At 32.2% G+C, this 70,685-nt stretch overlaps 7 protein-coding genes and 1 pseudogene across 11 annotated transcripts; 6 read left to right on the top strand and 2 right to left on the bottom strand.

Moving 5' to 3' along the window:
- The first annotated feature begins 19,482 nt into the window (after positions 1-19,482).
- On the top strand, positions 19,483-21,365 carry LOC148578889 (uncharacterized). The gene is made up of 4 exons (XM_088503252.1): positions 19,483-19,890; positions 20,046-20,366; positions 20,691-20,813; positions 21,243-21,365. Exons 1-4 carry the CDS (start codon positions 19,483-19,485, stop codon positions 21,363-21,365), a joined length of 975 nt encoding a protein of 324 aa, XP_088359378.1.
- Positions 21,366-27,805: 6,440 nt separating this feature from the next.
- LOC107642667 (nitrate regulatory gene2 protein-like) lies at positions 27,806-31,967 on the top strand. 3 transcript variants are annotated; one of them, XM_016346092.3, is made up of 5 exons: positions 27,806-28,118; positions 28,456-29,661; positions 30,013-30,212; positions 30,456-30,679; positions 31,052-31,967. In XM_016346092.3, exons 2-5 carry the CDS (start codon positions 28,557-28,559, stop codon positions 31,749-31,751), a joined length of 2,229 nt encoding a protein of 742 aa, XP_016201578.1. In that variant the 5' UTR covers positions 27,806-28,118; positions 28,456-28,556; the 3' UTR covers positions 31,752-31,967. The 3 variants fall into 3 exon arrangements, with proteins under 3 accessions (XP_016201578.1, XP_016201593.1, XP_016201585.1); XM_016346107.3 differs by having other exon boundaries at positions 28,056-28,118; positions 28,516-29,661; XM_016346099.3 differs by lacking the exon at positions 27,806-28,118 and having other exon boundaries at positions 28,412-29,661.
- A 246-nt stretch (positions 31,968-32,213) lies between these two features.
- On the bottom strand, positions 32,214-34,728 carry LOC107642658 (metaxin-like protein). The gene is made up of 6 exons (XM_088502284.1): positions 34,441-34,728; positions 33,968-34,314; positions 33,796-33,872; positions 33,605-33,665; positions 33,120-33,282; positions 32,214-32,620 (listed from the first exon to the last, which is right to left on the bottom strand). Exons 1-6 carry the CDS (start codon positions 34,589-34,591, stop codon positions 32,433-32,435), a joined length of 987 nt encoding a protein of 328 aa, XP_088358410.1. The 5' UTR covers positions 34,592-34,728; the 3' UTR covers positions 32,214-32,432.
- Positions 34,729-38,953: 4,225 nt separating this feature from the next.
- On the top strand, positions 38,954-41,146 carry LOC107615719 (uncharacterized; annotated as a pseudogene). The gene is made up of 2 exons (XR_015902712.1): positions 38,954-40,463; positions 40,555-41,146. The product of XR_015902712.1 is annotated as an uncharacterized LOC107615719 (transcript).
- Positions 41,147-41,514: 368 nt separating this feature from the next.
- Positions 41,515-44,671, bottom strand: RID2 (S-adenosyl-L-methionine-dependent methyltransferases superfamily protein). The gene is made up of 9 exons (XM_088502283.1): positions 44,398-44,671; positions 44,183-44,258; positions 43,982-44,065; positions 43,790-43,845; positions 43,632-43,688; positions 43,081-43,130; positions 42,768-42,920; positions 42,195-42,324; positions 41,515-42,024 (listed from the first exon to the last, which is right to left on the bottom strand). Exons 1-9 carry the CDS (start codon positions 44,494-44,496, stop codon positions 41,860-41,862), a joined length of 870 nt encoding a protein of 289 aa, XP_088358409.1. The 5' UTR covers positions 44,497-44,671; the 3' UTR covers positions 41,515-41,859.
- Positions 44,672-46,851: 2,180 nt separating this feature from the next.
- SHT (spermidine hydroxycinnamoyl transferase) lies at positions 46,852-49,252 on the top strand. Its single transcript, XM_016317752.3, has 2 exons — positions 46,852-47,639; positions 48,679-49,252. Exons 1-2 carry the CDS (start codon positions 46,852-46,854, stop codon positions 49,250-49,252), a joined length of 1,362 nt encoding a protein of 453 aa, XP_016173238.1.
- A 989-nt stretch (positions 49,253-50,241) lies between these two features.
- On the top strand, positions 50,242-58,369 carry VLN5 (actin filament bundling protein P-115-ABP protein). Of its 2 annotated transcripts, XM_088502282.1 has the most exons (23): positions 50,242-50,310; positions 50,650-50,729; positions 50,908-51,007; positions 51,556-51,624; positions 51,731-51,967; positions 52,088-52,265; positions 52,350-52,479; positions 52,586-52,748; positions 52,836-52,983; positions 53,117-53,217; positions 53,837-53,992; positions 54,220-54,288; positions 54,376-54,444; positions 54,530-54,667; positions 54,757-54,885; positions 55,184-55,348; positions 55,984-56,124; positions 56,356-56,481; positions 56,587-56,652; positions 56,870-57,197; positions 57,312-57,511; positions 57,733-57,897; positions 58,002-58,369. In XM_088502282.1, the coding sequence occupies exons 2-22, from the start codon at positions 50,674-50,676 to the stop codon at positions 57,844-57,846; spliced, it is 2,883 nt and encodes a 960-aa protein (XP_088358408.1). In that variant the 5' UTR covers positions 50,242-50,310; positions 50,650-50,673; the 3' UTR covers positions 57,847-57,897; positions 58,002-58,369. The 2 variants fall into 2 exon arrangements, with proteins under 2 accessions (XP_088358408.1, XP_088358406.1); XM_088502280.1 differs by lacking the exon at positions 50,242-50,310 and having other exon boundaries at positions 50,329-50,729.
- A 788-nt stretch (positions 58,370-59,157) lies between these two features.
- On the top strand, positions 59,158-63,857 carry LOC107642621 (Galactose mutarotase-like superfamily protein). Its single transcript, XM_016346034.3, has 9 exons — positions 59,158-59,541; positions 59,990-60,064; positions 60,548-60,604; positions 61,464-61,624; positions 61,770-61,910; positions 62,378-62,480; positions 62,585-62,684; positions 63,097-63,339; positions 63,411-63,857. Exons 1-8 carry the CDS (start codon positions 59,446-59,448, stop codon positions 63,309-63,311), a joined length of 948 nt encoding a protein of 315 aa, XP_016201520.1. The 5' UTR covers positions 59,158-59,445; the 3' UTR covers positions 63,312-63,339; positions 63,411-63,857.
- The last annotated feature ends 6,828 nt before the right edge of the window (positions 63,858-70,685 follow it).

Genomic DNA, 70,685 nt, shown 5'->3' with positions numbered 1-70,685 from the left:
TTAGCTTATAAATTTCACAGAAAGAATCTAATGGAACAAGACGATGAACCATTTTCAATTACATATGCAATAAATTATGCTTTAACAAATAGCCATCATAGTATAATATTTAAAAACAGAGAAAGAATTTATGTTGATGAATTATTTCAGAAAATTGTAAAAACAGAAATACCAAAATATAAAGCTATTGAAAATCCAGTTCTATTATTAAAAGAACCATCAGGAAAATTAGTTTCATCGAATTTCCAAATAAGAGAATCTAAAATTAATAGCCCTTTAAGTTTATCTAAGTTAAAAATTAAAGAAGAAAATTCTGAAATAAAAGAATTAACAAAAAAGGTCGAAAAGTTAAATGAAACCCTAAACACTAAATTATGACAATAAATAAAGAAAAAATATATGTAACTTATCAAGACAAAAAACAAGAGCTCTTTGAAAGAGAAAATCGTTTAAATTATTTACAGTTTTCTGGAATAAATCAAAGGGCATTTAAAGCTCTAAAAATAATTTATGACAAGTTGAAAAGAGAAGTTGAAGAGCTAGAGAAATTAATAGAATCTCTGGAAAATAGTGATGAATCGATGATAGAGTTTGCAGAAATTCTAAAATAAATAATGAAGCATAAAAAGATTGAAAAACCAGAAAATAAAATAAAAAGAAAAAGGGCGGAAAAATTAAAAAGTAAAATAAAGGAATATAAAAGGGAATTAAATAATCTTCAGATCGAAATTGATGACCTTATAATAAAAAGGATAGAAATAAGAATAAATATAAACAAGTTGGAATTAAACTTAAAAAATTTATAAATGCCTGGAAAACCATATTATGACTTAAAAGAATTAAAACTGTTGAAAGAAAAAATGGAAAATGAAGTTGAAAAATTAAAAAGATATTTAGAAACAACAGAAAGTGTAGAAATAAAAGAAGTTCTTGAGGATTTGAAAAATTATATTAAAGAAAAAGACAAACAGATAAAAGATTTTATATACAATAATCCATGCAAAAAAGAATATTATAAACTAAAACAAGATTGAAAAACTATAAAAATCAGAATCTAGGACTAATAATAAATAATGACACAAGAGAAATAATAGAAATGATCAATACTTTAGATTATAAATTTGCACCACCAATTGAATCTATACAAATTATAATCTTATTTGAAGTAAAATATGAAGGATTAATTTCGAAAAAGAAAGAAAAGTCGAATGTTAAAAAATTGGTATCAGAGCCAAGTTAACGATTAAGGGTAACACTTTCTCTTTAAGCAACACTTTTAGTGACACGCTTTTAAAGCAATAAACAACCAAATAAAAACAAAAATCTGTAAATCTGTACCAAACTATATCTGTACACTAGATGGACCCAAGAAAAAATGGTGACTCACACCGTGCCCGCTTACAATCTGCTATATACAACTATATATCTTGGTAAAGTGACTGCTATACAACTAACACTTTTTTTTGTCAGGTAAAAATATTCTTTTTTAGGATAAGTTTTAAAATTAGTGTCGCTATCAATTTTTTTTATGTTATTAAAAAAATTATATATATATATATATATAATACATAGTGATTAAAATTATATATATTTCGGTTACTTGCAATCTTTATATATATATATATATATTAAATACTATATATTATATATAAATACATAGTGATTAATTTGATGACTATTTTTTTGTGTATGTACATAGTAAAAAAATTTAAAAATTAAAAAAATTAATTATATATGCTTTTGAGATAATTTTAACCAGAGGAAAAAAAAACGAACAAAATAGTATCTTCCTTAAATTAAACGGGTGTTAGGTAACTAAAGTGCTAATTGATGTTAGAAGGCATTATGATTAATTAGTATTTATTAGAATTATTTAGTATATTTGAATATTTAGGGTAATTTATCAATTTAAATAAACTACTAACTAATTTTATCAGAATACACATTATGCAAATTAGATACTAAAATGCATTTTTTTTCTAAATTATATAAACTGTGACAGGAGTATCGCGGTTTACAAAATGCACGTAATCCGCTACAGGGGTATCGCGGTTTATATGTGTTTATGCACGTATCAAAAACACACATAAACCGCGACACCCCTGTAGTGGATTACGTGTATTTTGTAAACCGCAATACCCCTGTCGCAGTTTACATAGTTTAGGGAAAAAATACATTTCGGTATCCTGTTTGCATAATGTGTATTCTGGTAAAATTGGTTAGCAGTTTATTTAAATTGGTAAATTGTCCGAATATTTATTATAAGATATTATATTTTTATTATTTTGATTTTCTTAATACTTATAAATAATCTTTTATATTGTATTATTTTACACAACTTGAATAGACACAAAACCTTTTCTCTACTGCTCTCTCTTACCTTTTCTAACCTAACCTGGTATCAGAACCCATGGTATCAGAATCATGGTATCCTTCTTGAAGAAAATAGGTTATTTTTCTTCTTGTGAAATTACCGTATTTTTCACATTTTTCTTCCATGTTATTTTTTCCTTCTTTTTTGTCAACGTTTTGATGTTTTTTTACCTCACCAATTAACTCATTCACTACTTATTTATTCTCATGGACAAACCATATGTTTTTCGTCACCTTTTGATAGTTTGCAATCTCTTCGCACTGTCACTTTTCAGCAATTTTCCGACAGTTCGCCATCTTTTCAATAGTTTTTCGACAGTTGGCCACTCTTGCGGCAGTTTCGTCAGCGTTTTTCTTGCGATAGTTTCGTCTGCGTTCCCTTCCGGCATTTTCGTCTGCGCTTTCTTGTGGCAGTTCTGCCTGCGCTTCCTGCCGGCAATTTCGTCTGCGCTTCCTATCGGTAGTTCCGTCTGCGTTTCCTTTCCGGCAATTCCATCTGCACTTTCTTCTGGCAGTTACGACTGCACCCATTCTATCAATTTATGCAGCTTTTTTATTTCGTTTTTTTAAATAAGTTTAAAACTCATGTTGTCACTTGAGTTTGAGAGAGGATGTTAGAAGATATTAGGATCAATTAGTATTTTTTGAAATTATTTAGTATATTTAAATATTTATTATAAGACAGTTAGAAGATATTGGGATCAATTAGTATTTATTAGAATTATTTAGTATATCTAAATATTTATTTATTATCGTTATTTAGTATTTATTATAATAAATATTCAGATATACCAAATAATTCTAATAAATATTTTTTTTAAACAAGAGAGCTCAACACACTAAGGTGGAGCTGAAAAACAACAACTAACAAAGTACACAACTAGAAGTAAAACAAAAAAGAAAGTAATCCCTTTGTCATCTCCGACATTGTCATCATCAACAAAAGATATCATCATCGCTCTAATCCTTGTAGCTCAAAAACGATCGGTTGATAATTACCCTCACACAAGCCTCCTTATTTTGGAATATTCTCTCATTCCTTTCATCTCACACATTCCAAATTATTGTAAAGAACCCCATCAACCACTTTTTACGCTCTCTTTTCTAGTAAGAACTCCTATCCAACTTTTAAAATGATCCTTTAATGTACCTAAAAAGAACCACAACCGACCAAATTTAGATTGTCAAGCGCATCACACCTGCCAAGTAAATTCACAACCAATAAATAAATGGTGAATATATTCAACATCCTTTTTACATAGAACATAGACATTATCACCCTGGGTAACAATTCCAAGTCTACTCAAACGTTCCTTTATATTCACTCTGTCAATCAAGACAAACCAGGTAAACAACTCTACTCTTGGTTAAACCAAGCCTCTCCAAATTGTTTTGGTGAAGCTATAAATTGTTACGTCCTCCGAAAGTATTTCTACCTGCAACACATTCCCAAATGAGTTAGTAGAAAATATCCCTTTAGCTATCAAATTTCTAGACGACTTTATCCTCTCTGTCGTTTGATATCTTAACAGGTCTTAAGGCATCAAGTAACTGATTTACTAACTCTATCTCCACTGGTATAACTCTCGCTTCCATTGAAAGTTCCATATCCACTCTAACCCATCCCAAAGCGTACAATCCCCTATAACAGATCCTCTTTGGTTTGAAACTGAGAAAAGTCTTGGAAAACGATCTTTTAACAAACCACCCCGTAGCCAAACATCCTCCCAAAATCGAGTCTTTCTTCCATCACCTAACTTCATAGCCAACCCAGTAACCATCTTCTCTCTCACACATTAATCCTTAAAGTGTATCTGACAAATATCTTTCCATGGGCCACCTCTAATAGGTAAAGTCTGATTGGATAACATCACATCTGGATTCATATTGTTGCATAAGCACACTATCTTCTTTCATAATGGACACTCCTCTTCAGAAAAGCACCACCACCACTTAAACAGAAGCGATGTGTTACGGATCACAATATCTCCCACCCCAACCCACCTTGCTTCTTTGGAGCTTGCACCACTTCCCACCTAATCATCACCATGCGATTCCTACCTTCCACTTTACTCCACAAGAATCTTCTCTGTAATGAAATCAATTTCTTTGCTACAACTTTTGACATCTTATATAAACTCAAGTAGTACACTGGCAAATTATTAAGAAATGATTTGATAAGAATTAACTTGCCATAATATCATCTTCCTCATTATACAGCATTGCACTTGACTCCACCGCTAAGTCCCATACTTTCCTATTTTCAAGCATCTAATCTTCCAATACCAATTCCTGGTCATCTTTATTTCTCCCTGCATCTATGCCCGCACCATCAACAGCCACAACTTCCCTCCCACCATCTTCGTCATCATACTCTGAAGCCACCCCATCCGCCTGAGCTACTTTTCCATCATCCCAGCTCTTATCTTCATCGACTTTACCCCCTATTCCTGAATCTGCTCCACCATCATCATCATTAACATCAGCCCAACATCAGCTACCTCCTCGTCCCCATTATCATTGTGTAAGGTGTTCATCATCACCAACCTCATCAACGGTGGTGCCTCTCTGTCACCGTGGCTAAGGCCATCTTTCACCTGTAGAGTTAGCTCTATGCAAGGTGTAAGGCACGCAGACCCGCCGATGCCACTGCTTCCCTGTCGACCTTCTCCGGCATTAAGGTGAAACTGTCCCTGGACTTGTTCAGCGTCGTCTCCTTCACACGTAGATGATGCTCCCAAGTTGTGGCTCAATCAAAGACCTAGCCTCTGTGTGTTTCTCTTCCGACTCGAATCCAACGTGCCCGACCCAGCTTCTTGGCATGATCCATCATCCCAGCCCAAGTTGCTGATGAGCTAGGGCCCACTGAAAAACCCCACCCATTTTTTGGACCGTTCATCTTATTGGGCTTAACACAAACACCCTCTAATTTGTTTTTATTATACCTTATATCCCCAACTTCCAGCCCATCGATAATGCCACTATAACCCTTAGTCACCATTTTCTCAGTGGTTGTTTTATTACTCATAAAATCAAATCCCGCATAATCAACCTTATCTTCAACTCCTATGTAATCTGAATAGTGCATTACATAATTCTCATTATTGTATTTTGAATGCTCATTAATCCACTCATTCAAAATTGATTATGGAATTACGATCCTACCCTTTTTCTTTCCCACTCCCCTGGCACCTGAACAACCACTTCTGCCGCCCAATCTCTACATTCTTCTTGTGTGATTGTCTGTGAATTCCTTATATCCATAACCGCATACTCTCTTGTTGTCTCTTTCCTTTGCTATTTATGGCTAGGCCCTGCTTCAACATCTGCTTTTAAGTTACAACTCAAGCCATACGTTTCGCGGCCAACCTCTTTCACCAGGACATCGATGCCACCCGTGCCTAATGTAATATGGTCCCATTCATTAATCACATCCGTTGCACAAGTATCAATTTGTACACATCCAACACTGAAGGATAGGCACGATTCTGTCATTTTATCACATCCAACAACTTTTTTCCATTGACTTCTTATACTTCTGAAGGTGTCCACTGACCAAGCATGCAATGGAACCCCAAAACATTCTAACCACACTCTTCTAGTTTTGCTTTACTTCGCCTCATCCCATCTTCATACATTATGAAAGAATTGTAACAGGCTATTCATTTTAAAAGTGTATGCTTCTTCTGCATGCGACATACTATCAAAAGTCAGCAGGGCTTTATATGCTCCGAGCTCCCTAACTTGAACAACTTGAGGTAGATTCTTCCCAATCATATCCTTCAAAGAGCTATAATGAATGGCGCTAGTAGTTCCACCCACTATACTCTTTTATAGTCAGTCCAAATTTTCGTTGGCAACTGACACTTCCACTTTTTTCGTCCATCCATTTCCATGAGGATCTTCTTTGTTCATTTCCTTCCTTCTCTCTTTGACATCTATCCCTGAGTTTCTCTGGTTCAACCGTGCATGGTTCCACCCTGCAAGAACTCCGAATCATTCTCTTGAAACTCATCCTCTTCCTCATAAATGATCGAGTGACATTGCTTCTTCGGTCCGAACCAAGGAATCCCTTAAATATGATTCAAAAAGGATCTTGTTTTATCGTTGATCAGAGATTTCTCTATGAAAAATATGAATCAAAGTTTGAAGAAGGGGAAGGAGTGCGGGCTAATTCTTCTTCCGCAAGGAACATAGGTATGATAATACACTTTTTCATTTTTTTATTTGGAAAAAGAAAAAAAATCTTTTAAGCTCTCTTTTTTTGGGGGGTTGTATTAATTTTCTACTTTTCCGATTTGCCTCTCCTTCCTGAGCCCTCTTCCTTACTCCGCATCTACTGTTCTCCTGTACCTAGCTTCTCCTATTGAAATAATATTTTCTCTCAACCTCATACGATTCATTTCTGCTATAACCTTCAACGCCTCTCCCTTTGTCATATATCGTATGAACGCAAAAATGTATAACATACCACTTTTTTATTTTCGTGACAAATATATGTCATTTATGCGTCTAGTTCAATTGAAACGATGGAACAAGTCTTCTTTTGAAATGTCTTCTGGGAGATTATCTACAAAGATAAAGAATGATTCATTTTTTAAACGCTGGTACTCTTCCCAATTTCAAACCCTCGGATCCTTTGCAGTTGTCCTAGTTCTACCGCACCTTGTATTTCCCACCCTCTCTTTCTCTCATATTTTGCCTCTTTAATTCTAATAAATACTAAGTGTGTGTTTGGATTAGAGTTGGTCAAATTGGAGTTTGAATGAAAGTGATTTTGTAAAATTGATTTTGGATAGAAGTGAGTTTGTGCCAACATGATTTATATTTGTCAACTCTATACTAAAATTGATTTTGATAAAATGAAATTGTTTGGACAATATTAGTTAAAATCACTTTTAGATAGATAATTAGTTAATTACTAAAAAAAATAATAGAGTAAAGTATTGTTTTTGTCTCCAACGTTTGGGGTAAGTTCCAAAGTTGTCCTTAACGTTTCAATCGTCCTATTTAAGTCCCTAACATTTCAAAATTGACTCAATATTGTCCTGCCGTTAGGGATCCGTTAAAAGAATTGATGGCGGGACAAAATCGAGATGATTTTGAAACGTTAGGGACTTAAATAGGACGAAAACGTTGGGGACAAAAATGATACATAGAAATAAATTTTAATTTTATCCTTTAATAATATCAATTTTTTACTGTACATAATATTCAATTATTTTTTAATGAAATCTAAGTAAATTGTAGTTAATCACATTACTTTCATTCTAAATAAATTATTTTTTTATATAATTTTACTCTTAAAGTAATATAATTTTTTTTATAAATAAATAAATTTTACACTTTCATTCTAAATAATGTAATTTTACTTTCATTACTTAATCACACAACTTATATTTTTTTTATAATTGTACACTTTCATTCTAAATAAATTAATTTTTTTATAATTTTACACTTAAAGTAATGTAATTTTTTTATAAATAAATATCTTTTACACTTTCATTCTAAATAATGTAATTTTACTTTCATTACTTAATCACATTACTTATATTTTTTTTATAATTTTACACTTTTATTCTAAATAAAATAATTTTTTCTAATTTTACGCTTAAAGTAATGTAATTTTTTTATAAATAAATAAATTTTATACTTTCATTTCAAATAATGTAATTTTTTTCATTACTTAATGACATTACTTATAATTTTTTTTATAATTTTACACTTTCATTCTAAATAAATTATTATTTTTTTATAATTTTATACTTAAAGTAATGTATTTTTTTATAAATAAATAACTTTTACACTTTCATTCTAAATAATATAATTTTATTTTCATTATTTAATCACATTACTTATATTTTTTATAATTTTACACTTTTATTTTAAATAAATTAAATTTTTTTATAATTTTACGCTTAAAGTAATTTAATTTTTTTATAAATAAATAAATTTTATACTTTCATTCTAAATAATGTAATTTTACTTTCATTACTTAATCACATTACTTATATTTTTTTATAATTTCACACTTTCATTTTAAATAAATTAATTATTTTTATAATTTTACGCTTAAAATAATTTAATTTTTTTATAAATAAATAAATTTTATACTTTCATTCTAAATAATATAATTTTACTTTCATTACTTAATCATATTATTTATAATTTTATACTTTCATTCTAATCACATTACATTATTTATTTATAATGAAAGTGTAAAATTTATTTATTGATAAAAGAATTACAACACTTTAAGTGTAAAATTATAAAAAAAAATTATTTAGAATGAAAGTAATGTGATTAAGTATAATTTACTTAGATGTGATTAAAAAATAAATGAATACTATGTAAAGTAAAAAATTTATATTATTGAAGGATAAAATTAAATTTTATTTCTATGAATCGTTTTTGTCCCCAACGTTTTCGTCCTATTTAAGTCCCTAACGTTTCAAAAGCGTCTTAATTTTGTCCTGCCGTCAATTCTGTTAACGAATCCCTAACGGTAGGACAACATTGAGTCAATTTTGAAACGCTAGGGACTTAAATAGGACGATTGAAACGTTATGAACAACTTTGGAACTTACCCAAACGTTGGGGACAAAAACGATACTTTACTCAAAATAATATTAAATTATAATGTTATTTTTTAGTATATTTAATCTTTTCTTAATACTTCTTTTAGTATATTTTTTATATAGTATTTTTTATAAAACTCTATTTTAGTTTGTTATAATTTTTTACTATTATAATAAAAATTAATATTTATTTATTAAATTAAAAATAACATATAAAATAACATATTTTAATACTCTTTATGAGTACTCTCAATAATCTTATTTTGTTTACTAGTTTGGGTTCTAACTTTTTACTAATTATGTTTTTATTATTATTTATGATTAATTTTTTATTTAATTTATCATTTTCAATAGGAACAATAATATATATTATAACAAATTAGAATAATAAACAGTGAACAAGAATTAGAATAATAAATTTTACAATGTCAAACAAAAAGATATTCTATAATTTTTTTAGTACTCTTAGTATTCTTTTATTTAGTATGATTTTGAACGGTAAAATTTTATTACTTATGATTCTATTATGATGTATGATCAGTTTTTTATTTACTTTGTCATTTTTAATAAGATCAATAATTCATATTATAACATACAGAATTACAATAACAAATTTAATAAAAAAATTAAAATATAAAAGAAAGTACTAAAAATTGAAAAGAATTTTAAATATTTGAAATGACTTGAAATAAATCTGAAAATTCTTTTGGAAAAAATCAATAATGATCATCAAAGGTTAACGTACTTTGAAGTGAACGTAAAAGCAACAATTTTTTTCTTCCAATAAACGCGCTTTTAGGTTGCAAAATTATTTTTGCGTTAAAAAAAAGGTTGCCAAAAATAAAAAAAATAGCGTTCAAATAACTTCAATACACTTTTATCCTCTTCAACTTTTGCCAAACATACCCTAATTGATTCTGATACATTTGATGAAACCAAGTAGTTCATATTAAAATGTCCTACCATAATATACTGTTTAAATAAAGTTATCTCTAATTAATAAAAAATCACATATATACAAAATTACAAATAAACTAGGTAAGTAAGATATTGAGGGAGTTAAAATAAAAAAATGAGATTTACATACCAATTTAATTTTAGCTCTTTGTTAAGACATATATGTATCAGGAGAATCCATTTTAACTTTTTGTTAAGATATGTATGTATACAGGAGGAGAATCCAGAATAAAATATATAATCTAAATATATGATGTCATGTTGATTTCTCATGATTCATAAACGTCTTAATGCTATATTGTCCATTCTTCAAAATTCAAATACATCATTTCTTAAGAGTTTATTTTGTGAAAACAATGAGCAGTTATTTATGGTATTTGTCATGTACAACAATATAGTCTGGGTTCACATGGTTTTTTTTTGTCTTCTTGCATTTGCATTATCTTAAAATTGATCCTTTCAATTGTTAATTTAGTAAGAATTTCATGCATGCATGTATGTTCCACCAATTACTCTATTGTTTTGAGTTAGAAAGCTACTGGTACGGGTGGCAAAACGGGTTCAACCCGTCAGGGCCGAACCCGTTAAAAAAGGCATGTCGGAATACGATTTGGAGTCCGTCAAATTAAAAAAATCCGCCAAATCCGCATTGCCAAATTGGCGGGTTTTGGCGGGGTGAGGCATGGCGGGTTTTGGCGGGGTGAGGCAGTCCGTCGGGGCTGAAGACTTTTATTTTTCTTTTTTTTATTAAATAAAAGAGTGATTACTATTATAAAATTAATAATTATAGAATTTTCAAACACTTCTTTTTTGTTTTTATTTTTATTATTTTTTTAGTTATTAACTATTTTATTTTACAATTTCGTATATTTGCTCAAATTATGTAACTTATTTTTTAAAATAAAGATGATTTTATTGACAAATATTATTTTGAACAATTTTATTGAAGTTAAAAATTAAAAAAATATATTATAATTTGACTATTTTTTATTTGTATTTGATTTTTTAATTATTATTTTTGATTAATTTTAATAAATTTTATTTTTCAAAAAAAAAAAAAAAGTCAAGCAGGCTAACCTGTCGATCTGCCAATCTGCTATAAAATAGAGTAAACTAACGTTTTGAACCCATCTTAATTAGCGGGCGGACCTATGAGAGGCGAGACGGGCCGACCTACTTTGCCACCCCTTAGTACTGGTAATAATTCTACCTTTTCATATCAAACAATTCCATGAAACTTTTTTTTATATTCCTTTTCCATGTGTGCTTATGTGTGTTATATTACATTATATAACTTAGTATACATGATGATTATTATTGTGATTACAAATTATTTCAATAATTTCGTTAGCAACTATACATTGAATTATCAATAATAAAACATACTAAATATTGTGAAAATAAAGCATTCTACATCATGAGTTAAAAATTTGTGCAATGCTTTTTAAAATATTGAGTCCGGCTATCTCCGAGTTGAAATCGATCCCATACTCAGGAATCTTTTTCTTAATAGGCCTACACCAGGCCACTGGGATTGAAGCGAGAAAAGTCAGCGGATGAGAGACAGACCATTCAAAGTGATTGTAGTTTGCCAACAAGGCTCTGTTTTTTTATTATGGAACTGGAAAAATCCAATTCTAGGATGCTTTGCAACTAAGTTTACATGGAAGAACCGCTACGACCCGTAAAACAGGGGTCGGTCCGTCGTCATAAACAAGACATTATCCGAAAGAAAGGTAACCACGTTAATAGTGGTACTTTAACATGCACTGATATACTTTTAAATAGACAGTCTATTTTTTCTAATATTTTAAAATATATTTTTTATTTCTTCTATTATTTGAAACATTCTATTTTTAAGAATTTAGTCTAATTTAAATTATTAATATTTTTTATTATTTTTAAAAATCATATTTAATTATTTATAAATACATGTATCTCATTTATGGTAGAAATATATAAAAATTAAAAAATTATAAATATCTCGTTTACAATACGTGTAAAATTATCTGGTTTACAATATAAACGAGATAAGAGGAGAATATTTATTTCGATAAATATTTTTTAAATGATTTATTTTAGTTTATTATAATTAATTTATTTATTAAAATAAAAAATCCTAAGTAAGATATTGAGAGAGTTAAAATTAAAAAATGAGATTCACGTACCAATTTAATTTTAACTTTTTGTTATATATATATATATACACACGAGAGAATCCAGAACAAAATATATAATCTAAATATACGATGTCATTTTGATTTGTATGATTCATGAACGTGTTAATGCTAAATTGTCCATTCTTCAAAATTCAAATGTATCATTTCCTAAGCGTGCATAATTCAATGAACGGTTTTTTTTGTCTTCTTGCATTTGTATTAGAAAAATTTTATGGTGCTGATACAAGATAAAAGTATGCTATGGATTAAAAAGTGACGCGTGGTTATTCTTTTATTGTTTCCGTCACAAATTTTTTAATTGATTTTTTGTTCCTGTTTCCCTTCTCCTATGTGAGGGTTTTTTTTTGTTTTGTCAGGACCTATGTGAGATTAAACGAGAATAATTGTAAAGTTAATTTATTATACTTTTGTATAAGTTTTTGTAGATTTTTATTTAATTAAAATTCTTAGTAATTGTATTCACAAATTTTATTTATTTTTAATATTTTAATTTATCATAACAACATTTATTTAATTTTTTATTCCAAGAAAATAAAATGTATTACACCAACATTATTGAAAAACTTCTCCTTTTTAATATTTTTTTTTATTTTTTTCATCCATGCACAAAATACTAATAAATTTTCTTTGTAGTTAATTGGATATCAAATTATCACTTTTATTTAAAATTTTTATTCACTTGGTAAATATATTATATTATTTTTATACCTTTTAATTTTCACGAACTAACAAAATTTTGGAGATTACCCCAACTATAACCACGATTATTAATCTATTCTTATTTCAATATTCATATTTTCAAACTATCAATACAATCATAAAAAATATATATTATTTTCTTCTATTACTCATAAATGATAATCATAAAAAAAAAATATTTTGTTTTTTTCTCTTTATAAACAATTTTTCTTTTAAGATAAGCAATAATTTTCTCTAATAATTCTTAACAAATTTTTGTTTCGGATATTTCGGTATGCGTAAAATAAATATTCTCTGTTAAGCTATTATTTTAGAAATCATAATTTGATGTAATATATTTATATCCAAAATGTTTCTAAACATATAATGTGAAGAAAAAAGCATTACAATTATCTTTATAAAAGTATAATAAATTAATAATACATTAAAAAAATCAAAATCTTCAAGCGTTCGGTACAAATAGCCAAATTAATTAATTTTACAATTATTTTCGTTTAATCTCATATAGGTCCTGACAAAAAAAACTCACATAAGAGAAGGAGAACAGAAACAGAAAATCAATTAAAAAACTGTGACAAAAACAGTAAAATAAGAATTACGCGTCACTTTTTAAATAAAATACGTATGATCTCATAGCATGTTTTTTTTGTATCAGCACCATAAAACTTCCATTTGCGTTATTCTAAAGTCGATCCTTTCGATTGTTAATTTAGTCAGAATTTCATGCATGCATGTATATTCCACCAATTACTCTACTTGTTGAGTATTGGTAATAATTCTATCTTTTCGAGTCAAACAATTCCATGAAACTTTTTTTGTTGTTATATTCCTTTTCTACGTGCTTATGTGTGTTATATAAATTATATAACTTAGTATACATGATTATTATTATTGCGATTACAAATTATTTCAATAATTTCGTTAGCAACTATACATTGAATTATCAATAAATAAAACATACTAAATATTGTGAAAATGAAGCATTCCAATGTATCATGAGTTAAAAATTTGTGCAATGCTTTTTAAAATATTGAGTAATTATCCAAATGTTTATAAATGTTTTAAGATTGAACATTTTAGTTTTTTAATTTTTGAAATACACAAAAAAAAAAAGTTCCAAATTTAATTTCGCTGACAAATTAGTGTCTAACCTTATTTCTCAGTCAATAACATACGTATTATATTTTATTATTTTCTTTAATTTGTCTTGTTATATATAATTCGTTGTCACATGAGTTAGTATAGTCTTCTATGTCAAGATTTTTAGTTTTTCATTGATGGAAAAAATAAGATTAGAAACTAATTTATCTGTTAGAATTAAAATATTAAAAGAATTTTTTATGTATTTTAAAATTAAAAAACTAAAGTATTTAATTTTAAAAATTTCAAAAACTGATTAAATAATTACTCTAAAATACCCAAATCTCGTCTGATAACATAAAAGTAGTCAAATCTAGAAGTTAAAATTAACCAAACAAAAATGATGCAAATTGAATAAAAATCCAAGAGCATAGATACATACAATACAACACTCTCTCATCACAACATTTTATATATATATATATATATATGCCATAATCACAAAGGCAATTTAGAACCAAGGAAATAATAGAAACCACCTATAATGGATTAAACATCATGATATACAGCTAATTTTGAATACCAGTAACCTACTCCATATATAATCTTATATTATTCTTTCTCCCTTTTTTCTTAAAAAAATAATATTATATCATTCTTAGAATAGGACAACTATTGCCTCTAAAAAAAACCCTCCATATTAATCATCACTAGTAAAATTTTAAGTCGATCATTTTATTTTAGTTTTCAGAATAAAAAAAAAAAAGTCATTTAAACTGTGAGCAATTATAAATTATATTTTTCATTCACTTTTCATTCTCATGTTTATATGTTTAATTAATTTATTAATTTTAATCCTACATTATATATGGCTAACTACGGCTTTAGAGTATTTTTACTTTTAGGCAGAGGTTATTGTCATATATTATTTAATTTTTTTTCTTTAAAATACTTTTTTTTATTTTATTTATTAATTTCACAACAAAAGTTAATATTATAAAAAGGTATATTAAGAGAGAGAGGAAGAGTTAATAAGAATTAAATAAAAAAAAAATGACAATAGTAATTCTTGAATGTGACTAGAAATGATAAAAAAAATTTCGGACTTATGACAGGAAGTAAAATGGGGGAGTACTAATGATGTATGTGTTTAATTTTTTTCTGTCCCCAATTTTATTTAGAAACAAACTAATGATGTGCATGATATCTAAATTATCAGAGAAGTACTATTACTAAGATTCCTTATATTGTTATGTTAAAAATTTTTCTATTTCATTTTAATTTATACGTTGTTGATTTAGTATTTGAATTAGGTTTAATTTAATACATTTTAGTTGAATTATATAGAATTTAATTATAATTATTTTTTATTTTTTAAATTTAATATTTATCCGTGAGTATCCATCTCCCTATGAAAGAAAATAAACAAAAATATATGATAAAAATAAGACTAAAATAAAAATTATTTGTTAAACAAAGAGGGGATAATATCCATAGGTGTGACAATAATTTCTTCTTAACTTTTAAATTATTGGTGCTGAGAGTACACTGAAAAAAATCAAACCGTAAAACTTTTTTTTCCTTCATATTTCAAACTTTATTAAATGGTCCTCTTTTTTGTTCAGTCGGATATAGAATTGTGTTTGTTTATAAAAACAGGACACTAAAATAAAGATATAGAGACACAAGATTGTGTTTGATAGGAGAGACATAAATAGAGATCATATGTTCAGAGACACTGAAATTAGTATATTTTATGTTTATCCTGATAGAAAGGATACAGAGACACTAATAAAAGACACAATTTATTTTTTATTTTATTTTTTATTATTCTTGTTAATTTTTTATAATTATATTTTTTTTTCAAATTTTTTGAATAAAAAAAATAAATTAAATTTTTATAATTTATTATAGTTTATCATCAAACAAAATACAAGAACATAAAATTTTATATTTCTATTCTTTATATTTTATTCTCAATATCTTATCTTGTCCTATTTTCAAAAATAAATACAGCTTAGATGTCATTACAACGGCATTCTAACAACCTGTGACTGTTTTCCATAAATATACATATAATGATAATGGACCTAGACTGAATTGTTGAACTACTACATTTTAGATTCAGCCGTGTCTATTATTATTTTATTATTTTTAGATCCCTATTCATTTTCATCCGTACTCTTTTTTTGGTTTTTGGTCGGTAAGACCAACAGTTATAGTTGGGCTAGATTCATATCCTAGTTGGAGAACCAAATGTGTGATTAGCCCATTTAGAAGAAAACAATTGGATACTCACCACTAAATTCCCCCTAGGCCCAATACTCTCTACTGTCTCCCCTAGACAAGCAAAAAAAAATATATATATATATAAATCATTAAATCCCAACACCGAGTTGAAAATTATATGATTAGACATGTTTCATTGACCTGTTAAACATAATTAATATGCAGAGTAAAGTATCGTTTTTGTCCCCAACGTTTGGGATAAGTCCTATTTGTGTTCCTAACGTTTAAATCGTCCTATTTGTATCCCTAACGTTTATAAAAGTGATTCAATGTTATCCTACTATCAATTATACTAACAAATCAGATTATATTTTTCAGTTATTCTCACTTAGATGTATTCAATCTTAATTAGGTCTCACTTGGATGCGTTCGATTTTAATATTATACCTACTATTTGTGTTTAGATTCAATTATGTCCCTAGAAAAGTGAATTATGTAAATGTTGTAGGAATTAATTTTAACTTTTGATGAGCTTTTTTTCGGAGTGGATCATCGATTCTATCTCAGACATTTGTATTCTAATTTCAAGAAGAGATTTTTAAAACTCAAACTAAAGCATTCATGATGTGTAATTGACGGCAGGATAACATTGAATCACTTTTACAAACGTTAGGGATACAAATAGGACGATTTAAACGTTAGGGACACAAATAGGATTTACCCAAACGTTGGGGACAAAAACGATACTTTACTCTAATATGTATTATATCTTAGTTATTATCTTTACATAAAAACATCATCTTCATGTGAGTAATATAAATGTAGATAATTGTTGTTTCAAGGCATTATTAAAAAGAATTGTGTGTAAACAGACTAGATGAGAGACGATAAAAATAGTAATAAAAGTGTTTGTTGTGTCTTTATGTTAGTTTTAAGATAGCAATTGAGAAATATTTGTAAGGAATTTTGATATCTAAAATCTAAATGCACATGAACTGATACTTGTGGTTGTGATGCTTAAATGCTTAATGATTCCAATTAAATAAATTAAAAGAAAAAGATAGGTATAATGGAATTTGGTTGGCAATCCACTATATTTGGAATCTATTGTCTTGTCCTTCTCCACTTCGTTTATATGATTATGACTACAATTATAACTATCATTATATCTTTGACCCTTTGTTTAAATTTTGAAACATAGCTATTTCGGGGCATGTAATTATTAGAGTTGAACTTGAAAGGTTCATGATAATCTTTTTTTTTTTTAATATAATCTTCAAGCCATATATAGTAGATGTTCATATTTGTAGTTGCCATGACCAATGAGTCAACGACCAAGGTTTTGATTATTTTAGCATAAGTATATGTGCATCAATGCATCATGACTCACCCCCCACATTATTGTTTCTCTTGTCAACAAATTGCAGTAAGATATATGAAACTTAGATTGTGACACAAATTTTATGAGGTTTAAGTTTGTCTATGCCACATCCAATTTAAAACATAAGTTAAATACTACAATAATGTGATCCAACATTGACAATAGTATATGTCAGTAACTAATAATATTTGTTCTAATATTTTTCCTTTATCTAAACAGATTATAACTGTCTACAAATCAATTAATGATTCAAAAAAAAAATAATAATAATAATACACATAAATTTTTACAAAATTAAAGAGAAAAAATATATATTATTAGAGAACCAACAGTATTTATTGTTTTTGGCTATCACTTTTAGTTATCAATCTAATTCTTTTGGTTCAGTAATTTAATAATAAATTATACTGATTAAAAATAATAAATTCTGCTGGTCTTTTAGTATTTCTCATAAATTAATTATTGAGAGGATTTTTTAATCGCGATTATACTGAAAAAAATCTCTTATCCAATATAAAATATAGTCAAGATAACTTATCATATATACTAGATAAGCTAAGTCTCTTATTGTCTCTTAACATCCAACATACCATAATATAGATTTTTTTTAGTACTTATTATGAATTCTTGTTTGCTCCACTGCCTGCACGAAGGGAACAATATATTGTCATGTATTTTATTTTATTTTTTAATTTTATGTTTTTGTGACATGTCTAAGTGTCATGTATCTTTTCCAAGCTATGATGAGTGGTGCATTATTTCTTCTTCAATAGAATATAATGGCAGACCCACTATGATGATCTGATCTGTTGAATAATTAATTAAGGTAAAAATAAGGACGAAGAAGAGATAAGAATATAAGATCATTGTATATAACTAAAGTGGCAAGGGTATACCTATACCTAACAGAATAAATGTATCATGCATTTTCTTATTTATTTCTTCTCTATACCATGGATCGTGTACATTAAACTACAAACTAAAAGTGCTAGCTTTTCATAAAGTTGTGGCATTAGAATAAATGCCAAAAAAAAAAATCAAGAAAAATCACTATAAGGAATTAAGGATATTAGGCCATAAGAATAATTGCCAAACAACACCTAGTGGCTAAGAATCACCACCCAATAAGGATCACTATTTGTGTATTTTCGTGATAAGCAACCCCCTCATTGAAATAGAAACATTTTTTTGGCCCCCACAAAGATTACAGTAGTAGTGAACCTTGTTCAGTTGTACCATTATTAGTGACACTATTGTACTGTTATAATATGATGATATTATAATTTATAAGAGAATGCAAACAAAAGATTAAAAGATGATGATGATGCAGGTCTATGTTTTTTAGTGCGTGAGATTGGAAGCACGCAGAACTAAACTACAAATTTAGATTAAAGTTATGTACATCATGTAATGCGTTCAATTTTGATGAATCAACTTTTCATATTTTCACGTATGATTGATAAATTATTGAGAAACAACTCTCTACTTCCAATTTCAAAACGAATATAAGGATAAGCTAGGTTATTCACTACAGTTAATTAGAGTAATTATATTTAATTAGAATTTATTTACTGTTTTGAGTTTGTATATATATCACCGGCAAGAATTTGATTCAATACAATTAATTCTTTTTTTTTTTTTTTCAATTCTTCGATTCCTTTCATCTTTTAAAATGGTATCAGAAGACATTTCCTTCTATATTTTTTCACAAATTTCATTTTCTTCTGGAACTTTTCTTCTCCTTTTTCTTTCTTTTCTCTTTTCATAAACTCACTCAATAGAGTTTGATGAGAACTTAATTGCTTCACCAATTTGTGATTGTCTGCAATAAAAGTAAGAAGCTCCAATCAATTAGTTTAGAGAAGACGTCCTGAACCTTTCTACCCCAAGATTCATTGATCCTACAATGGCGGATCCATTTGCACTCTCCACGGCAGATCAACCGGGTTTAATCCTCGTCACTCAGTAACTCACTGAGAAAAACTACCACTCTTGGAGTCGCACCATGAAGAAAGCCCTAAATGCCAAGAGAAAGCTTGGATTTATCAGCGGCACAATTCCAAGGCCAGATCCAGCTGCAGATCCTGATCAATTTGAAAATTGGCAACGTGTCAATAATGTAGTGAGCACTTGGATCCTCAAATCAGTTTCGAAAGAAATTGCAATCTCACTGGTTTATGCAGATTCTGCTGAGAAACTTTGGCATGATCTCAAAGAAAGGTTCGAACATGGTAATGGACCTAGAATTTTCGAGCTAAAAAGGGAACTTATGAACCTAAAGCAACGTGCCATGACTGTGTCTCAGTATTTCACCAGGATCAAAATGCTGTGGGAAGAGCTCAGTTCCTATCGTCTAGTGCCGTGTAATTGCGGTGATGCCCGCTCAATACACGACTTTCTTCAATCTGAATACGTACACTTTTTTTCATGGGTCTTGATGAATCTTTTGCACAAATTCTTGCTCAAATTCTGCTTATGGAATCCCTACCAACCATCAACAAAGTTCTCTCTCTTTTAGTTCAAGAAGAGAGGCACAAGTCAATTGGCGCTTCCTCCTCCTCAAATTAGGTAGCTTTCTTGGCAAAGAATAATCAACCTCAACAACTGCTCCATGGACGAGGCAGGGGACAGCAGAAGAAGGATAGGCATATGTGCTCCCACTGTGGATTGTTTGGCCACACCGTGGGAAAATGCTACAAGATCCATGGCTTCCCTCCTGGGTATGGCAGAGGACGTGGAACCAAGCCATCAATTCATCATGTTGCAGCCTCAGAAGCACAGTCCACACCGAACCTGGACCAGAACCAGATACAGCAATTGATTGCATTACTCAGCAATCAGCAGATCCAAAATTTACCAGCAGCTGATTCCACTAATGTGACCACACCCGTAGGTATAGTCCTCAACTTATCACTTTCAAGAAATCAATTGCCTCAAAATTGTTGGATCCTTGACAGTAGAGCGACAATTCACATAGCATGTGACTTGAACCTCTTTTCCAATTTTCATACCTCTAAACATTTTTCAGTAACCCTCCCAAATAATTCTGTTTTCACAGCAAATTATGTAGGTACCGTGATTATCAGTCCTGAAATCACATTGAATAATGTTCTATATATACCTGAATTTTCTATTAATCTACTATCAATTTTCTCTTTTCTAAGAAACACACAAATTATGATAACATTTGGCCACAACTTCTTTGACATTTAGAACCCCAGTTCACGGAGGAAGATTGGGAAGGGTGACTTAAGCAATGGACTTTACATCCTAAAGCCTGAGCCACCTTCCAAGATCACTCCACCAGTTTCGGTTCCAATACCTGACATTGTTAAAGTAAATTTCTGTCAATCTGAGCTTTGGCATTTTAGATTAGGCCATGCATCTAATAAAATCTTACAAAGTTTATCCCTGTTCAATGAACCCTTTTCCAATTCTGTTTGTTCAATTTGTCCCTTAGCAAAATTCAAAAAGCTTCCTTTTGAGTCACATAACAACATGTATCCGAATGCATTTGATTTAGTTCATTGTGATGTTTAGGGACCTTACCATGTGCCAACATATAATAGTTACAAATATCTTTTTAGTATTGTTGATGACTGCACCAGATTTTGCTGGATTTATTTTTTGCATAATAAAAGTGAAGCTGCAGGTTACCTCATATAGTTTTATACATTAACCGAAACTCAATTCAATACCAAGATCAAATGAATCCGATCAGACAATGCAAAAGAGTTGGTCATTACTGACTTCTTGCATGAAAAGGGAGTCCTCCACCAGTTCTTTTGCCCATACAGGCCTCAGCAGAACACAGTGATTGAAAGGAAGCACCAGCACATCCTTAATGTAGCTAGAGCACTCTATTTCCAATCCAAGGTCCCTATCTAATTGTGGGGAGAGTGTGTCGCCATGGCAATATTTCTAATTAATAGGATACCATCGAAACTGCTCAACTTCAAGTCACCATTCGAGATCTTGTTCAACAAACAACCGACATATGAGAGGTTAGGAGTCTTTGGCTGCCTGCCATATGCAGCTACTAATTCAAATGGAAGATCAAAATTTAATGCTCGAGCTGACCCATCAGTGTTCATTGGCTACCCAATAGGTTACAAGGGATACAAACTGTAAAATTTAAAATCAAAACAATTTTTCGTATCTAGAGACGCTGTTTTTGCATGAATCCGTTCTTCCATTCACCAACAAATTAAACCCTGACCTTGATTCTGATCTATTCAATGACACAATGCTCCCAAGACCTACTTCGGATCCAGATCCCACTGCTTATGTGCAACCACTCCTAGAAAATATTGCTACTGAAACCTTACCACCTCTGTGTCAAAACAATGCCATACTTGGTTCTGAGCCCCCCAACCTCTTAGAAGGTCCACCAAACCCCATCAAACCCCTCACTATCTTTGAGACTATGTCCATCACACCAACACTCCATATCCAATTTCTAACTACCTTAGCCACCACAGACTTAACCATGCTTATCAGGTCACTATTGTCAATGTGACCAAAATACCTGAACCACATTTCTATCATCAGGCCATGAGAGATGAGCAGTGGAGACAGGCTATGACTGAAGAACTCATAGCTTGAGAGACGAACAACACTTGGCAACTAGTCCCTCTACCACCCAACAAACACACTATTAGCTGCAAATGGGTATACAAGGCAAAATTGAAAGCTGATGGCACTCTCGATAGGTATAAGGCCCATTTGGTTGCAAAAGGCTATACACAACAGGCAGGGATCGATTTCAAAGACACCTTTAGCCCAGTGGAAAAGATCACCACATTCAGGGTTCTCTTGAGCATAGCAGCCGCCAAGAATTGGAATCTTCTACAACTGGACATAAACAACGCTTTTCTTAATGGAGAATTATTTGAAAAGGTTTACATGGAAGTCCCGCTTGGGCATCCACAGAGAAATCAAGGTTTAGTGTGCAAATTAACCAAATCACTCTATGGTTTGAGGCAAGCATCACGTCAACAGTTCACTAAATTCTGTACAACACTACTCCGGCATGGATTCACACAGTGTAAAAGTGATTATTCTCTGTTTTCATTTGGTGACGGCCTGTCAACCATTTTCCTCTTGGTCTATGTCGATGACATCATCATAGCTGGACCCAACAATGACAGCATCAAAAGAGTTGAAGCAAAACTAAAGGCAGTCTTCAAGCTCAAAGTTCTTGGTGACTTAAAATTCTTCCTTGGTTTGGAGTTGGCAAAATTCAGCAAGGAAATTTTTTTGTCCCAACGTAAATACACCCTTTTACTACTAGAGGACACCAATTTCTTGGGTTGCAAACATGTTTCCTCTCCCATGGATACAAATTTGAAGCTTCGCGCAGGTGAAGGGAGGCCTTGGCTGACCCGTCTGCTTATTGCAGACTCATTGGCAAATTGATGTACCTAACAATCTCCTGATCGGACATAGCCTTTGCAGTCACCAAACTAGCACAGTTCATGTCTGACCCTCGTGTCCCGCATCTTAATGCAGTTCACCAAATTCTTCGGTACTTTAAGTTGGCTCCGGAACAAGGCATTTTATTTCCAGCAACGAACAAGTTCAATCTGTCTGTTTACAGTGATGTTGATTGGGGAAGCTGCCTTGATACAAGGCGTTCCACAACTGGTTACTGTGCCTTCCTTGGTGATTCTTTAGTGTCCTGGAAGAGCAACAAACAAGCAGTAGTCTCCAAAAGTTCCACGGAAGCTGAATATTATAGCTATCGCGAATGCATCTTGTGAAATTGTGTGGCTACTTAGATTGCTCAGGTTTTTTCACATCGATCTCAATTCAGTCATGCTTTTCTGTGACAATATTTCAGCGATTCACGTGGCCACTAACCCTGCTCTACATGAGCAGTCTAAGCATATCAAAATGAATTGTCATTTTATTCGTGAGAAGGTAGTATCCAGTACAGTGAAACTCGTGTACATCCTAGTAAACACCAAGTTGCAGATATTTTGACAAAGGCACTTTCTCTGACTCAGTTCAGATTTTTGATGGCCAAACTGGACATACATGATATCTATGCTCCACCTTAAAGGGAGATATCAGCGATGCCAACTCCTTCCTCATAGTCTTTCTAGCGGGACTAACTTTACGTTGATAGAGGACGATTTGGCACATCTTCCATTTCCTGGTATGAAAGTCCTTAGGCTTGGTTTTCTGTGAGTCGGCAATAGTACCCCCTAGGAAGACTAGGGATAGGTAGAAAGGGTGGAAGTCTTTAAGGACTGTTAGCTGACATTGTCTCATTTTTTCTATCGTCGTCGTTATTGCCAGCACTCCCAACGGCTGCCCCTTGGTCGGCAACCGCCTCAACCTGAACCCCCTCTGGAGCTGCCTCTACCGATAGTTCTTCCCTATCTCGACCACCTAACCTACTAAAAGAAAGGGGGTGCAATAGAAGGTGGATGCAACCTCTCCCCTCCCCCTATCCAATTTCGGGGCCCCTTAGTGTAATGCCTTAACGGCCTTTTAAGCGCCTCTCACAACGGACTCGACGCCGCTAGCTATGCCCTGCTTGGTCCCCCGGCATACTATGTTATTCACTACAGTTAGTTAGAGTAATTATATTTAATTAGAATTTATCTACTATTTTGTACTTATATATATACCACCGACAAAAATTTAATTCAATACAATCAATTTTTTTTTTCTCAATTCTTCGATCCCTTCAATCTTTCAACAACGAATAATAACACTTTTTTTTGGGTTGAGAAATGATCAAAAGAGTAGAGAGATTATTATATTATAATATTATATCATATATGATATATGGTATGACTCATTCGAATTTCTATACATAAATTTTCACACACGCGTGTTTAATATTAAAAACATATGTTAAAAATTGTATTATTTTATTTGTATAATAAATCATGTTATTTTATTTGTGTAATAAAAATTTTAAACTTCATAAAAGTGCTTATAATAAAGGTGAAAACTCTAGTAAATCGGTTTAAGTAAAATCAAATTACACAAGTAAAAAATTCCTAGTAATTTAGTTTTACATAAATTAATTTATAATGAAATATATTTTTCTACTAAATCATTTTAAGTACATAATAAAGGTAAATCAATATAATTTAAAATAATTTATTATGAATACATACTAAATTGGTTTAAGTTAGATTAATTTTTATAAGGATAATTTAAAAAAAAATCAAAACAGGATAATTGAATAATACTAACAATCAAACAATGTAAAACAATAATTAGAAAAAATTAAGAATTGGACTTGATAATGATCATGGACATATAAAACATATAACATCTCTTGTGTATATAATGTGGCAAATTTGTACTCATTATCAAGTCTGATCTTTAATTTGTAGGGGTGGCAATGGGCGGGTAGGGGCAGATTTTTGACCTACTCAATCCCATTTCGCTTCTATTCGTAAGTAATAAAATGTTAAATTTCGCCTGCTTCATTGGGTATCCGTCCCGTCCTTACCCGCTTTTATAATTATTAAAATTTAACAAATAAAATTAATTTTAAAATTTATATAACCATCATTACATACATAACATAAATTAAAGTAAAAATTTAAATGATACAATACGATTAATCATTTTACTAATTATTTTATATATATTATATATTAAAAGTATATATATTTACATATATTATATATATCGAAGCGGGTAGGAGTGGGTTTAACCTAAACCCGACCCGTCCCACCCTGCCCAAGAACCCGGCCCGATGCAGGGATGGATAATTACCCGCCCCAAGCGGATAAGAATGGAGTGAGTACCCGCAGGTTCGGGTAGTATTGCCACCCCTACTAATTTTCTACTCCTTTCCATTCAAAGTATCTCATAGATTTATTGTTTTTTCACAGGAAACCAAATTCATTGTTTGATCTTGTTGGCCCAACTATATGGCTTTCTTTTATTTTTCGACTAAACTCTCTGGGCTTCTACCTCATCAAACTTCTATTTTGAGGCCCTCAATGATCTTACTGGATCTTTAAGAAAAAGCATTCGGACAAATTGGGCTTTAGAATTGTTGGGGGCTAGTTGGAAGTGGATGTATGAACCTTACATGGAAAACACCTCAATATTTATTAGTGGGTCGAGAAATCACACATTACCTAAAAAGAAAAAGGTTTTCTAATATTATTATATTATTAATGCTACAAAAGCGAGCTAACTATCATTAATTCATTATAAAAATATAAATTAAGAAAATATATTTATAAATTTTAAAGAATTCTCCAATCAAGTTAGCAACTAATGCGAAAAGGTTAGTTGAAGATTACTCAATAGTTTCTCAGCAACATGATGAAAATGTCGAATTTGCTGATTTATAAGTCTAAACCAAGTTCAATTCAAAATATTGAAACTTGAAAATAGCGAAGAGTGTGAATGGAAAAGTTCCCACCAAAAGAGTGCAGCGCTGCTTCGATCAATCGATCTCAGCCGTTGGACAGTGAATAATGTGTACAGTATGTACTATGCAGTTTAAGAATTTAATTTATAAACTTTACAAAATTCGTGACAAAATGAAAAGATAAATCAAACAAATACTAATCCATAATATTCAAGTTTTCAACCCTGTTTTCTACTAGTTGTAACATTTTCAAAACTTATTGTTAACCTTATTTAAGAAGTACTATTCACTACTTAGATTCAGTTTGGATAAACAACTTAATTAAATTCTTTTTGAAAAAATAGTTTAAATAATAAATAATTATTTTAAAAATAGTTTATAAATAAGTTATTTTGTATTTAGATTTTTAGTTTTAAAAGTATTTATTTTATAAAAATATAGTAAAAAATAATAGTATTATGAGAGAAGTTATTTTTTTTAACTTCTCTATAAGCTCCTAAATAACTTTTTAAAAAGTCGTAATTTAATTTTAAAAATTGCACCAAACATTAATATTACTATTTTTTATAAGTGAAAAACTCAACAAAATTACTTTTAAAACTTGCCAAACTGAGCGTTAGTACTCACTTGCCACTAGTGTCTCTTCTTTTTGTTAATAAAATGAAATGCATCAATTTAACGAGAAAAAACATAACAGCATTAATTACAGTATAACGTATGTGTGGGTGTAGGATCCATGCAGCATAATCCATGCATGGAATGAACGAGAAGCATGTGTGCATCATGTTACGTTACGGAATCTTTGTCGTGTCTGCGCATGTGTTACCCACTTGCACTTGTTGCATTGAGATCCACAAATAAGTAAATGTTATAATTCTTCCATGAAAAATAATTTGATATTTAAATTGATTTAAAAAAAATTCGAAAATTACTTTAAAAAATAAATAATTTTTCAGTGACAAATTGGATCATTTACTATTTATTCCTCCTCCATAAATGATGAACCAAATTACAATACTATCCTTATTATCTCTTGTTATCTCCTATTGGCAGTAGCACGCAAAATCTAAACTATGGTTTCTACTAAATAATGAATTGAATTCTCTCTATTCAGTTAGAGCAGTTTAGAGATTTAAGGTGAGAATAAATCACCATAGGATATAATCCTTTTTGTTTTTTTAGTTAAGGGATTAACTCGAAAATTTTTTACTTTTTACTATAGGATAGGATAGGATATTTGACCATTGGTACTTTCTGTGAAATTAGGGGCGAATACGGATAGCAAGTACTCGATTATCCGTCCGAACCCAAACCAAACCAATTAAATTGATTCTGAAATTAACGGGTAATCAGGTCCAATCCGAACCAAACTGATGACTTTTGTTAGTGATTGGTTCGAGTATCAGTTTTAGGGGTGCGGAACCCGAACCAACCCGCAAATCCAATTATATATTAATTAAATAAAAAAATAAAAAAATATATAAGGCTTTTATATTAGACAATGATTATTCATTATTAATATGTTTGAATTTTAATGAGTTTAGTTTTTAATGTATTTAGTGCTTAATATGTTTGTATTATTTCTATTGATGTTACATGTTTATTGTACTTGTTAAAGTTTTAAAATAAATTTTTTTTTTTTTTATAAATTTCAAAGTCATCAGGTATCTAATTATTCGAACCAAACCAATCCGTTCTTAATTGATTTGGTTTAGTTCGAGTACATATACAAAAAAATATAAATTCGAATTAAACTAAACCAATTATATTTTGATCGGTTCAATTCTAATTTTACTATAAATCTGAACAAAAACCTATGCGAAATGATTGTTACGTTGATGTTCAAACTTTAATGGCAATTTTGAATCTGGTTCACACATAATCATAATCAATGGGGCCGTTACCTTGGCTCTTTCAAAGGTACATGGTTCCCCTTTCACTTTAATCTCCACTAAACAAATTTTTTTTTCCCAATTCAAATTGAAAAAAAAAAAAAAACATTTCAAACCTGAACACAATTGAGAGTACTAACCACTAAGTACTAACTTAAGTTGCTTGATAAGATTTATGTTTGTTGTTACTTTTTTATCTCCAGTTCTTCACCCAACCTCAAATTTATTTTATTTATTTATATATATTATTATATTAAAACTTTTTCCCTCTTCTCTTGAAGTTGTTTTGTTTCGTCTCGTCGTCTTTATGTTTTGAGTTTTGACCGTTACTTTATTCTCAACGTCTCTCTCTTTCTCTGATCAAAGCTTCCCGCTCTTGCTCGCCATTGTCGAGTATGCTTCTCCATTCGATGACTCGCTCTCTTGTTTTCACTCTTAATTTATTATTATTATTATCATCATCTCTTTCAATGTCTGCATTTTCACTTTCAATTGCTCATGTGTTGCACATTTTAGATGCTTCTTTCTTAATTAATTTACTGATAGAGTATAGCTAGGGTTTTTTTTTTTGGGGACACAGGGAATTGGAATGCTTGAGGAATCTCAATTACTTGTTTCTCTTCACCAAGTTTCAAACTTTCATTCTCCTTTTCTGACTTCACTATAAAGAAAAGCATCCAAATTACTGTATTCATTTCTCTTTTTGTGTTCATTCATTCATTTTCTGCAGACAGATTCTTCTTTGATTTCCATTTCAATGCAAGCCTGAGAAATATTCATTCATTCATAGGACTAAAAGGGAAACAGAAAAAAAACAAGCTAGAATAAGAGATGGGATGTTCTCAATCAAGGTTGGATGATCAAGAATCAGTTCAGATTTGCAAAGATAGAAAGAGATTCATCAAACAAGCTGTTGAGCAAAGAGCACAATTTGCTTCTGGCCACATAGCATACATCCAATCCTTGAAAAGAGTCTCGGCTGCCATGCGAAATTACATTCAAGGAGACGAGCCGCACCAGTTCTCATTGGATTCTTTCATAACACCTGTGAAGAAGACTAGTCCAGCCTTCATTTCCATATCATCCAAGTCCTTCACTCCAACAACAATTGAGTTCTCATCCAATTCAACTTTGAAGGTCAATTATCTAAGGCCCAGTGGCAACCCGCCAATTTTGGTTGAGGAAAGGCCTCAATCCCCCGAAATGGTTCGAGTTGAAACATATTCTCCAATGGAGCAATATGCCATGGATGATGGTTTCTTTGCCATGCAATCCTCACCTATGAACTCATCAGCTTTTGCTTATTCTCCCAATAATAGGCCTAGTATTCCTCCCCCTTCTCCTCAAACATCTCAATGGGATTCCTTTTGGAACCCTTTTACATCATTAGACTATTACGGATACCCAACCAGAAGTAGCCTTGAAGAGACTATTGCGGATGATGAGGACCGAGGATTGAGGCAAGTTCGAGAAGCAGAAGGAATTCCAGACCTTGAAGAGGTTGAAACTGAAAAAGAAGATTTTGTTGGAAAGAGAAATGTTGCAGAAGAAAGAACCAGAACTGATATAAACTCCACCAAGGAAGAGGTCACGGTTGAAGACGAGGAGAAAGTGGACAGAACAAAAACTGAAATTGCACATGAGGTCAAAGAATCAAAAAAAGGCAGTGGCAGTGAAAGATTTCAAGTATCAAAAGTTCAAACTGCAGGTCAAGTTGAATCTACAAGCCATCAGGAAGTGGCAGTTGGTAATCAAGAAGCTAAGGTAGATACACCTGGTTTTACAGTTTATGTAAACCGAAGGCCGACAAGCATGGCAGAAGTAATCAGGGATCTTGATGTTCAATTCACAAAAGTTTGTAATGCAGCCAATGAATTTTCAGCGTTATTAGAGGTCAATAAAGCTCAAAATTCGTCGACGTCTAATGAGCTGTCAGGTTTGGTGCAGTTTATAATACATAATTTTAATTTGATGAAATTGTTCTTGCATAGTCCTGCATTTCATAGTCCTCAAAAATGTGAGTTAAGCCTCAAAGTTTCTAGAATATCCATTCTAAAAATTCTTATTTTTGGAGGAGATATGAATGTTAAATGGGTTGATGGAATCTTATATTGGATTTCATGATGCAATCTGAGCTAACTTCTTCTTGTGGACAAGAATTTGTTAATCTTCACATGTGTTTATACTGAATACATATAATCTTGAACTAAGTACTCTGTTTTCTTTTTTACTCATACCTATTTGTAAATTTTCAGGAATTTAAACTTAAATTATACTTCTTTTGTAGCATCAAAATTGTTGAATCCCGTAGCGCTGTTCCGGTCTTCATCATCAAGATTTTTGAAGAATAATTCTTCAAGCACTGGGGATGATGGCTGCAAGGGCACTAGTGATCCCTTAGAGGAACAATGTATGTTTTCTGGTAGTCATCAATCAACATTGGACAGGTTATATGCTTGGGAGAAGAAGCTGTACGAGGAAGTTAGGGTATATACTGAACATACCTATGAACTATAGAGATAATAGCTACTTGAAACATTTATATTAGATGAATGGAAATTTGAACAAATAACACTCTTAACCTTTTACATAATATCCAGTAATTTTCCTTTTAGCATCTCATTTCTTTGAATTTTATTAGATTATTATTGTTACAGGTCATCATGCTTATGCTTGCATACATTTTGATAATGGCAAACTTATTGCTATACCCATTTTCTTCTGCAACAGTCTGGAGAACGTGTTCGAATTGCGTATGAGAAGAAATGTCTGCAACTCAAGAACCATGATGTGAAAGGAGAGGACCAATCTTATGTAGATAAAACAAGAGCAGCCATTAGAGATCTACATACCCAGATAACAATTTCAATTCACTCAATTGAAGCAATCTCCAAGAGAATTGAAACTCTAAGGGATGAAGAGTTGCATCCCCAACTTCTTGAATTGCTACAAGGGTATGTATAAAAAATCATTATCTCCAATACAAAAGTTTGCTGCTTTAAAACTTATCTCCAATACAAGGAGATAGATGTATAGGTTGACTTCAGACTTCAAACATGGTTGCTAGTACTACATTCTTCAAACATGCTTGCTAGTACTATATTTTTCAACCCAAGAAAAAAAAAAAGAAAGGAAACCCTACCCTATACACACAGAGTTTTGTGTGTGACATCTTCAATACTTTCCTGATTTCATCATGAGCAACATGCTATTTGTTCTTAAATATAATATAGACTATGATCACCATATCAAATGCAACAGATATATCACAGTATTCATAGCATATAATCATGCATATTGCTGATTCTTAAACCATATAAATGCAGGCTGGCAAAGATGTGGAATGTGATGGCAGAATGTCATCAGATGCAGAAAATAACCTTGGATGAAGCTAAGATTCTTCTAACTGGCACTGATGTCAGAAAACAGTCTGGCATGTCAATAACTGATCCACATAGGCTTGCTTGTTCTGCTTCAATTCTTGAAACTGAGTTGAGGAATTGGCGAAGCACCTTCGAGTCATGGATCACTTCTCAAAGATCCTACATTCGTGCACTTGCCGGCTGGCTGCTTCGGTGTATGAGATGCGAGCCTGATGCATCAAAGTTACTATGTTCTCCTCGCAGGTCAGGTAGCACTCACCCATTGTTTGGACTGTGTGTTCAGTGGTCAAGGCGACTGGACGCGATACAAGAATCAGTGGTGCTGGACGGCATAGACTTCTTTGCAGCTGGTATAGGGTCCTTCTATGCACAACAGCTAAAAGAAGATTCTCGACAAAATGTTGGTAGATCAACGGAAACCAATGAGAGGATGGAAATGGTGGAAGCTGGACCGGTAGAAGAGGCAATGAGTACTGAGCAATTGGCTGAAATCGCTATTAAGGTACTTTGTGCTGGAATGTCAGCTGCTATGAGTTCAATGGCAGAGTTTGCTGTTGATTCTGCTGAGGGATACAATGAACTTGTTAAGCAATGGGAGAATGAGAAGTTGCAGCAGCAACAAACTTGTGTGACTGGAACGTGATCTCTTGCATTTTGTGGCTTATTTATTTAATTAGCTAGTGCCAGTGAATGTAATTTACTTAAGGGTAGGTTTTGGAGAGTGGTGGAATAGGAAGGGGAGGGGAAAAAGTTTTATGTAAAGTCTCTCACCCATGTTTGAGAGTTTTTTGATACTAAGTAGCCTTAGGGTAGGGAAATGATAAATAATTTTATTTACCATTCTTTTATTGACTTTAAAGCTCCTCCAATATGGAGTTCAAATATTCAAAGAGGAGCTTATCATTTATCTCCTTCCCCTACAGTTTACCTCTTTTCCGCTCGCTCTGTTTTACATTTATTTGATTTGATAAAAGTATATATGCTGATACATAAAATTGTTCTGCCATCTTTTTGAGTAGGCAGCCATCAAGATTTCTGTTCATCAAGATTTCTGTCTTCTGAAAAATCAGTTTTGCATTTCTATATAACATTGTGCACCAGATAATAAAAATTCTCAAACCCAATGAAATGGTATGTGGATTATTAGTAGTACTATTCTGATACAAATTAAATAAAAATTACAATTGACAATCTGTTGAAAATCAACACCTGTATACAAAAATGGATCATTGTTATACTAATTTGGCATGAGAACCAAAATTCTTAATTTGTATTATCAAACAGAGAGCCGATGAAATAAATACGTGGATGGTTTTTTTGTTTTCTATTCATCATAACCATAACCTCCATCAGCATCATCCAAGTCCACTGCAGCATCATCAAATGAAGTCATAATAGTGAGGAAAACAACAACAGCAACCAGCTGTGCTGCCACAAAATATTTGGACCTCCTTTTAAAGGTTTTCTCCTCCTCTGTTTTCTCCCTCTTGGGTTTGCTCTTGGTCTTTGAACCTACAAGTTAAACGACACAGCACGAGTTAGCAAATCAATGCTTCTTCACATAGTTATCAGGCACTAATGGTACAACAAATATGAGTGGGTACAAATGGAGATCAGATCATAATTTTTGTAGTATTCTACCTAAACACTTGCATAATTTTCCAATAGTTAAATTTCTATATGCTCAAAAGTAAGGTTATGTTGTCCTGTAATTTAGATGACTAAGTTTTTCAGACATTTCATGCTCAGGGTGCAATATGACTACCAGCAACTCATTTCTATTAACATGAAGCAAAGAATATGATGGAGAAAACACAAATCTAGGCACCAAAATCATTAATAAAAAATACCCCTCAGTCACCAAACACACCTTTAAATTTAAGAAACCTATGGTCCATTTAGAAATTTTGTGAAAAGAATCCTAGGAATGATTATCTCACCTTTTTAAGGTAATCCCATCAAACAAACCACAAGAAAAGAGTGCATATACAAAATAATAAGAATATCTTACTTGAGGTTGAACGACTTCTTGAAGTTGATGAAGATCCAGCTGTATGAAATTGCTGGACATAGGTAGGAGTTGGACTAGCATCAATAAGTTCTGTCTTACACTGTTGCACAAATCTAACTAAGTTGGCATGTTCCAAGAGCTTCGATCGCAGCACTGACGATTCCTGATGGCACAAACGAGTTACGCAAGAAGCAGAGTTACAATTTTCCTTCAGCGCACTTAATATACGGATATGCTCTAAATGGATTCCCTAACATAATCCTTTTTCCGAATGTATCTTTTTTGTCACTTAACTAAAGCAAAAAACAACATTGATTCCTTAATTTGTGAATCTGACTAGGTTCATGATATATCACACACCCATGGTGACAAATGTAACAATAGCTATCCAAAGTCCAACTTTTTAATTGACTGTAAACCAATCGACCAATACAATACGCCTTACTACCACAAAAGTACCACAATTAACTGATAGTGCAACTTACAGGCAAAGCTTGAAGAATAACTAATCCATGCGCAAGAAAAATAGCATCTAAGCTTGATGGTCTGCAAACAGAGAAAAGCATATGAATAGAGAAGCACCACGTCGATAAAGTTACCACTTTCACTAAAAGAGAAAAAAGAAGTCCAGCATTGCTTTTATGTTTCAGATGAAATGCACAGCCAGAGAAGTCACCTATTCTCAAATAAGTAGCTTTGTTCACCTAACCAAGTTGACAGAGCACCGTATGCAGAGTTTGCTCTCCTATAAATCTGTATCACTAATTATAACAATAAATAAGTACCAAATCAAAGATAGATTGAAATACACACCATTTGCAAGGGAAAGAGAGACAATAGAAACTGACCTCTTCTTTCTTTAACTCAGCATTCTCATTAGTTATCCCATGTTTCTGCTTAATCCAATAAGCTTTCCTCCAAAAGAGGACCTTTCCTAAAGGCCATGGAAGATCAGAATAATAGATGGTATAAGCAGGAGAGGAGGAATAACCTTCAGATCCCACCCAAAGTTCATAGGCAAGTGCATCAGCAAGCCAAGTTGTGAGCATTGCTTTAGTTTGAATCCAATCAGGAAGTGAGGAGATCCCACTGTCCAAATCAACCCCCCCAACATCTCTCTTCAAACACTCAATCAACCCTCCTTTCTCATTGTTATACGCCACATAATCACCAAGCTCAAAATAAGGAATTTGATCTAAACAAACACAAATTTACATACCCATGAGCTTAAAAAAGATAAAAAGTGAAACTTTAACGAAAACGCACATGGAAAAACAGTTGAAAGGCCAGAATGATGAGAAATTGAAGTGCGGAAATGAACCTGAATCAGGGTTGTTGAGGTGGAAGTCCAATTGGAAGGAAAGTTGAGCGAACTTGAGATAGAGGTAAGCGGAGAGGCACTGAGTGCAACCGGTTGGGAGGCCAAAGCAGGGTTTCCTCACCACAAGAGTGTTGATTTCGTTTTCAGCCATTGCAGGATCGCATGAATGAAGAGAACGATGCAAAGGTTTCAGCTTGCTCCTTCTTCCGTACTCTTGCCTCTTGCAGAGGTTTAGGCCTTAGGGTTTATAGATTAATATTCATGGAAGGTATTTAAAAATAAGTTCATAAAAAGAGAAGTCATTTTGTTAAAGTTATAATACAAGTTTTTGTGTATGACTTGACCCCAAAAAAATTATACTGAATAGAAATAAATTTTATTGGAAAATATAATAACAACGCTATTTATTATTTAGGTGAAATATATTCTACCTTAAAATATTGTAATTTTTTTTTTTGGTGACTCTAAAATATTGTAATTTAAATAGTGAATATGTTGATTGCTGATTAAAGCATTAATATATTATAAAAGTTAATTCTATAAGTAACGTCCTAATTTTTTGGTGACTTAAAAGATAAAAAAATAACAACTGAAAAAGAAAAAATAAATAAGAAAAACTATAATTACTATAATATTGATGTGAATTAAATTATTATTAATTATATGAAATTTGAAATTATTGATATTTATTAATATATTTTGTTAGTATTGAACAAATCACAAAATATATTAAAAAATAAAAAAAACTATTAATAAAAATGAAAAATCTCTCCACAACTTCATGCAATGCGAATGAATAATAAAATAAATATAAAGAACTCAAGTAAGTCTTTTTTTTTTTCAAATAATAAGCCTTGTTTATATTTATCTTGTTTTCTTTTTTATGTTTTATGAAAAGTGATTTCTTTAAATATTTATTACTAATTACTTGGTAATTTTAAAAGTTAAATTTTTTCTCTATTTTCTAAAATACTTTTTTGTTAGATCTATTTTAATTTTGATATTTTATATAACATTATATTTGATTATGATATTCCAATCAATAGAAATCTAAATAATAAAATGTTATGAAAATTACTAAACTCCCGCGGACCTAGCTCTAGCTACTCTCTTGCACTTAAGAAGCAAGATTAAGATGTATTGTCTCCATTTAAAGGTTTGGTTAATGAGTTATTTTATACATAAACAGAAATTGAATCTTCAATATTTACTTAAACAAACTAATAAATTAACTATTACATCAATTCAATTTGGAATTTAATTTTAATATTTAGTATAATGAGTAAATAGCCAAAATCGTCCCTGAAAGATACATCAATCTCCATTTTGGTCTTCGAAAAATAAAGTTAATCGAAATCGTCCCCGAAAGATACACGATTGGTCAGGTTAGTCCTTCCGTCAGTTGGATGATGACGTGTCACGTTAAGTGCCACGTGGCATATGATGACGTGGGGGCTAATACCACGTGTCAGGTCAATGCCACGTGTCAGATTAGTGACACGTGACATGCCACGTGACACTTGACATATAAAAAAGTTATTTATAATCAAAATAGTCCTTTAAAGTTCAGACGTAAGTCATTTTCATCCCTGAAATTTAAAAAATTAATCAAATTAGTCCTTATATAAATTTTTTATTTTTTCTTGATAATATTAAATTTAAAATATTTTTTTATACTACTAATTTTAATAGAGATGTAATTGACAATCAAAAAATTAGTAATTGTATCTTTTCTTCTTAAAATTTTTTTTAATAAAATTATCTCTCTCCTTTAATTCTTGTCAAACTCTCTCTTATTCTTTTCTATTCTAAAATCTTTTTCTTACATTATTACATTTTGCTGGAATATATATATATATATATATATATATATATATATATATATATACTCAAAATTGAAATGTAGGTATTTGTTAAGCTAAACAAAGTTATATGGTCAAAATCAAAACTTATGTATGTTAACATAAATGAAAGTAATATCGTAATAAAAAAAAAAGATATATAAATTTTTATTAACTTTGTTTAGGTTAACATATATAAATTTTGGTTTTAAGCATATAACTTTATTTAGATTAACAAATACATACATTTCAATTTTGAGTATATATATAAGGAACATTCCTAAAGCAAAATGTAAGAAAATACTAAGGAACATTAAGCTTTAAGTTCTTCTTAATAATAGAATAGAAAAGGTTTTAGAATAGAAAAGAATAAGAGAGATTTTGACAAGAATTAAAGGAGAGAGATAATTTTATTGAAAAACTTTTTAAGAAGAAAAGATACAATTGCTAATTTTTTTTATTGTCAATTACATTTTTATTAAAATTAGTAGTATCAAAAAATATTTTAAATTTAATATTATCAAGAAAAAATAAAAAAATTATATAAGGACTAATTTGATTAATTTTTTAAATTTCAGAGATGAAAATAACTTACGTCTGAACTTTCAAGGACTATTTTGATTATAAATAACTTTTTTACATGTCAAGTGCCACGTGGCATGCCACGTGTCATTGATCTAACACGTGGCATGCCATGTGTCACTGAGCTCACACGTCAATCAATCATCTTGTGACACGTGGCATTAGCCTCCCACGTCATCATATGCCACGTGACACTTAACGTGACATGTCATCATCCAACGGAAGGACTAACGTGACCAATCGTGTATCTTTCGGGGACGATTTCGATTAATTTTATCTTTCGAGGACTAAAATGGAGATCGAAGTATCTTTCAGGAATAATTTTGGCTATTTACTCTTAGTATAATACTTCGGAAGCAAATGCAAACGAGTCTCATTAAAGGTGGTATGATACACAAATTACGATGCTCGCAAAGACCCAAAAGTTTGTCTGAGAGAGTCCATAATGAAGAAAGGAGAACGCATGTTTTAAGTAATATTTTTTCAAAAAAGTAATCTAAGCCAAGCATGTTCACACTCTTCACGTTACAAGATTGTTCAGTTTTTAGCCCTGAATTTTATTATCACATCATTACACAGGTACTCATATTGACACATTGTACAGATCACATCCAGGAGCAAAAAATTATTTAGTTTAACCTATGAAGCACGGACACTTTGTTTAATTGCCGTGTCGGCGTGTCGGACACATTTCGGATACGACGCACGGAGACACTCGTCCGACACGCGTGTCTCCCGTGTCCAAACGTGTCATGTCCAAAAAACCAAAAAAATAAGCCGGACACGGCCCAGACACGGCCGGACACGGCCCAATGCCATTTTGGAACATCAATTTCACTTTCAGTCTTTCACCCTTCACTTTAACAAAAAGTTAAAAACCTAACCTTTCACCTCCACCCCCAAACCCGTCTCTGGCTCTGTGGCTCCAACCCACTCACCCTCTCCTCACTGCCAGTCTACCACCACCTCCAGCCATCGCCGCCACCTTCGGTCGTCACCACCGTGGATGTTCATCATCTCTCTCCACACCCACTCACTCTTAATCTCAGCATCTTCTCTTCACTGCCGTCACTTCTTCTGCGGTGCTTGTCATCGCCGTTCGCTGCCGTTCACTCCCCGGTTTGCCACCTCTTCATTGCCGTGTTCGCCACCTCCCCGGTCACCACTTCTAACGTGACCGTTGCCCTGCTCTCGTGCTCTTCTGCATCCTCCATTTCAAGTAAGGGAGAATATTTATTTTTCCATCAATCAATTTTCTGGTTCTGTATTTCTATTTTTCTCTGGCCTCTGTGCTTCTCTTTGGTTCTGATTTGTTTTGTCATTTTTGTGCTTCCATTTGATTTTGGATTTCTATTTTGTTATGTGCATCTCCTTGGTTTGGTTTTGTTTTGTTTTGTTTTGTTTTGTTTTGTTTTGTTTTGTGCTTCTGGAATTAGATATTGTTAGAGACTTCTTTCATAATTTTTTATTGCTGCTATGAGAAGATTAGAAATTAGAAAGTAATAGAAAGACACAGAACTGATAGAAAAAAGACAAGGGGAAAAAAACTGGATTGATTGTTAATTTGTTTTTTAGCATACATAATATGGCAGTATTCAGCACTTATGTATATGAAGTGGAATATGCAGTGACTTGTAAGATTCCTAGAAATCAATTTATTTTGAGTTTTAGTGTAAATGTCTAGACTCTAGATAGCAATTTGTCTGTACTATAATTTGTTCTATATGCATTTATGTATATGCCGTTATTATATATATCATGGTTCTAATGCTAATCCTGATTCATAACTTTAGGTTATGTTTCTCTTCTTAGTAATCATGTTCATATTGAAGGATTATTTGTTAAGGTTTTGTTGTGGTCATTGGTAATTCGCACCTTTTATAATATGTTTTTATTTGTTTCTTTTGTAGTAAACATTAAACAATAATAGCTGGGAATGAACTCAGCTTACTTACACAAATGTTTAGTATTATATAATAATTTTCTTTGGTTTTGTTTGCTCTTAATGCTTTTTTTGGTTCTGTTTTGCTCAAGAAATTGAATTATAAAAAAATAATTTTGTTTCTTAAATTATTGTAGGATTGTGAGAGATGAGTTCAGAGAGTGTTCAAAATAATTTTGAAGAAAGTGTTGATAAGCCTTTATAGAAATTTGTAACAAAGAAAGATAAAATTGAAGGGGGCGGAAATCTTGAATTTCAATGTAAATTTTGCAAAGTTTTATTCAGTGGTTCTTATACTAGAGTAAGAGCACATTTATTGAAGATTTCAGGAAAAGAAATTAGATTTTGTGCAAAAGTTACATCAACAAAGCTTGAAGAACTTAAGAAACTTGATAGTGAAAGTACATTGTTGCATGAAAGTAAAAAGGCTAAGTCAATTCCTCTTCCACCCTTATCTAATGCAAATGAAATTGATTCAAGAAAAAAAAGAGCTACTGGACCTTTAGAGAAAGCTTTTAATGTGAATGCAAGGGAGACTCTAGATTTACATATTGCTAGAATGTTTTTTCATCTGGATTACCTTTTCATCTAGCAAAAAATCCGTATTTTGTCAAAGCTTTTTCTTATGCTGCCAATAATTATATTAATGGTTATATTCCTCCTGGATATAATAAATTGAGGACAACTTTGCTTGAGAAAGAGAAGCAACATGTGGAGAGAATGTTAGAACCTACTAAGAATTCATGGAGTGGAAAGGGAGTGAGCATTGTAAGTGATGGATGGAGTGATCCCCAAAGGAGGCCTCTTCTTAATTTTATGGCTGTAACTGAAAGTGGGCCTATGTTTTTGAAAGCTGTAGATTGTTCAGATGAGATCAAAGACAAAGATTATGTTGCAAAGCAAATAAGAGATGTCATAAGAGAAGTTGGTCTCTCAAATGTAGTGCAGATTATGACTGATAATGCGCCGGTTTGTAAAGCGGCTGGTTTATTGATTGAAGCTGAATTTCCATCTGTTTTTTGGACTCCTTGTGTTGTTCATACTCTCAACCTTGCTTTAAAGGACATTTGTGCAGCTAAGAATACAGAGAAGAATAATTTTGTTTATCAAGAATGCTCATGGATTACTCAAATTGCTGACGATGTTTCTTTTATAAAAAATTTTATTGTTAATCATCATATGAGGTTATCTATTTTCAATGAATTTAATACATTGAAGTTGCTTAATGTTGCTCCTACTCGATTTGCTTCTACTATTGTGATGCTCAAAAGATTTAGGTTGTTAAAGCAAGGCCTCAAAGAGATGGTTATAAGTGAGAAGTGGTCTTCATATAAGGAAGATAATATTGGCAGAGCTGAAGTTGTTACAGAAAAGATTTTGAGTGAAAATTGGTGGCAAAAAATTGATTATATTCTTGCTTTCACAAATCCTATTTATGATGTTTTAAGAAGTACAGACACAGATGCACCTACTCTTCATTTGGTCCATGATATGTGGGATTCAATGATCAAGAAAGTAAAAAGTGCTATATATCTCTATGAAAGAAAAGATGAACAAGAGTCATCGTCCTTCTACGATGTTGTGCACTCAATATTAGTTTAAAGATGGACAAAAAGTAGCACACCTCTTCATTGTTTAGCACATTCATTGAATCCAAGGTAACTTTTTACATTTATTGTTTATAACTTTAATTTATAAGTGAAGATAATTGAATCATTATTAATTTATGCTTAAACACTAATTATATAGGTATTATAGCCACCAATGGTTGAGAGAAGATCTTACACGAGTTTCTCCTCATCAAGATATTGAGATCACTAATGAGAGAGTTAAATGCTTGAAGAGGTATTTTCCTAATGAAGAAGAAAGGAGAAAGGTAAACATTGAATTTGCAAACTTTTCTGATGGTAGAGGTGTCTTTGATGATTATGACTCTTTGAATGATAGAGGCATAGTTGATGCAAAGTCTTGGTGGCTAATTCATGGTAGTAAAGCAAAATTTCTTCAACTAATTGCTCTTAGGCTACTAGGGCAACCATCTTCATCTTCTTGTTGTGAAAGGAATTGGAGCACATATTCTTTTATCCATTCCCTGAAAAGAAACAAGTTGAAGCCTAAACGTGCAAAAAATTTAGTATTTGTCCACACTAATCTTCGTCTTCTTTCAAGAAAAATTCCACAATATAATAAAGGAGAAACTATGATGTGGGATATTGCTGGAGATGCTTTTTCACCAATTGATGAAGAAAATGGTGTTCTTGAAGTTGCTCACCTTTCTCTTGATGAACCGGAGTTGGAAAGAGTGACTTTTTCTAATGATGAAGATATCAACCATATATGATGGAGAATGAATGACTTTAGATAACTTTTTTTTTGTGTACATGTGATATACAAAATTCTTACTATCTTTATTAAGACATAGAAATTTAGAATTTTTATCTTTTGAATACCTATACACTTTAGGAAAAATACATATCATATGGTTGTTTTTGAAATATCTCTATTAAGACATATCTCTATTTAAATATATTATATTATTAATATATGCGTATCCCCGTGTCCGACAACTTTTTAAAATTCGCGTGTCGCCGTGTCGCGTGTCGTGTCCCGTGTCCGTGCTTCATAGAGTTTAACACATTATCACAAATCATTTGGGTTCTCTTAAACAATAATAGTAATAATAATAATTAAAAAAATGATACACAGAAAGCAAACAAAACTCGTGAATGCATCACGGTAGCAAAATGTAGCTCGTCAAATAATAAAAAACAGAAAAGCAAATGTAGATTTGACTCTCCTTACACCAATTGATCCAAAAATTAAAGATTTTAAAAGATCGCCTATAATTTAAAGAACAGCCTTATGACTGAGGATCCCAAAATAAGTGTTATCACACCACAGTGTAATTTGTTCATTGTCCTCTACTCCATTTGATTGAGGAGCTTCCATTGAGCACGCAACACTATCCTTCAGGACAGATGCAGTTTGTGCCCGTCTATAAATAGCATATGGGTTGGTATGGTATGCACGACAGAAAGGAAAGTGTCAAATAGATTAAAAGCGATCCTTCCGTTTCCGACCTGTGTACTTGGTATCCGGAGGTACAGCATTTCCTCTTCTTCTCATCTGCTCCTTCTTCCTCTTTATCCATTCTTTTCCCTTGCCACTCTTATTCCATTTCTGTTTCTTCTGGGGTCTATGCCTGTCTGAAACTCGTACCTGCAGTATTTTTATTTTTGTTCAATAAACTAAAAGCTCAAACAAGCAGGGGAGAAGGGGGAGGGGGGAATGCTAAAAGCCACGATTTTTTGGAGTTCTAATTCTCTAGAGAGCTCAATTTGTCTCTGGAAAGATCTAAAATGAATTAATAGTTATGAAGAGACACTCACAGTCTGATTTTCTTCATCTTCACTGTCATCATCAGAGCAACTCTCCCCATTGTCATCTTTACCCTCCGGCATTGAATTTACTGCTCTTTGACCACATGTGAGAACAAGAAATTCTTTTCTCTTCTTAGTACTGTCATAAGACAATTTCAAGTTAGTCGACCACAATGCACGGGAGGGCTAGGCAAAGAGTCATAAGCTACCGATGCACATTTGCAAGCAAGTTAAATATACAGTTCAAGATGATCCTATCCAAGATAAATTATGTAATAAATTTCAGCTGGTTTGTGCAAACAATGTAGAAACAAAACGAAAACTGCCAAGTGAACAGAGGAATGGATCACATACATCTCTTGTGCTTCACAATACACACTTATTTACCTCATCAAAAGGACACAAATTTAGCTCAATTGATAGCCAGAATGTCCTATGGCTAGATTGACCAGAAAATAGGATTACAACACCAAACACTTGAAGACAACAATTTTTGGAGGTTGATTGAACAACCAATAAGAAAAAATGTAATTCCTCTTGAAACAAATCAAGCCTTAGTAGTTATGTAACAAGTGTTCAAACCTGTGTGGGAAATCAACAACTATACCACCAGCAAATCCAGCGCGCATAGCAGCCTTCAAAATCAATTCACGCTGGTTTATATTTTCAGGATAAATTTGAAATACTGCTCTAGCTCCATTTGCCAAGCATCTGTACAAAGAAGTGAAAAAAGCCCTACGAGAGGGGGAAAAAAGTGTATGTTATTAGAGCAACATTTATCAATACAAAAAATAACCATTAGATGTTTGCAATTTTCCAAGTCCTTGAGTTAAGAGTTTAAGGAGATTCAAATTATAAATAATTAAAAGTGGACTAAATAAGAAACGGAACGTACTTCAATCTTAGTATTGGATTGTGAGACGATTTATCAGCATTGCATAACCACTGGATCATCATCAAATAAGTTCACAAAATTAAGAATAGAAATAAGAGTATGAGACACACAAAAAGGGTTGATAGTTGAAAACCATGATTTATTCACATGATAAGGTTCAAACCAGAAATTTTTCTTGATTCGTTATATTGGATTATACAATTTTTAAATTACAATATTTACTACGCATTACAAATACATTGAGACACTACAGAAAGGTTCTAACCAAGTACCAGTAAAAAAAATTCTTCTCAAAAGGCATTACATTCACTTCCAATATGGTGTTCATGCTGTGGTACTCATAATCTATTATATTTTCTTATCCTCATTTATTACCATTATTTTGTTGTTCCTAGGGTGTTCCTATGCATACTTCTGCTGCACTTGGTTCACTATTAGCAAATCTCTACTAAAGTAATGCAAAATCCAATTCAAAGGTAGAAAGTTTTCCTAAATCCTAATGCAAAATCCCAAAGCTAAGACATTTACAAAAATTATTAATTAAAGCACACCTGAACAGCAGATATACTAATGACCCCATCAATTACTCCAGGACGAAGCCCTAAACCCTGAAACCAAAAACTAAAGGCTATTAAGAAACGAATTAAACAGGTGAAATGCACAAAATTAAGAACCAACTTGGAAACTGAAAGTGCTTTAGGGTGAATACCTGGCCCATGTCACCAAGTAGAAGGTCACCCTCAACCTCTCGCTCAACAGCAACATCTGAGAGTTAAAATTAGAATATGTCAACAAACCAAAAGCAAAAGCAAAATAACAGGAATGAAGGAATAACAAAAATTCATCTAAACTCAATCTATCTCCCTAAAAAAATAAATATATAAATAAATAAATAACATACTGAGCATTGATGGGGAAATGTCAAGACCAATCCAGTGATGTCCATTCTCTGAAAGTGTCTCACCACTAAGTCCTGATCCACAACCTACATAGAACAAATAAACCAATATTACAATTGTAAAAAAAAAATGCTACTTCCACATTCATAAAAGCATATTCATATGATCATGATAAGCATAATAATGATAAGATAATGAATTACCTATATCGAGGAGTAACTTGGGAATGCCATCATCGGGCAAAGCAAGAAGCTCGAGGGCTCTCTCCGACAGTGATGCCTATTTTTGTTTGTTTTAATTCGATTTAACATAAACAGAAATTAGTTCAATAAGCTCATCTAAGAAGTAAACATAATCAGGATCGGAATTGAGTATAGTAAAGGGAAAAGAAGTACAGGTAGGAAAAAAAAAAAAAAACCTGAATTTCAACGATACGGGAAGAAGAAGTGTACTTGCGAGCTTCGGCGTCATCATAGAATATCTCAGGTGGCGCCACCAGCTCCGGTCGAGACGCCATCGCACGCTAATTTTGATAATTTCAGCTTCAAGATTTCAACAATAACAACTGCTGCAGGAGCAAAACCCTAAACACCGTTAGCTGAAAGGGGAGGGTTTGATACTGCAAACTGCAAAGTGCAAACCCCTAAACCCTCTTAGCTGAGAAGATGATTTAATTCATGGTTATGAAAACCGAATGATAGTGGGTCAAATAAAAAACAGGCAAATAATAAAAAATGTTGGGCCAATTGGGCTTTTCATGGACCTATATGGGCTTGTTGTATTAGTACTACTCTCCCTTTTATATTTTTCCTAGTCTTTGACCCGATGGATAATAAGAAAAATAATTCGAAGATAAGAAAATAAATTGTAGTCCCAAAAAAGTTACAAATTTCAAAATGGACCAAATTCGTGGGGTTAGTTGGGTTGGTCTAGTGGTTAGCTCACTAGTCCGCTTAAGCAAGTGTCGGGGGTTCGAATCCCGCCTTGTGCATGCAGCAACCCATTGGCCAGCGGCAAACCCTTAAATGGAGCTCAGTACCGCGACGGATTAGTCCTTGACCTGCCGGGTTGGGGGATACCGTGGAAAACCAAAAAACGAACGAATTTTTACTTTTTAAATCAGACCTACTTAAATTTCAGATTAAATGTGTTGAGTCTGATTTTGGATTAAATAAATTGAGCTCGATAAATTAAAAAGAGTAAGTTGAATAGGTGATTTATTATTATTTTTTTTTTTTAACATTTTTCCTTATTCAACTCAAAAATCTGATTCACCCACTAAAAAAATTTATTTATTTAATTTTTTTGGATTAAAATTAACTCTTTTTATCATCTTTTTAAATAAATGGATATGTTTATATAACCCTATTCATATCCTGCTCCAATGTTAAGGTTCAGGCCCAAATAAAAGGCCCAATCTTAAAGATTGGCTCTCACTCGTTACCGACCTCCTCTTGGAAAGTCGGTCTCAACAGCGACTTGGCTCAAAGAAGTCGGGAACGAAGATTAGCTGGTAGATAACCCTCTTTCAAATAAGTAACTGCTCCTAAGATCTCTCAACACACTTCCAGGAGCCATATTCTAACCTCCCTAAGATAAAGGGACGGTTATCCTCCTTAAAAGGTGAAACTACTCAAACGGTGGTTATTGGTTCACCACTATAAATACACTGACACCCCTCAGGTATAAAAAAGTCCCAATACTCTCTAGACCTGCTTATACCCTTGCTAACTTAAGCACATCGGAGTGTCTTTGCAGGTACCACCCCATTTTCTCACACACAAATCGGACGGAGGCCCCAAGGCGCAAACCTGCTCGGAGGCTTCCTCAAACGATTAGGCCAACCCAACGAGTTCAACCCATTAATCTCCGGTTACCCATCGTAACAAACCCATTAAACTGGTCATAAACAAATAAAAAATTTGAGACTCGTGAATAAATAAAAATAAACAAGACAGTATATTTAAAAAATTTTGTAAATTTGTTACATCAAAACATCTCTATTCACAAGCTGTTTCTCCTGCATAATTATCATTGATCAAAATTAAATAAATTTAAATAAAAAATTATGGAGAGTTAACACTTTTTATTAATATTAGTTAGTAGATTAGATTAATATTTTATTTTTAACGGAGAAGGTACCAGTCAAAAACCAGCTAAATGTCTCTGTGTGAATTCAAAATCTCTACGTAGATGGTGCTTATACTAGGTATTAGGATGTTTCTTCTACTAAGTATCAGAATGTTTTTTTTTTTCATACTAAATGGATGTTCTTTTATATATTTTATAATTTTTTTTATATACTAAGAATCGGGATTGTTGGAAGTTCTGTGATTCCCGCCCCTATTTCTTCAACATATCATTCAGAATTTTAATTTGGGGTGAGAAACAATTAATATCAAATATTATAAATTAAAAACAAATAAAATTAATTAAATATAATTATAAATTAGTTAAATTATTTATTTTTTTGGCTGACCCTCTTTTACTTTTCCTTTATTTTTATACTTAGAATTTAAAATTATCAAATATTTAAAAAAGAAGATAAACTTTGTTGATAACGTAGTATTACTCTCTAAATGAATAACAAAGAGAATTTTGTTTCCATTTTACACATTGGTGAAAAGTTGAAGTAGGAGAAAGTAAAAACGTGCAAGCAACAAATTTATTCAAAAAATTGAAATCGTGCCTGCACTATAATGCGCTTAAACCAAAGCTGAAATTCTGACTCTTTGGTGCTACAACGTAACCAACCCCTCATATGGATTTCATTTCATCCTACATTTATGGTAAGATAACATGCATTTTCATAGTTACTACCTATACTATAAGTAATAACAAACATTTTCACCACCAAGCATTCAATTACACTATGGCAATCACGTTAATAGGGTCTTGCATGGTGAGGCCTAACGAGGCAACATGGTGTGGTCGCTTACCATTATCCGAATGGGACCAAATAGGAACCATCACACATGTTCCCACCATCTACTTCTATCATAAACCCACAACCTTACACACTTCCACCATTGTCAACACTTTGAAGGACTCTTTGAGTCGTGTGCTTGTACCATTTTACCCCTTGGCTGGTCGGTTACACTGGATAAATAACGGTCGTCTTCAGCTCGAATGCAACGCCATGGGAGCTCAGTTCATTGAAGCCGAATCGTCATCAACCCTAGAAGAGGTTGGTGACTTGTCACTTTCGTCCGAGTATCTCTACCACCTTTCTCCAAACGTAGACTATACTCTCCCGATTCATGAGTTGCCGCTGTTCATTGTTCAATTCACGACGTTCAAGTGTGGCGGATTCGGCCTCAGCTTGGCGATTTCTCATGCCATTGCCGATGGACAAAGTGCACTGCATTTTATCAACGAGTGGTCGAGGTTTGCGCGCGGTGAGGCCTTGGAGATGGTGCCGTTTCTTGATAGGAAAGTGTTGCGTGCCGGAGAACCACCTTTGGCGCCGTTGCCGGCTGGCCATGGGCGGTCGGAGTTCGAAAATCCTCCGTTGTTGCTGGGGCAGTCTACCAATATGGAGCAGAGGAAAAAGAAAACCACGGTGGAGTTTTTCAAGTTGAGCAAACAACAAGTTGATGGGTTGAGGAATTTGGCAAATCTTAGTTGGGGTAAACCTAGCAATGGACGTGGTTATACCAGGTAATCAACTACCAAAAAATATTTACAAGATAATAAAAAATATAAAATATTATTTATATATTAAAATTAGTTATCATATATTTGTATATAAATATAAGTATAATTTAATTTATTTTTAATATATATTTTATATTGATAATTAATTTTAGTGTATATTTTGTATAGTTGTATAAATTAATCCAAAATAGTCTAATTTTTTTATTTTATATTTATTAATTATTATTAAAATAAATAAATAAATAAATTTAGATATAATAAAAATGTTACATATATAAAATTAAGTAAAAATTTATATGCAGTTATCTTTATGTAAAATTAATTGTTGAGAATTATTAGATAATTTAACAAATTTTAACTATCAATTTTATATGAATATAACTGTATATGTGAGTTTTTATTATAAAATTGTAGATATTAAATTAAATAAAATGATTGTATTATTATCTTTTTAGTATAATTAACTAATTAAGTAATAATTAACTTTTTTTTTCATCTCATTAGCTATCATATTCAAGTGAATATTCAATGATAATCCATTTTTTTTTTTATTTTTTCAATACTTTGTTATTTTGTTAAATTATTGTTAGTTAAAAGAAAAATTAATTTCTTAACAAAATCTATAATATATTAAGAGTTTATTTAAAGAATTTAATTTGATATAAGTTAATATTTTAGAAAATATTTAATACTTGTATTAAAAAAATTCAAGAGCCAACATAATTTATTATTTTCATTCAATATTTTTAATTATTAATTTAAATTTTTAATAATAATCTAATAATAACATATTTTTAATTTATATTTTTAAATATTAATTACTAATTGTTCCAAAAAAAAAATTCTTCCTCACTTGTATTTATGCGTTAGAACTTAGAACCAACACTAACAATTTGTTTTTTCCACTAAAAATATTTGCCATTTCTCGATAAGGTTTGCGGAAAAAAGCTATTTAAAGCGAGGATATTTGTAAAATAATAAATAAAAACTAATGATTATTAATTTTTTCACTTATGCAAGTTTAGCATATGTTGTGTTGTAGGTACGAAACAGTAGCGGGGCACGTGTGGAGAAGCGCATGCAAGGCAAGGGAGCACAAAAATGACCAACCAACGTGTCTAGGGGTGTGTGTGGATTCAAGGTGTCGCATGAAGCCGCCATTGCCAAAAGGGTACTTCGGGAACGCAACCTTGGACGTGGTTGCAACCTCTCTTTCCGGTGATTTGGTTTCAAGGCCATTAGGGTATGCTTCAAGCAGAATAAGGGAAGCCATTGAGAAGGTGACTGATGAGTACATCAAGTCAGAGATTGAGTTCTTGAAGAACCAACAGGATTTGAGCAGGTTTCAGGATCTTCATGCCATGAGAAGTGACAAGGGTCCATTCTATGGTAACCCTAACATGGGTGTGGTCAGTTGGTTGACTTTGCCGGTCAACGGCCTTGACTTTGGATGGGGTAAAGAGGTTCAAATGTATCCCGGTACACATGAATTTGATGGTGATTCTGTTCTTCTTCCTGGTCTTGATAGTGATGGTTCTGTTGTTCTTGCTATATGTTTGCAAGTGGATCATATGGATGCATTTAGGAAGCATTTCTACCAAGAGGAATCATGCTAATTGAACCGTGTTTAATATAGTATTAGATTTCATTTCTTAATAACCATAGTTTTCTTTAGTATTTTTACATGGAATAATGTATGTACGAATTTCGTAATATCAATTTCATTTTGTTTTCTTCACTATATGTTTAACAATCAATACAGTTCAACTCGTTTGAAACATAATATCTTTTGAAAAATAAGTATGAAATATGCAATACGTCCCATGTAAAATATTTAATTACAAAATATATATTTATGGTGTTATTCTAATACCCAAATAAATTATGTTAAAAATTTAGGTGCACTTGAAATTGATAGTTGAGAATCGTTAAATGACTTGATATTTTAGTTGAACAAAAATGTTATTTGTATACTAAAATCAGTCATTAAAATCAATCATCAATGTATTTATATATATGTGGTTTAATTTATTTTTAATGTGTATTTATATTTCAACATATATTTTATACCGGTGACTAATTTTAATGTACACGTAATATAATCATTAATTAAATTATCATCTAACGGCTCTCACTTATCAATTTCACATAAAGTTAATTGAATATGAGTTTCTACCATAAATTATACACATGAATTAGTACGTGATATTCATATAAATACTTCCATCATTTGTAACTGTAATTATATAAAGTTTAATTTTAATAATTCCTAGCAAGCAGCAGCACCTTAGGCTAAAGTATGTTTTTGGCATTCAATCCACAAAATGCGGAAGTCAGCTCCCTCCATTGCCAAACATTCTTAAACTCCCTACTCCATTCGCTCTCATCTCTTCTATCTCCTCAAATAATTATTGTCCCAAATTTATTAAAAATTAAATAAAATTAAAAAAAAAAAGAGAAAAAGGAAATGTCACTAACATGCAAAAGAGAAAACCTCTAGAACAAACAAATTTATAGAAAATAGAAATTGGAAAAAACAAAAAAAAAAAACAAAAAAGTGGTGATACATGTATGGATGCATATTCAGTGTCATTTATTACCCACTGCTACATACCAAAACAATGGAATTTCTCATCGCACTGTAGCTGATTCCCACATTAATTATAAGAAAAAGGTATAGTTTTTATTGTGCGTGGTTTTTTTTCCTTCTTATTTAGTCATAGAAAATTTTGAATTCATCCAAAAACTCGCTTTCGATTCTCAATCCAATTGCGACGCGCGCGCTAATATTATTCGATTGAAGGCATTGAAGAATGCGGATACAATGATCAACAAAAAATTGCAACAAAATGCCACCCGAAAAAATGTGTCTGAATCTCGTTCTATGATTTTTTGGGGGTGGCGCGTTTTGTTTCCGTTGCTGATAAGCTACCTTTGCAATTCACCATTTCCTATTTTCAGCTATAGAACAGATTCAGCTAATTTGATATCCAGATTCATTGCTTTGTTTCAGGGTAATTATTGTTGATATTCAAGGATGGCTGTTTCAATGAAAGATTTGGATCCAGCTTTCAAAGGAGCTGGACAGAAGGAGTATCCTGAACTAGTTAACAATAATATATCTATCTTCTCTCTGTCTCAATGTATTGTGATGTTTACAATTTATAATATTTTCATCTGGAGATAGTTTATTCAAGTTCATTTAGTTTTGATTTCGTGCTTGTACTCTTACTAGTACTTCTTCATTATGGTTTTCCTTAACCATAGATAGTGGACTTGAAATTTGGCGTATTGAGAATTTTAATCCAGTTCCCATCCCTGAGTCTTCTCATGGGAAGTTTTACACTGGTGACTCATATGTGATCTTAAAGGTAACCAATATTTTCCAACTGGTTTCTCTTTCATGGAATGCTGGCCTCATATTGACATTTATTGTTGTTATGTTATGTCACACGAGATCGATTTTGATATTTGCTCCTTCTTTTTTTTTTCTTTGTGAACATTGGTTATGGAACTTAAATGCTTTTAGGGTGATTTAGCACATGCGGCTCCCACTATTATGAAGTATAGGGAGAGAATTAGATGTAAGAAATCCTATTAAATAATGTTTCTATTTTATGCTAACTTTGCCTCTCTGGCTTTCTTGCATAAAGAGTGCAACCTTAGAAGGTGGAGAGGAACTCTAATATTAAGTTGATATTTAGTGTTTCACTATCAAATTAAAACCTCTAACTTTTATCATAAGAGTAAAGCTGTGCAACCAAAAGAAGGGGGACATTATCAAGCCTGAGAATTTAGTTAGATTCAAATATGACAAAGTGATACAGAACAGTTCTTGCTGTTATATGCATTTTCTAGGTACAAACATAAAAGATGTTGATGTGCCAAAGTTTTCTTTTTTCTGATACACTCCATGCAGACAACTGCTTCAAAAAGTGGTGCTCTACGCCATGATATCCATTTCTGGCTTGGAAAAGACACCAGTCAGGTAAGTTTTATTGTTTATATATTGCCATTCTCCTCCACCTGTTTTTGATTCAACTAGCTCTTTATAACATGTTACTAATCATGATGACTTGATGACAATAACATAGGATGAAGCTGGTACTGCAGCTATAAAAACAGTTGAGTTGGATGCAACTCTAGGAGGACGTGCTGTTCAGTATCGTGAGGTGCAAGGTCACGAAACTGAAAAGTTCCTGTCTTATTTCAAACCATGCATTATACCACAAGAAGGTGGAATTGCCTCTGGTTTCAACCATGCTGAGGCTGAAGAATATAAGACACGGTTGTTTGAGGTCAAAGGAAAACATGTTGTACACGTTAGAGAGGCAAGTGTGACAATAACTTGTTTAGCTTTGAGTCTTATTATTGTCCAGACCGTATATCACACCACACATGCATGGAGACCTTAGTACTACTTGTGATTTAGCTATATGTGTTGGTTACAGGTTCCTTTTGCTCGATCTTCTCTCAACCATGATGATGTTTTTATTCTGGATACCGAGTCCAAAATCTTCCAATTTAATGGTTCCACTTCATCTATTCAAGAAAGGGCTAAAGCATTGGAAGTTGTGCAGTATATTAAGGATACTTACCATGATGGCAAATGTGACATAGCTGCTATTGGCAAGTATAGAGATATATTTTAAAATTTTCAAAGTGATTGCTTAGTATCATGAATTGAATGTATGTACTTGAACTTCCATGCAGAGGATGGAAAGTTGATGGCTGATGCTGAAAGTGGAGAATTCTGGGCTTTATTTGGAGGCTTTGCTCCTCTTCCCCGAAAAGGCGCTAGTGATGATGCTAAACATGGTTCTCATCCTCTAAAGCTGCTTCGGTAATATGTTGTTTCAGTGAGCAGATTATATTGGTGAAAATCAATGATTATATTTAAATAGATTCTATAATGCTCTAGTTAATTAATGAAAGTAGCACTTTTACAGTGTTGAAAAAGGGAAGGCAGAACCAATTGAAGCTGATTCTTTGACAAGGGAGTTACTTGAAACAAAAAAATGCTATATTCTAGATTGTGGGTTGGAAGTGTTTATATGGATGGGAAGAAACACTTCTCTTGATGCAAGAAAAAGCGCAGGTGTATCTGCAGAAGTAAGACCTCATTTGATTATATCTTTCTTAATACTGTTCAACATTTTACTGAGTTATGACTCTTAAATTGCTGCTAACTTAAAACAGGAGTTACTCAATAGCACCGACCGACCGAAATCCCAGATAATTCGTATAATTGAAGGATTTGAAACAGTGATGTTCAAGTCCAAGTTTGATTCTTGGCCTGAGACAACTAATGTGCAAAATTCCGAAGATGGACGCGGCAAGGTGGCAGGTTAGTTTGAAATAAACTTTGTAGCTTTTGTAGCCTGTATAGATTTCTCCTCCTTTATATTTGTTTCTCAGCATAATTGGTCATACTGTCATTATATTCTTATAAATTTATGTATTATTTTGTTTCTTTATAGCACTTCTAAAACGTCAAGGAGTGGATGTAAAGGGTCTATTGAAAGCTGAGCCAGTAAAAGAAGAACCTAAACCGCACATTGATTGCACAGGACATTTGCAGGTATCTTAATCCATCAACACTGATGTCTTTTGATTTTTTGTAATGCAAGAATCATTTACACTAAGTCATCTGCATGCTGAAAGCTCCACTGGTTTCTCCTTCTAAAGATGACTTCAAGCATACATGACATGCAAGCTGTATTCTATTATATACTTCAATATGTGAAACATTGACTTGTTTAGATTTAACTTGGAATTCTGAAGAATTAATTTTGGCTATTGGTATTGTAACCCCATGTAAGGCTTGACAAAAGCTCTTTCCCATGGTTTCTTTTTGCTTTATTGATCCCAAGAATTTTCCTTCGTTCCACTTTGTTACTATTTAAGTTTTCACCGAAAAGCATGCCTTACTTAGATCATAATTGTTGACTTGAAACAGCAAAGAGAAAGTAGTCAATTCCATTGTGGAATTTATGAATTTACAAGCAGTTGTGGCTAGATATCTTAGGCAAATATTTGTATTGCTTCATAAGGTTTTGATAAATAGCATCCCTTAACAATTTTAGAAATATGCTCTGTATTTCTCCCTTTTTGGCTCGAATGATTGGCTTGACTGTGCTTCATTTCAACATTTCTCTTTTGCTTCTGTTGTTAACAAGGGGTTTACTATTACTGCACAGGTTTGGCGCGTAAACGATCAGGAAAAAATTTCCCTACCAGACTCTGAACTTTCAAAGTTTTATAGTGGAGATTGCTATATATTTCAGTATACATATAACGGAGATGATAGGGAAGAGTGTCTCATAGGAGCATGGATGGGAAATAATAGTGTTGAGGTGAAAGATTTGAAATATTTTCCTCTGGTTCTTCTTGCATGTCTGTTTATGATGATTTATTACAAAATAAAACAACTTAAAATCTGCTTGCAAAACATGATGTCTCCAAACAATCACAACATTGGTATTTTCTTTGGTACTGGAAACAGAAATTGTTTCAGAACTGTACTATATTAACCTGCATACCTTACATGGTAATTTATTTATTTATTTATTTTTGAAAGTAGGGAGATAGAACTACAGCTCTTTCAATGGGCTGCAAAATGGTTGAGTCAATGAAGTTTATCCCTTCCATGGTAATTTTTCATTTCGATTTGTTGCAAGATTATGTCCACTCATTGCTCATGTCCTTATTGACATTATCCATGTCCAATTGATTGAAGGCACGTATCTATGAGGGCAGTGAACCAATTCAATTTCATGCTATCATGCAAACTTTCATCGTTTTTAAGGTGTGGGATCCTCATCTTTTGGAACTAAGAAAAAAACCACTCTTTTTGACGAATATAACTGTTTTCCTTTAATACTGTTTATCAGGGTGGACTTAGTGATGGATACAAGAATCACATTGCAGAAAAGGGAATTCCAGATGAGACATACAAAGAGGCTGGTGTTGCATTATTCCGCATCCAGGGCTCTGATCCAGAAAATATGCAAGCTATACAAGTTGAACCAGTATGTCATTTGCCTCTTTACAGTGCCTATCTCTATAGACCCATTTTGTATGAGTAATGCACACTAATGAATATTCTTTTGCCAACCAGGTTGCTTCCTCCTTGAATTCCTCCCATTGCTACATACTTCATAGCGAAACCGCCCTCTTTAGTTGGTCTGGAAGTTTAACAACATCAGAAGACCATGAACTTGTTGAGAGAATGCTGGATTTCATAAAGGTCTGATATGTTCCAAGAAATACTTGATCTGAAATATCTGTTTTATCCAACTTCAAAGGATAACCATTTTTCCACCTACATACTTATATTAGACTCTGAATGAGTTGATTAGAAGAGATTTAAGTGTAAATGGGCTGAGTTTAGACATGATTCATGACAAGGCATAATGGTGTCACATTTTCCATTGGGATATATAGGATTGATCTCACATTTTTCCAAGCCACTGAGCTGAAAAATATACCAATATATAAAGTAAGTTTCTTTTTCCTGAATGCATATATTTGCCAATTGTCTGCAGCCAGAGTTACAACCCAAATCACATAAGGAAGGTATAGAATCTGAACAGTTTTGGGAATTATTAGGAGGAAAAACAGAATATCCAAGTCAAAAGATTGTGAGGGGCAAGGAGCATGACCCTCACCTATTTTCTTGTCACTTCTCAAAAGGTAAGGACTATTTTCTTGTTTGATAGAAAAGATTTATGTTCGCCCCCAGATCCCTCTCTTCTTGAAGGCAAATGGATGACTTGTTTATAATGATTTCTTGGGCTGCCTGATTGACCAACATCCAGGAGGAGACTTAAAGGTACCTACACTGACTTATCTGTATTGATATAAGTAATCATTATTCAAGATGGAAAATCAAGCTGGTACTCAAACTGGTAAAATAGGAAACAAAATAAATCCTTGATAATTAAAAAAATCGGCTTAATCAGCAGTGAATAGTTACAGAACAGGGATGACATACTGTTGATTAAGTGTGAAAGATGCATTCTTGGGTTTTCATCAAGTTATTGCAATGGCAGTCCATATGCTTGTTCACTTGATTATATGTCCTGTGATATATTTTAGCTAGACACTGGTGTTAATTAAACTCATATAATTACCAAACTTTATTTTATATTGGCTAAATACAAACAAATTATGGCTAACCTGGTCAATATAAAATATCTATATTTGAAGTTTGGATATGATACCCCTTCTTGAGTTTTGACCATCTATTCTTCCTTTTAAGACTAACTCTCAATATAAAATGCTGGCAAAAAGTTTGATCAATTTGTACCTGCTACAATGCATTAATCTGAAGGGATGTTTGCAGGTGAAAGAGATATACAATTTTTCCCAGGATGATCTGATGACAGAAGATATATTCATCTTGGATTGTTACTCTGAAATCTTTGTCTGGGTTGGCCAGGGAGTTGACCCCAAGAGCAGAATGCAGTCTCTAACCATTGGCGAGGTATAACTGATTTTGCTTTCGCTGGAAGTTTTAAATGTGCTAGTATAACTTAGTGAATAATATTCTGAAGAGTTATCAATATAACTTCACAAGATGGTTGTTTTTCTGTCCTTTTAAGACCAGTATAACATTAGACTACCATAAGATTTTGACTTACATTGTCTTTTACATCTTTTAGTACTTTCTGACATGGGGTGTGCAATTCTTAACTTACTGTTTTGGATTGAACAGAAATTTATTGAGCATGATTTTCTTCTAGAAAAATTATCTCGGACCACTCCAATGTTTATTGTAATGGAAGGTAGCGAGCCACCGTTCTTCACTTGTTTCTTCAAATGGGAGGCTGCAAAAGCTGCAGTAAGTTTCTCAGTATAATAGCTTAAATTATATGATTTTATATCATTTTGAATTTTTGTTTGTTGATCATCCACCCCTCCCCCCAACCCCACTTTTTCTTGGCAGATGCTTGGAAATTCATTTCAAAGGAAGCTTACAATCTTGAGAAATGGGGGTACTCCACCAGTGGTTGTAAGGCATCTTTTCTTTGCTTCCCTGACAGTTCTTGAATTATAGTTCTCTGAAGATTCACTTTTCATTTTCATTTTCCTCTCATAGTTCTAGTGTACTTCATCTACTAATCTGCTCTACATTATTGCATAGTAGTGAAAGCATTGACCTTCATATTTATATTTTGTTTTCATTTTCATTTATCCTTTTGGTTGTTGAATATTTAACACATTAACAGAAACCAAAACGAAGACCATCTTTACAATATGGTGATAAGTGCCAGCGTTCCTCGCGCAGCATGTCTGTTAGTCCTACTCCTGAACGTGTTCGTGTCAGGGGCCGGTCGCCAGCATTTAATGCCATAGCATCCACTTTTGAGAAGCCTAAAGATAGGAACCTTTCAACCCCACCTCCAATTGTGAGAAAAGTGTATCCAAAATCAGGGACAGCAAACTTGAATACTCTTTCTCTTGGTCTTGGATCTAAGTCTTCAGCCATAGCTCGGCTTACTTCTAGTTTTGAAATGCCTTCAGCACGGGGAAAGTTGATACCTCAGTCGCTTAGAGGTATGAAATAATAAACTTGATGAGTTTCCTCCTCCATTGATATTTGATTTCAGTAATAGATTTTGCTTTAATGTAATATACCTCATCTGTTTCTTGTGTTGTTATGATGTAAAGTGACTTCCAATACGCTCAAATCAAACCCAGAAAGAAGTGATAGTGAGGATTCTATGAGCAGCAGATTAGAATCTCTTACAGAGGAAGATGCAAAAGAAGGTGAAGCTGACGATGATGAAGGACTCCCAGTTTATCCGTATGATAGCGTTAACACAGCTTCTACCAATCCAGTACCAGACATTGATGTGACTAAACGAGAGGTATAAGCTTTTTCTTAAGGTGATTCAAAGATGATAGCTAAGATGTTACCCATATCATATTAAGTAGTTTGGTCAAACATATTAAACCATCTAACAGTTCTCAGCTATCATCTTCATATAAAATCACCTTCATCTTAGTCACCTTTTCTTAATACCTTCAAAACTGTGTTTATAAGATTTATTCATTTTGGTTCTTACTTGTTTGAGCTACATGCATGTAGGCTTATCTGTCAGCAACAGAGTTCAAAGAAAAACTTGGCATGACGAAGACTGAATTTTACAAGTTGCCGAAATGGAAACAAAACAAACTCAAAGTGACCGTTCAATTGTTCTGAGGTTTACATTATACTTTGCCTCGTGTTGATTCAATGCAGTTCAAGTTGCAGGTAGAAGGAAACTTTGCCTGTCACTGTCTACATATTTTTTAACTTCCACATTGTTGTCTTTGCTCTTTTTCTTATACACCTCAGATATGCTATCTATTCTGTAGTGATAAACTGGCATGGATTGAAAGGGACAGCATCAGTGTTTTTTAACATAGCTGCTTCTGCTCCTCCCAAGATGGATTTCATGATGTAGAGAGAAACTGGAGATTTTCCACCATTCTCCACCTTTATTTGTAGTGGTTTGATGATGTGCAGAGTTTTTTTCTTTGTTGAGAACTGCTTGAGGTTGCCTTTATTGAGTTTTCTCCAATCATTCTTTCATTCATTATTAATTTTGGCGAAGCAATTTTGAGCTTGCAATATGATAATATCTTAGGTTGTATTGATAATTGAGGATAAAATTTGTACAGCAGAGTGTATAAACCACTCAAAGTTAATTATTTTGCAAATAAAAGTATCATTTTTTTCTCTTCTTATTCTTGTTTATGGCAACTTTTTCTTGCTTTTGTTGAACTTCAACTCTACAAATTGTACAAATTAAGTTTAGAAGAAAAGTATCTTTATAAAGTTGACAGCGTCCTAAAAAATAGCGTATATTTAATTATTTATTTATTTATTAAAAAGATAATTAAAACATAAATTAATACGAAGAATAAACACAAAAAATTAGAAAAATTTTGATTTCAAAATATTGATAGACTACTGAAAGAAAATCTTAGAACAACGATTAATCGTTTTTGTAATCTCAAAGTCTCTATAATTTCAAAATTACGAATTCAAGCCATAAAATTAACTACGGTCTCAAATTCTGAATTAATGCAGAATGCTATGTTTATAGACTACTAGTCTACTATAAGAATAGGTGAGTTTTATGGTGTCTTTGTTATGATGTCTAAATTACCTAACTTATCTTTTAAAGTAAAAAATAAATCATATAAAATTTATTAAATATTATTTGTTTACCCTTTTTAGTAACTTAGGTACAATGTGATAGACACCATAGCATTCACTATAAAAATATCATTTATTAAAAGTAACATGTTTCTCGCCAAATATTAAAATTACTGTGTCCATATCTTTAGTTTTCCAATTCCAAGACAAAGTTACCATTTTAAAACTGTGCCCTGCTTCTGGTGAGATGAGTGAAGTTGATGCCAACTTAACTTTATTAAAATGAAAAAATCTATCAAGTTTGAATACGATATATTATTATTATATTAGTTATTAATTATTTTATATGTATCTATCAGCGTTCGAAATGCACGATTACTGAACACGTACCCAACAGTATTTGCAGTATATACGTACGTCTTATCGAGAAATCCAAAAAAGAGTAACGGAAAAAAAAAAAAAAAAAAAAGAAGAAAATTGAAGAGATTGCAGTTACAGAAAACAATGTGGAATTGGTAGGGGTTACCGAGAAACCGTAAATCTAGAACTAATGAGTGTGAACTGAGAAATATATATACACAAACATAGCATCCCTATATGGTGGTGGTGACGGTGGTTGTGCCAGTGGTGAAGCTTCGGAAGAGGTAGGAATTAGCCATGAGCAGCGAGAAGAGTAGGTACTATGAGGTTTGCAAGGGCTTCAATGGCCTCGACAAGGTTCTTCTTCGCGATCCACGTGGAAGCTCCGCCGAGGTCCGATTCCATGCTTCAATCATGCATCGTGCATCATGTTTCATGCACCTTAATCCCTGCATTTTTCTATATTCGGTTTTCATCGAAAACTGCTTGATCTGCATACTTTCTCGGTTTCGTTCTTTGATTCTCGCATTTCACCTTTGCTATAACTATGATTATTATCGGTTTCTAGAGTACTGATCTCGTCACCTTAATATTTATTTTTTAATTCGTGTGTTGCAGCTGAAGTTAACTCTGCTCTTTAGAAGGATTGTTCTAGAACAATTTGATTTAACTTTTGGTGTAGTTTCTTTGCATAGAGCTGCGTGGTTTTGGTGTTTGATTTTATTTTATATTTTTTTTTTATTTTGCTGTTTTTCGCTGTGGATTAAGTAGGTCTCATGTGTGTATGTTCTGGTATTATTTTGCTCTGATTATGTTTCATTTCTTTGTTATTGGACTTCAGGTGTACTTATACGGTGGTCATGTGACTTCTTGGAAGAATGACCATGGTGAAGAATTGCTTTTCCTTAGTAGCAAGGTATACTGCAAAACAAGTTTGTAATTTCTGTCTCTATAATGGTTTGTAGCTGATTTCTTTATGATTATATGTCAAGATGACTGCGGAATATATATATTCTCAATTAGGTTGTAAACATCAGCTTGTGATGAGTGTTCTCCTGCATTAAGTTAGTCAATTTACTTTTAAAGAATATAGGATGATTAGGATCTATCTGAAAGTATGTTTCAGTCTTGATTTACTCTTGTAATTGTTACTAGGTTAATATGATACGATTGAATGCTCTGACTTTCTACTACTAATATGGTGCTCCCGATTTGATTAATCTTGGTTAAGATATAAAGTTATGATAAGTCACTATATTTTTATATAAGCTGTTTAGTGCGAAAGAATAGTGAAAATTATGTGACTATGATTTGTCCATGTAAATATATTTTTGAAAATTTTCAACTCCATCAATCAATTTTATAAGCTCTGATACATCTTCTTTTATTGATATTGCAGGCTACTTTTAAGCCTCCGAAGGCAATTCGTGGAGGGATTCCAATATGCTTTCCTCAAGTATGTACTTCTCATGATATATTTTTTTTTGTTTCATTTTCCCGAGATGCTTTTGTTGTGATAATTCTGCTTTCTTTTAATTTAGAGTAAGTAGAAATTGGAGAACAAAGGAGAAAAGAGACGAGATTAGAAGTTGTTAAATAGTTGGTTCTTAAGCTCCTAACTCAAATTGTGAGAAACTCTCCTTAAATACATTGTTAAGATCTATATGAAGTATGATATTTCATAGGCTAGGGGGAGATTGTGTGCTGAAGGAATAGCAAAGCTGTAGACTGAAGTTTTAGAGGTGATCAACAAGTTGCTTATGGAATTAATTTATATTTTATAATGTCTGCCACGAAAAATAGGTCAAGATAATGTGTGAAATTAAACATAGAGAATTACTCTGGAATCATAATATTTTTCTTAGAAAGAAAAAAGTTCTCCTTTTCCTCTCTGGTGTTCGTATATTACTTAGGCTAGTCAAAAGTTGCGGACCCAAATAACCAGGCATCAACAAGAATAATTAACATTCCAGATGAGTCAAGCAGGTTAAAAGAAGGTGACAGTTGCATAAATAATACATGCCCAGCAGCAGCAAAGCAGTAAAATACTCAATTGAACTCGAAATATATTATTTGCACTTGGCTAATAATCCGCAAAAAGTATGCTAGTCACATTATAAGCTTGAGGCATCTTGATTTCGTTGCTGCCTCCATCACACTAAACCTGCAACCATGTTAGATCCTACTCCTATGTAACACTTGTTCATGTAACTGAAATTTGTAGGTTGTAAATGACCCTTTAGATATTGTATTATTAAAAATTTACAATCATATCCCATGTAACATGTACAAGGATGCTTGCTCTTTGTTTGCAGTTTAGCTGCCATGGTAACCTAGATCAGCATGGATTTGCTAGAAATCGTTTCTGGGCCATTGATGACCACCCTCCTCCCTTTCCAACAAATAATTCCATTAAAGCCTTTGTTGATTTGATTCTTAAGCCCTCAGAAGAGGAAATGAAGATTTGGCCTCACAGGTGTATATATAGGGACAAACATGTCTTTTATTTATGATCTTTTTTTGGAATTCCTGTTTTTAGTTCATATTTTCATGTTTCATTTTATTGTTTGGGTTGTTTTTGTTATAATTCTCATATTTTATGCTTTTCTTTCTGCGTGTAGTTTTGAATTCCGTCTTAGGGTAGCTCTAGGACCTGGAGGGGATCTGATGTTGACATCTCGGATTAGGAACACAAACACTGATGGGAAGCCATTTTCATTCACATTTGCTTATCATACATATTTCTCTGTTTCAGATATATGGTAAGAGCTTGGACCATGTTTTGTCTCACTACAATGAGTTTTATATTAATGTGCTCGTCTTTATTTTAAATTGGCCCCTGTTCTCAAATTTTACATTGTTACTTATTGGATTTGGTTGAGAAACAGTTCAAGATCCCCACAGTAAACAAGCCAATGGAACTATATTATCTTATCATGTGGGCAAAGCTTGTTTTCTCAACTCAAAATATGAAATTCATTTCCTTTTTTCCCCCCACAAATTCATTTCTTTGTTAAGTTTCGCATTTTGTTCTATATCTCTTAGAGAATAAGGAAGTTGTTGCCTTATTCAGTCTTTTTTTTATTTTGGGTGAATTATATTTGGTCTTTACTACAACTTAATGCCTGTTCACTGAGTTTTATTTATTCTCATTGTTCAGAAATTTACTTGTAGCCTGTGATTTGGGATTGCATTTAAGTATTTAACCGACCAGTTTGCTTGTATTCAGCGAAGTCCGGGTAGAGGGATTAGAGACACTAGATTATCTCGACAACTTGCAGAAAAAGAAACGCTTTACTGAACAGGGGGATGCTTTAACATTTGAATCAGAAGTGAGACTGCTTTATGACATTCATTTAGCCAATTCGGGTGTACTGTTGTTTCCCATGCATTCATGAGTTCCAAACTGATACATCTCTTTTTCTTTATATGATAGGTTGACAAGATGTATCTCAGCACTCCTACAAAGATTGCTATTATTGATCACGAGAAGAAGAGAACATATGTGTTACGTAAAGATGGGCTTCCTGATGCTGGTGATTATAATCTTCTCATGCATTTTAAGCTTGTGCTATTTTTTATCTTCCCAAAGTCTAAGAATATGCATGATCTGAGAATGTTTGCAAGGCAAAGGATGAGAAGAAGAGAGTGGAAGACAGAGCCAGGGTCATCAATTGTTTAGGGATGGGGTTTACGATTCACAATGAGGCATGAAAGACCTTTTTGTGTGTTGAAGAGTAGAGGAAGAGCTGGAAGGAGGAGCCAGGCTCCGGGTTACCCCAAATTGTCTCCTCTGTTCCTTCTTGTTATTATGTTTTCTACACCTTTTTCATGGGCTGGGCATTTGCTAGCCCACTATATATATATTTGCTTTTATATATTCTGGAATCAGTTTCACTACTGATTGTTACCTTAATCCCTTTTATCATTGATTATTGATTATTGCAGTTGTGTGGAATCCTTGGGATAAAAAAGCAAAGGCTATGACTGATTTTGGTGATAATGAGTATAAGCATATGGTTTGTGTAGAGGCTGCTGCTATTGAAAAACCTATCACTTTGAAACCTGGCGAAGAATGGAAAGGAAGACTAGAGCTTTCAATTGTTTCTTCTAGTTATTGTAGCGGGCAGCTTGATCCCCGAAGAGTTCTTCAATGCAGCTGAAAGATCATTGTGTCTATGTCCTCTACTGGTAATAAGTAATAACTGCAGATTCAATTATTTCTTTCAACTCTGCATTTTGATCGTTGGTTTATTCTTCAGGTAACTCGTTGCCATGATGAATGATGAAAGGAAGTGTTTCTATAGTAGCAAATTCCCCACTTTCAACTTGGACCGGCTGAAATCATGTTCCGACGTGGTTTTTGTTAAATTATATTTTGATACAATGGATGACCAGTTTGATATTGATCAATATCAAACTAACGCATGGTAGGCCACCGTTATGGGAAAAGGAAATTACAGTGCACGATTCTGTAAATCTTCAGGTTGGATAGAATGGCCCGGATGTTTATCTTTGGGTCCACAGTTGTTGCTTGTTGGGGTTTTACATGAGGATTAAACAATATATGCTTTATAGGGGGTCTTATTTCGGATCTTTTTACTTGTATGCCATAAGTTGCTGGGACAATCTACATGTTGAAACGATAAACCAAGATAACTATGAAACATATACTGTTATCGCAGTGATTCAATATAGCATAAAGAAAAGATTCTACAATTGCAAGACCTTTTCTTTTGGTCTATACTCTATATATTGAAATTTGACAAGGCCTTGAATCAAATACATTACCTACAAAAAGGTCTATATATTGAATTAAACATGTCAGTAATAGAATCTTCTTCAAAAAGGTCTAAGAGTAAAGAATAAGCTATATAGGCAATATATTGATTTTCTTAGCTAAGCAATCGTCTCGATGTTGTAACATCGTCCTTTGTAAGTTATAACAATCAAGATTGCTAAGCCTATCGGTCCAAATAGTTGTCTATGTACCAATAGAAGATTCAGCAGTTAAGCATTCACTTTTTTCGGAGGAATTCCAAGTTGATGAGTTATTGGGAATGCTATCAAGATATCAAATAATAATTTAAAGGTTGAATTCGACCTCCTGAGATTATGGTAAAAACAAAGAAAATAAATAGGAAGTTAATAAATATCACTAAACAAACGAGATGTTAATTAATCAAATGTCTTCAAAGTTAGTATAAAAATTATAAATTGACTTATTATATTTTTAAGTGTTGAGTTTGAAAAACTGAAATAATGATCAAACATTATCAAAATATAAATTAGGAAATTATTAAAATATTATTAAGTGTTCAAAATACTTTCAATAGTTTGTTTGATATTTTTGTTAGTATGCAGGAAAGAAAATTAGTTTCTTATTGGGCCAAAGCTAATCAAGTCCAATCTGATCTTTTTGAATTAATTAAGTCTTATGCAGAAATCATTTAATAACAAGTGCTGAATTTTAAAAGGATAGTAAAACTAATTGGCCCAAGAAACTAATGCAAAGCCCAAGTCATCACATCTCTTGGTCCAACATTTTTCGTGATCTAAAATAGAAGAAGAAAGAAAGAAATATCACTCTTCGGTTACCTACTCTCTTTGGTTACTGGAACTCAAATCTCAATTCAATTAACTACATGGTAACCAAAAGTTTCACACGTGACTTTATTTCTTAGTTACTAGAGGTGAGAATTTAATTCACTTTAATGTAATTAAAAGCTTTCACCGAAAGCTTTCTTCCTTCTCTCTTCTCTCTCCTCTGTTTCGGTCACATCAATCTTTCAAGGAAGAAGATAGAAGAAAAATTGTAATGCTCAGAAGAAAGATTTGAAGAAAGGCTAAGCAAGATTTTTACCACAGAAGGAAAGATTTGAAGAAAGGCTCAAAGATTTCTTTGCCAAGAAAAGAAACAATCCGCTTCGGTTAGGAAGCAAATATGTTTGGGTAAAGGAACAACAAAAAGTTCATTTCCGTTTTTGTGCTTCAAAGAAGAAGAAAGCCCCAAAGTCTCTAGCTAGAAGAAGCAAAAATAGAAAGGTTGAAACTAGCCTAGGTCAGATGCTCATCAACGTTCAGAATCAAATCTTGGGGCCTAAGTCAAGATCAATGGCCAAGATTGAAGAAAATGCATGAAAAAGGATGAGAGAGGTACATGCAAGCAGGTTCGGGTTCTTTCTCTCTCCTCTCTGTTCGAACCGCTGCTGCTCTAAAGTTGGAGAAGAAGTTGCTGTGTTGGTTGAACCGGTTTCAACCTTGGAAGCTTCCCATTCTATATTAAGGGTGAACGGCCAAGGGTTGAGATCAAGGAGAGCAAGTGAAAAAATACAGAGTTCTCATAGCTACCCAAAAGCTTCCTAAGTTCTTCTCCTTCAATGATGTTCATTTTATTTCCTTTTTCTTAGTTTTGTCTGTCGAGTCTCATGGTGAAAAAGGCAAACATAGTGAGATTTGTAAGAAAAAGCCAGTGAGAGAAAAAAGACAGTGATCAAAATTAGAGAAAAAGCCATAGATATCTCAGAGTTTCTTTGTACATCTTTCTATTGTGTGTCATGATCCTATGGAGATTCCCTTACAAGTTGTGTTAGCATTTTGCTGTTGAAAGCTTGGTTTCAGTTCAAGTCAAATTCAGATTGGGGTTAGAATCTGGAGTTGTCCCAGATAGGATTGGGTAGATCCTAGGGAAAGAATTGGTATTTGTAATCTGTTAAAGATAGTGAAATTCCGTCACTGTTGTGATGAAGACTGGATGTAGGCTACATTGCACTTAGCAGCTGAACCAGGATACATCTTGGTGTGATTCTCTCTTTCCTGCTTCTTCTCTATTTCTGGTTCTCAGGAGACAAAATGAAAATGTCTCTCAACTTGTTACGAGACAAAACTAAAATGTCTCTCTACTTGTTACAAGATAAAAGTGTAAATATCTCCTGAAGTTTGTTGAAAAAGTAAAAATAATACTCTACGAAAAAAGAAGCTAAGATTCAACACCCCTTCTCTTAGCCACTGATTACCATCACTAAGTATGAAAAAACAGCATTTTGAGCAAGGTTGCGTGAACCGAACCGGTCGTCGAACCGATCGAGTGACTGGTTTAATTGTTCAATGGTTCAACTGAGATTGAATCGTAGTTAAACCGGTTTAATTAAATATAGAGTAAAATTATAAAAAAAATTCAATATATAATTTAAAATTTGACAATTTCACAAAATGCGTTATCCATAATTTATCATTAAAAGTTCATAAACAACTTCAAATATTAAAGTTTATAACTAAAGTGACAAACACAAAATGTTTTACAACCAAAAGAAACAACATTGAACAAACAATATTTTGTAGTTGCTGATCACTTTGTGGTTGTTCCATCTAAATTCAGAATGACAACAATCCAGAATCCAGACGAATATATCAATTCATACAATTCATACGGCATCCAACATAATTAATTTCAGCAATTCATCCAGTTAATTCACCAGAATTCAATATAGCAGAATTGAACTTATATAGCAAAATTCAATATACCAAAATTCAAAATTCAGAGTCCCAAAATTGAACTTATATCAAATTTATTCAGAATTACAGAATGATTAATTCACTAAATAAAAAATTAATTGAAAAAATAAAAAACCCAAGAACTCAAGAACCCAATTCATAGTTAATTCACCAAATAAACAAAATTAATCGAAAAACAAAAAGGTTAAAGTACTCAACGCAGGAGGGCACACAAGGCCAGACGATGACGACCAGATGCCCGACGATGACGTTGACAGAAGCCGACGACCAGGACGACAAGCCGACGACCAGACGACGCCAACGCCAGAAGCTTCAAAGTTCAGAGTTCAAGACGACGACGCCGCTGACAGCTGCCTCGATCCGCAACAGTGACGCTTCGATCCGGCGTGGATTATGGTAGTGACGGTGGCGTTTGTTGGAGGAAGGTCAAAGAGGAAATTAAAGGTTGGGAGGTGAGTGTCTTCGAAGTTTGAAATTAGGGTTGGAGGAAGGTGGTTCAGCGTTAAATTGAACGCAATTTTTTTTCCAGCATCTAAACGACGCTGGTTGGTGGCTTTTGGGAAAAAAATCGGTGCTTGTTAAAACCCGGCCAGTTCGACAGTTAATTACCGGTTTGATCGGTTTTTCATAAATTTTTTGCAAGGCAATTTTAGTAGTGACCGGATTGCTTAGATAACCGATTTTCGATTAATCCAGTTGAACCGATTAGTCTGGTCCAATTTTTAAAATCTTGATTTTGAGTAATTCTTCAACTTAGGAGTTTCTCGGGTGCCGCGGTAGTTGATGAATCCTTTAAAAGAGTTTTTACTTTTTATATAATCATATTACACCTTTGTTGGTCTTAATTTGCAAGGTGAAAACTCAGGTGCAATTAACTTCACGTGAAGTTGATAATTGAGAGCCGTTAGATGATTTCATCTAACGGCTCTCAATTATTAACTTCATGTGAAGTCGACTGCACCTAAATTTTCACAAATTTACAAATAACAGCGATTGTAAGTTGTGCACATATTTCTTCACACACGCAATTTATTTGTCTCAAATAATTATTTATTTAAAAAATTTGGTAAACATTAATAAATATTCGTTCACTAATAATCCTATTCTATATTGTTTTAAAAAAGAAGAAGAATAAGTGAAAAAAAGAATAAATATAATTAAAAAATATTAATAGAAGTTATTTTCTATAATTAAGATAATTTATCTTAAATTAAAACATTTGAAAAATTAATTCATATTAATTATGTCGTGTTATTTGATTAAGAAAATTGAGCATATATATAATTAAAATGTATTATTTTATTAGTAAAAGATAAAAATTATCAATACAAATAAATTAAATTGAGCAGCGAACTTGTCTTTTTAAATAAGTGTTAGAAACTCGAGTTTAATTTTTTATATATAACAACTCATTGACTATCGAAAATGTGAAGTTTTGAATTTCCCATCCTATATGTAGTAACTAATTAACTAATTATTGACTCTTAAATAAAACTCAACAAAACTCACTTCACAACAACACAACCGATTCATTCTTGACCTATTGAGTTGGATTGAGGATATCCTGGAAAAAAATTTGAGGTTAATTATTATATTTAATTGTTCCAATGCATCTAAGTCCTTGTCCAGATGTATTATATTAATACGGTTCTATTCGGTCAAGCAGCCTCACTTCTCTTCCTAGTTTTTTTATTCATCGAAAGGCAGGATTGGTTAATTCTAAGATTCCTTATATATTCTAGTTGTAAAGCGGAAGAAGGTCAAGGTCAAAAGCTGGGGCGGTGGAAGTTTTCCTTTCTGGGAGTTCTGTTCCAGACAAGCTATGCATATGGTGTAGACGAACACTCTCAAAGGCATCTTCCAATAACTAATACTCATTACTCTCTCTGTCACTTGCGTTTTTGTCAACTTTCTCATATACGCACGCAAAAGCCCACGCCTGTTGCATGTTTAAGATCGATGACTTTCTTTCTTTTATTTCTCATATAACCAAATTAGATACTATATATTTGAGAAAAACGCTAAATAGTTTCTTACGAGATTACTTCAAAAGACAATAAAGTCCTCAATAAAATAAATACTTTTTTTTGGTCCTGATCTTTATTTTTATAAAACTGATTAGTCTCTCTATCAATATTTTTTATCAGTATTAACAGAATAAGCTTGTATGTTAAACTGATGATTTATCCATTAAAAATCAATTAGGATTAACAAATTTTTTTCTATTAAGAGTTTCGTTATCTTTTAAGGATAATTATCAAAATTGTTTAGTTTTTATTTTTATTTTTTTATTATTTTTTTCAAATACATGTTAAATTTAATGTATAAAACTAAAAAATATTAATAATTTTTAAATTGTTTTTACTTATAAAAATTAAATAAAAAATATATTAGTAATTAACGTATAACTTAAGTATGTTTTGAAGAGAGATCATTGAAACAAAAACCAACTAATCTCACAAAATTAAATATAAAAAATCGAAGAAAAAAATTTTTTTTTGAAGAGTCTGGTAATTTCTTAAAAAAATTATATCTCTGCCATGTGTCTACTCACTTTTAGAAAATAGATTTTATATGACCACAAATTAAAAAGAAAAAAAAGAAGTGTTGTCTAAAGAGAGAGGCTTGGGAGGAGTATATCTGCTTTGCATAGGGGCAGTTAGAATAACTTAGGAGTTAGGAGAGATGAGTCTAGTCACAGTGACAGGTGAGATGGTGGTAAGTGGTAACATGCATTTGAGTTGGCTAATAATACTTACAAGCATGAGATTCCTTAACCATATGATCCATGAAAACTTATCTGTTAATACATTTCAAAATTTCGTTGTCTCTTCTTTTTATGTGTTGACTGTTTCACTTTAATAGTTTAATTGTTATAATAAAATCTTAAAACCTTTTTTTTTTTTAGAAAAAGTAATTATTTTGCCATCACGTATATGTAGTTTATCTGATTGTCTGCGCTCATGCTGTCAATTAATTAACCCATAATATTAAAAGGGATATGGATGCGCATGATTGTTTATACTTTATGTAAATTATGTAACAAAAAGGTTGATAGTTAGTATAATAATAATAATAATAATAATAATAATAATAATAATAATAATAATAATAATAATAATAATAATAATAATAATAAGTATTGAAAACAACGACGTTAGTGTACACGAATTGCCATTCAAAATTTCAAACTCTTTACAACTAAGCCATTAGTAACTATATTTTACCAAAAATACTATATGTATCACTAAATTAATTATTATATTTATATATTATATATATTGATGTTATTATTTTTTTATTATTAGCATAATTAAATATAATAGAATAATAATTTTTTTTGTAAAGTATTAAATATATATTTTGATATGCAATGATTGATTTTAGGAAATCACTCGGATAAAGACGTTTAAAACGTCTTTAAAATATAGACGTTTTTTAATAATTAAAATTCAACCTATATAATCGATCAAATTGTGTTATTTTTATCAAAATTAGACTAAATAAATTGATTTGACCAAAAATCGATAAACTAAATCTTGAACTGATCTAAATTAATATTATTATTTTTTTAATAGAAAATGACTATAATACTGTTATTATAAAAAATGACTAAAATATTCTTAATAGAAGTATTTTTAAGTCATTTCTATAACAGGAGTATTGTAATTGTTTTTATAAAAAAATATTAATTTAGATCAATTGATTTATCAATTTTTTAGTCAAATAATCAATTTGTCTAGTCTAATTTTGATAAAAATAATATAATTTAATCGATTATATATGTTAAATTTTAATTATTAAAAAATATTTTTTTTAAAATGTTTTAATTATTTTTATATGAATGACTCCTTGATTTTAATATGTACATAATTCATAATTTAAATAACATTTTTTCTTGGTCAGCTCATCATGAAACTAAAGTTCGTTTCGTTATCTGAACATGCTTGTGCATGTTCGTGCATACCTACCATCTCTTATATATTCTCATTTTCTATCAATACTATTTATTATTCATAATT

The sequence above is a fragment of the Arachis ipaensis genome, chromosome B1 (assembly GCF_059453495.1).
Source record: "Arachis ipaensis isolate K30076 ecotype BB chromosome B1, ASM5945349v1, whole genome shotgun sequence".
NCBI classification, from domain to species: domain Eukaryota; kingdom Viridiplantae; phylum Streptophyta; class Magnoliopsida; order Fabales; family Fabaceae; genus Arachis; species Arachis ipaensis.
This window is presented reverse-complemented; position numbering and strand designations above follow the sequence as displayed.

What these genes read in the sequence shown, in the direction of transcription:
- LOC148578889 (XM_088503252.1), top strand. Translation starts at nt 19,483, where the DNA reads ATGAAGAAAGCCCTAAATGCCAAGAGAAAGCTTGGATTTATCAGCGGC. An exon ending in ACTTTCTTCAATCTGAATAC is followed by an intron (nt 19,891 to 20,045) that starts GTACACTTTTTT and finishes TCCTCAAATTAG; the next exon opens with GTAGCTTTCTTGGCAAAGAA. An exon ending in CCACTAATGTGACCACACCC is followed by an intron (nt 20,367 to 20,690) that starts GTAGGTATAGTC and finishes TTTGACATTTAG; the next exon opens with AACCCCAGTTCACGGAGGAA.
- LOC107642667 (XM_016346092.3), top strand. Translation starts at nt 28,557, where the DNA reads ATGGGATGTTCTCAATCAAGGTTGGATGATCAAGAATCAGTTCAGATT. An exon ending in GACGTCTAATGAGCTGTCAG is followed by an intron (nt 29,662 to 30,012) that starts GTTTGGTGCAGT and finishes CTTCTTTTGTAG; the next exon opens with CATCAAAATTGTTGAATCCC. An exon ending in CTTCTTGAATTGCTACAAGG is followed by an intron (nt 30,680 to 31,051) that starts GTATGTATAAAA and finishes ATATAAATGCAG; the next exon opens with GCTGGCAAAGATGTGGAATG.
- LOC107642658 (XM_088502284.1), bottom strand. Translation starts at nt 34,591, where the DNA reads ATGGCTGAAAACGAAATCAACACTCTTGTGGTGAGGAAACCCTGCTTT. An exon ending in AGCTACTTATTTGAGAATAG is followed by an intron (nt 33,666 to 33,795) that starts GTGACTTCTCTG and finishes CTCTGTTTGCAG; the next exon opens with ACCATCAAGCTTAGATGCTA. An exon ending in AAGAAGTCGTTCAACCTCAA is followed by an intron (nt 32,621 to 33,119) that starts GTAAGATATTCT and finishes TTTAACTTGTAG; the next exon opens with GTTCAAAGACCAAGAGCAAA.
- RID2 (XM_088502283.1), bottom strand. Translation starts at nt 44,496, where the DNA reads ATGGCGTCTCGACCGGAGCTGGTGGCGCCACCTGAGATATTCTATGAT. An exon ending in CCCGTATCGTTGAAATTCAG is followed by an intron (nt 44,259 to 44,397) that starts GTTTTTTTTTTT and finishes AAACAAAAATAG; the next exon opens with GCATCACTGTCGGAGAGAGC. An exon ending in TTAGTATATCTGCTGTTCAG is followed by an intron (nt 43,131 to 43,631) that starts GTGTGCTTTAAT and finishes ATGATGATCCAG; the next exon opens with TGGTTATGCAATGCTGATAA.
- SHT (XM_016317752.3), top strand. Translation starts at nt 46,852, where the DNA reads ATGGCAATCACGTTAATAGGGTCTTGCATGGTGAGGCCTAACGAGGCA. An exon ending in AATGGACGTGGTTATACCAG is followed by an intron (nt 47,640 to 48,678) that starts GTAATCAACTAC and finishes GTTGTGTTGTAG; the next exon opens with GTACGAAACAGTAGCGGGGC.
- VLN5 (XM_088502282.1), top strand. Translation starts at nt 50,674, where the DNA reads ATGGCTGTTTCAATGAAAGATTTGGATCCAGCTTTCAAAGGAGCTGGA. An exon ending in ATGTGACATAGCTGCTATTG is followed by an intron (nt 52,266 to 52,349) that starts GCAAGTATAGAG and finishes ACTTCCATGCAG; the next exon opens with AGGATGGAAAGTTGATGGCT. An exon ending in GCGCAGGTGTATCTGCAGAA is followed by an intron (nt 52,749 to 52,835) that starts GTAAGACCTCAT and finishes AACTTAAAACAG; the next exon opens with GAGTTACTCAATAGCACCGA.
- LOC107642621 (XM_016346034.3), top strand. Translation starts at nt 59,446, where the DNA reads ATGAGCAGCGAGAAGAGTAGGTACTATGAGGTTTGCAAGGGCTTCAAT. An exon ending in CACGTGGAAGCTCCGCCGAG is followed by an intron (nt 59,542 to 59,989) that starts GTCCGATTCCAT and finishes ATTGGACTTCAG; the next exon opens with GTGTACTTATACGGTGGTCA. An exon ending in TTCTCTGTTTCAGATATATG is followed by an intron (nt 61,911 to 62,377) that starts GTAAGAGCTTGG and finishes GCTTGTATTCAG; the next exon opens with CGAAGTCCGGGTAGAGGGAT.